The 69,690-nt window shown below is 48.6% G+C and overlaps 2 protein-coding genes and 2 long non-coding RNA genes across 7 annotated transcripts; 1 reads left to right on the forward strand and 3 right to left on the reverse strand.

The window, feature by feature from the left end:
• Window positions 1-14,407: 14,407 nt before the first annotated feature.
• On the reverse strand, window positions 14,408-48,118 carry LOC126514271 (uncharacterized). Of its 3 annotated transcripts, none has more exons than XR_007595545.1 (3): window positions 47,848-48,118; window positions 15,899-16,809; window positions 14,408-15,694 (listed from the first exon to the last, which is right to left on the reverse strand). It is a non-coding gene; the product is annotated as an uncharacterized lncRNA (long non-coding RNA). The 3 variants fall into 3 exon arrangements; XR_007595546.1 differs by lacking the exon at window positions 47,848-48,118 and adding an exon at window positions 19,077-19,299; XR_007595544.1 differs by lacking the exon at window positions 47,848-48,118 and having other exon boundaries at window positions 15,899-16,007; window positions 16,627-19,299.
• A 1,816-nt stretch (window positions 48,119-49,934) lies between these two features.
• Znf706 (zinc finger protein 706) lies at window positions 49,935-58,400 on the reverse strand. Of its 2 annotated transcripts, none has more exons than XM_050162693.1 (4): window positions 58,378-58,400; window positions 53,931-54,067; window positions 52,122-52,226; window positions 49,935-51,494 (listed from the first exon to the last, which is right to left on the reverse strand). In XM_050162693.1, the coding sequence occupies exons 2-3, from the start codon at window positions 54,063-54,065 to the stop codon at window positions 52,131-52,133; spliced, it is 231 nt and encodes a 76-aa protein (XP_050018650.1). In that variant the 5' UTR covers window positions 54,066-54,067; window positions 58,378-58,400; the 3' UTR covers window positions 49,935-51,494; window positions 52,122-52,130. The 2 variants fall into 2 exon arrangements, with proteins under 2 accessions (XP_050018650.1, XP_050018643.1); XM_050162686.1 differs by lacking the exon at window positions 58,378-58,400 and adding an exon at window positions 57,522-57,762.
• On the forward strand, window positions 55,129-58,356 carry LOC126513096 (proline-rich protein 36-like). Its single transcript, XM_050161251.1, has 3 exons — window positions 55,129-55,140; window positions 56,990-57,039; window positions 57,371-58,356. Exons 1-3 carry the CDS (start codon window positions 55,129-55,131, stop codon window positions 58,131-58,133), a joined length of 825 nt encoding a protein of 274 aa, XP_050017208.1. The 3' UTR covers window positions 58,134-58,356.
• A 6,835-nt stretch (window positions 58,401-65,235) lies between the features above and the next one.
• LOC126514198 (uncharacterized) lies at window positions 65,236-66,591 on the reverse strand. Its single transcript, XR_007595521.1, has 3 exons — window positions 66,507-66,591; window positions 65,716-65,866; window positions 65,236-65,574 (listed from the first exon to the last, which is right to left on the reverse strand). It is a non-coding gene; the product is annotated as an uncharacterized lncRNA (long non-coding RNA).
• Between the last annotated feature and the right edge of the window lie 3,099 nt (window positions 66,592-69,690).

Below are 69,690 nucleotides of genomic sequence, written 5' to 3' on the forward strand. Positions count from 1 at the left end.
GGATTCTGTCTGTCTGAAACAGGAGGGTCTTTCTGGGTGCCAGGGGCCAGCTCTAACAAGGTCACCCACCTGGGAGGGGACTGGTGAAGATCCTGTTCCAGTGCATGTCACAATGACACCTTGTCATGCACCTTGAAGCTGGAAGCTCAGCCTAATAAGAAGGCCACAGCCTTAAATAGGGCACTCGCCTGGCTTTGTTGTTGCCCGCTGCCCAAGCAGTCTGTGCCTTGGATCCGGCTGCCGCTGCATGGAGCAGCCACTGCATAGAAGCAAGTCTCTGATCTCTCTCTTTTCTTCGGAGCATGGGCAGAAAGAGCGAGGCTGGAGTCTCATTTGTCTGTCTGCGAAGGAGACTTTCAGAGCCAGGCAGCTTGGGGAAAATAATGTGACAAGAGGAGGTGACCAGCAATTAGATAATGCCAGCCTGCACAGAGCGAGCCCTGGAATGCAATGGGGCACCCTGGGGAGGGAGGGACGTGGATGCTGGGACTGGAGACACACAGACAAACACTACGGGTGTGGTCAGGCTGTATGGGATGGAAGGGACCCAGAGAATGGCCAGTGACCTGCACAGTGGGTGGAAAATGCTTCTTCCCCAAATGGATGAGATCCTAAGTAAATCCTGTGATCACAGGCGGCAGGGATAAGGGGTCCAGGAATGCCAGCACCCCTCCTTCTTGAGTGGGCACACGGAGGCACCAATGCCAGACAAGTGGGTAAAGGCCCAGGGCTTGACTGCTGGGTCTCCTATTCTCTTGCCTGTCACATGCCGAAGCTGGGATGTGAGCTGTCGCTGAAGGTCTCTTGGCTGCAGACACTCTCTGGAGGACCGCAGACCTTCTGGAAACAGCAAAGCTCTGCCCACACCTGGTCATTGCCTCCTGCTCCCTCCCTCCCAGGGTCTCTGTTACGGACAAACAAAAGACTTTAATTCCTGGTCTCTGGAGCTTCTCCCAGATTTGTCCTCATCCAGACAAAATAAAACAAAACAAAAACCACTGACCTTGAAGCACACAATTCTACTCTCAGCGCTCTGGAGGCCAAGGAAGGCTGCCCACAGTTCGCGGCCAGCCTGGGCTACACAGAGAGACTTTGTCTCTAAAGAAAAAAAAAAAACATGGGCCAGGTATGGTGGTACATCTCTTTAATCCTAGCACCTGGAAAGCAGAGACAAGTGATTTTTGTGATTTGGAGGCTGGTTTGGAATACACATCAAGTTCTAGGCCAACCAGGGGTATATCGTGAGACCCAGTCAAATAAATAAATACATAAAAGGGAGGAAACCTGTAGTGATATTTCATTTGCATTTTAATAAATAAAGCTTGCCTGAAGATCAGAGAGTAAAACAGCCACACTGGTCAGACTTACAGACAAGGCAGTGGTGACACACACCTTTAACCCCAGTAGCCACACTAGTTTGCCGTAGAGACTGGGCACACCTTTACTCCCAGCCCTAGAGAGGAAAATAAAACGGGAGGCTGCAGCTCTCAGGCACAGTATCATTCTGAGATTCCTGGAGGCAGGATCGCCGTTTTGAATTGAGGTAGAGGTAAGAGCCAGTGGCTGGCTGCTTTGCTTTTCTGATCTTCAGGTTGAACCCCAATATCTGTCTCTGGGTTTTTATTAATTGTGCTACAGAAATCCACTGGGAGTTGGGGAAAAGAGGAAAGCACGGTGTGTGTGAATCTGCGTGAAGTACGTGATACACGCCCATTGAAATGTCATCTATTAAAACTCACTATTTTGTATACTAATTTACATAAAAATTTCAAAGGTAAAAATTTCTCGAAAAATAGCAGCAATAAGAAACCACACACATACACACACACACACACACACACACACACGCTCAGCAGAGGCCTAGCTCTTCTCACCCACACAGCATCTTCTGGTGCCACCCACGGGGAGGTTTGGGGCTGACAAACTGAGCTCTCTCCCCCACTTCCAGTGTCTTTCTCTTCTACCAGGTTTTCATTTTGTGTTTGCTTGCTTGTTTGCTGAGAACGTGGACCTGCTCTCTGAGTGAAGAAAGGGGAAGTCTAGAGGTTTTCTGGAGCTGCATTTCAATCCAGGTTTCCCAGTTTCCCAGCAAACTTGTGGCATCTTGGTGGCCTGATCAGTGACTCCCACATCCTCCATACTCTCAGCTGCTCTCCAGTGTCAGCTTACATGCAGGGACTGCCAGGGAGTGCAGTTCTACAGGAGGAGAGACAAAGACTTTGTAAAGTCCTCTTGTCCCTCTGGACCAGCGAGAGACAGACCCTGACTGGCCTCCAAATCCCTACGCTTCTTTTGGAGTCAGGGAAGGTGAAAATCTTTTTGGTTTGGTTCTGTTATGCAGTTGGGAAAACCTCTAAACATCAGCCATTAATTTTAAGCTCACATTGGGGGGGCCACGGTGTGCTGCTGGATCTCCTGGATCTCCTGGGGCTCAGGGTCCCTGAGCTGTGGGGAACAGGGCAGATGTCCGTCCCAGGAACCCGACGTTCTCTCAGAAGCGATGTTCTCTCAGAAGGAGGTGCAAAGGTACCTCCAGCCTCCCAGGCCTTCTTCCGAGGCAGATCACACTCAGGACACACTCCCAGCAGACAGAGATTCCTGAGAACAGGGCAGTTTAGTCTTGGCTCCAGGTGGCAATCATCTGAGTACCTAGATGAACAGCTCACCCTACAGCTGGCCCACCCCAGGAGGACACCCTAGTGGCTGTGGATGGTACAGACGACAGCTGCCCAGTGGTCCTGCCCTTGAGTCCTCTCTTACAGGGTGGTGTGTGGAAGGACGTCCCCTCCTGCCCTCCGCCAGTCTTGTTACACCAGTTCGTGGACAGGCTCGGTTCCTCTTAGCCTGTGTGCAGAGAGGCAGGCGTGAGGAGTGGCTTGTGGTTTTCTTGTAAAGCAATTGGAGTTTCTCTAGAAATATTGGCTCCCTTTCTTCTTCTTCTTCCTTCTTTTGCTGCCCATCTTCATTTATTCGTATCTCCTCCAGAGGAAGTGAAACTCAGTTTGCTCTCCTCTGGGAAACACCGCCTGGGGGCTGGGTAGGCTGGGGACAGACAGAAACCCCAGATGCAAATGGACCTGTTGATCACCTACACCACCCACTCCTGGTTGGTGGCTTTTATCCCTTTGAGGACCAAGACTGGGCGGGTTGAGTTAAACCAAGGAGGACAGAATCCTGTGGGCTCCATGTATGTTCCAAAATGGGACTTCATTAATAGATGGAGACAGGGGCCATTTCTCTTCCTGAAGGCAGGTTTGAGAAGTGGGAATGGGTGGCTGCCCAGAGGGAAAGGTGACCAACAGGCAGCCAGAAGAAAAATAAAAAATAAATTAAAAAAAAAAGGTTCCTTCAGGGCTTGTGTCAATGAGTTCACCAAAGTTGTCCCATGTTATTGGGGAAGCCAGGGTTCTCCTCTTACGGTTCATGATTTCATTAATCAAAGAATATAAAAGTGGATTCCAAAGGAAGCTTGGACACAATTTTATTAGAATTTAAAAGACATTTTCTTAATTTTTTTTCAATTTTTGGTTTTTCTGGTTTTGGTTTTTGTTGTTGTTGTTTTTGATGTTATTGTTGTCTTTTGGGTTTTTTTTTTTTGTTTTTTGTTTTTTTTTTTTTTTGGTTTTTAGAGACAGAATTTTTATGTGTAGCCCTGGCTGTCCTGGAACTTGCTCTGTAAACCAGACTGGCCTCAAACTCACAGAGATCCCCCTGACTCTGCTCCAGAGTGCTGGAATTAAAGGCCCGAGCCACCACTGCCTGGCCCAAAAGAAAAATTTCAAATAACAGAAAACCTGTGAATCTAGGCAGCTTGCTTGGAGGAGGAAGATGGAGAAGCGGAACCCTAAGGCCGAGTTCTTAGAGTCAGGCTTGAAGGTCAGCCCTGGGGTGGACGGGTGTCAACATGGCAGAGGGGAGCTTTACAGAAGAAAACGAGTCCAATGTGTGGGTCAGGAATGCTTAGAACAGGGCAGAAAGACGTGAAGAACGGCCCTGCTTTTCTGAGTGACCCAGAGAACTGGGCAGAGTCGTGAGCTGCACGGCTGAGGCTCTGTAAGCGGCTGCACCGGGGGTGGGAATTCTGGGAAGGAAAAAAACTTGATCTCATTAAGGGATAATTTTTCCTCCTGTATCTTTAACATGAGAAAAGTAAACTCGTCCTCCCAAGGGGTGGTCTTTGGCCAGGTGATTGACTGGCCCAGCTGGATTAAGTCCACATCATACCAGGGCAGACACGCAGCGATCCTGTGCCATCTCATAGCAGACATGCAGTGAGCCCACACCATCCCATAGCAAACACACAGCAAGCCCACACCATCCCAAAGCAGACATGCAGCAAGCCCACACCATCCCATAGCAAACACGCAGCAAGCCCACACCATCCCACGGCAGACACGCAGCAAGCCCACACCATCCCAGGGCAGACACGCAGCAAGCCCGCACCATCCCATAGCAGACATGCAGTGAGCCCACACCATCCCACGGCAGACATGCAGCGATCCTGCACCATCCATGACAGACTGGCAGCGAACCCACACCATCCCATAGCAGACACGCAGCAAGCCCACACCATCCCAGGGCAGACACGCAGCAAGCCCGCACCATCCCAGGGCAGACACGCAGCAAGCCCGCACCATCCCACGGCAGAAGGTAGAAGAGCTCAGATTCAGAGCCTCGAGGCCTTTGACCATAATGGCTGAGCTCTGGGCCCTACTCGCCCGCAAAAGGCCCCAGGTCTTTAACATCACTGCCTTGAAGATTGTTTAGCACACCTTTTAGGGGAGCATGTTTAAAGCAAAGCAAGCTTCAGTGTATGGGTTACAGAGGGTTAAGGGTGTGGGTGTGTCCAACCTGTGGCTAAGGAGAGCTATGAATACAGCCAACACCTGTACTCACAGTAAACAGTAAGAGATTTCTGTGTTTTCTTTCCCCCTTAGGTATGAACTTTGTAGGTAACACCTTCAAGTCACAATGTCAAAAGGCTGGTTTGCCTGGTAAAGCCTTAAAAATAATTACAATAAACTAGAAAGAGAGATAAGAATAAGACTTCCCCACCCTTCCTGCCTCTTGCTGCTGTCACCACAAACACTTGAGCACCAGCGGTTCTCAGCCTCCCTAGCCTTTCAAACAGTTCCTCAAGTTGTGGTGACCCCCAAGCATAAAATCATTTTTATTGTTACTTCATAACTGTAATTTTGCTACTGTTATTAATCATAATGTAAAATCTGTGTTTTCTAATGGTCTTAGGTGACCCCTATGAAAGGGTCATTGGCCTCCCCCAAAGGGGTCACGGCCCACAGGTTGAGAACCACTGCTCTGGAGAGCAGAATTTGTGGTTTGACCTTGGAGGTGACTGGAGGCCGAGCAGAGATGAGGTAAGAGCAACAAGCTAGTATGTGAGCAATCGCCATGTATGTGGGGCTGGTGCCAGGCTGTGGTCCAGGAATGGGGGCAATCTGCCAAGGCTGAAGCCAGCGGCTGGAGTTTGCAAACCATCACTACCCTGCCTCCAGGAAGCATTTCCAAGCTCTGGGCTCCAGAGACGTGTTCACAATCCCTGAACCCCAGTGTGCCAGCCTGGAGGGTGATTGCTTGAATCCAACGCTTTTCAAAACCTCTCCAGAGACCCTCATCCTCTTTTCAAACACCAGTTTTCAGGGGCTAAAAGAGACCTTTGTACAAAGAGGTAGGGTACTGATGAAAGTTGGAAGTCCCAGCCTCAGTGTCTGGTGGGTCAAGAGGGGGGCGAGCCCCTCCCTCACCGTAATCCCTGTGGTTATGTAATAGCCACGATTTCAGGTACCAGGGCCTGAGAACCAGGCTACCAAGTTCAGAGTCAGGATTTGATCGTTCCTAATAGTGTAATCTCAGGTGTTTCTCAAAATCTCTGCACTTCTGCTTCCTTCCTGGAGAGCTAGAGATGAAAACAATAATTCCTATTTTGGAAGCTGAGAGTAAAAGAATTAGATAAATTAACTCAAGTAACATGTTTGTACTAATTCATGGTATACATAGGTAATGACTACACAGAAACATAAGAACACACAGAGACACTTGTTAGTCATAACACTTCACGACAGCACTCATGGGTAATGTCTCACAGCCAATCAGGAGAGACGCAGAATGGAAAGGGCGGGGCTGGGAGGGAAGAGGCTGAACCACAGTGGGGCGTGTTTAGAAACCGCGCCCCCCCCCTTGGTAAAGCGGGGGTCACATTGCAAAACAAACAAAACAACCATAGCAACAAACCGTGTAATCCTTTTCAGGCAACACGTGGTATATAGTCAAATTAAGACATCCCTACTTCAGTTAGGGAAATGGAGGCATGATGTCGCAAATAAATCCGAGGTTATGTGGCTAGAAAGTGGAAATGCTGAGATTTGAATCAAAGCCATCTACCCCCAGAGACATCTGTGTCTACACTTCATAGAAATTGATGAAAATGTAATTAGTTTTTATCCACCCCCCCCCACACACACTATGGGCTGTTACAGGATAAGACGACATTTGCCATGCAAAGGGCTAAATCTGTCTTAAGCCTAATTTTCAGTGAACTTTTTCCTCTATCCTCCTTTAATAGACTAGCAGCCGTTAAACTGGAGATTACATAAAACACGAAATCCCTTTGAGCTGACATCTACCTAGAAATAACAGACTTCGGGAGTTCATGTGTTATAGAGTCCAGCAGGCTTTAGGTGCACCATCCACACGTGGTACCATACCAGAAAAACAAAAAGGTACCAAAGTGCCAGCGGCGGCCGCTGATCACGTGGCATTCATTATCACAGTTGTACAAAAAAGGGGCGGAGATGGTGGGGACGCCCGCTCAGCGGAGGCGGTTGGAGCTCAAGGTCAAGCGGGGGGCGGGGGTGGCACGCGTAGGAAAACTCGTAGGAGAATGTCAGGGACTGGCTGAAGAGTTCTCCACTGGCTCGCGCTTGTGAGCACACACTTGAAGGCCCTGGTGACCTATGTCACCCCTCACCCTGTCATTAGTCCGCAGATAGAAGGTGCCAGGAGCACACATGCCTTTACCCACACAACTAAACACGGGTGACGTTCAAAGCGCACGACATCAGCCTTCAGTTTGAAAAGGGCTGGGATCCTTGTTAAACTGCAGGTGTCCTGGCTGTCCCCGCTTTTACCCAGCAGGGTAGGGGGCTCTACATTTCTTTCACATCCTCCAGATGGCCCTGGGCAGGTGTGGAGCGGAAGAGCAACCGAGAGGAACCTGCCTGGACCCCTCTGCTCCGGGTTTTTCTGAGCTTGGCTCCCCCCCTCCAGCCCCTTGCACGTCTTAGAACACGCTCCCTTTCGCGTGGACTCCCAGGGGTAGCAGCTGCTACGGGGCTTTCTAACCCACGCTAGCTGGGGGTAGCTGGACCTCTCCATCCCGGGGGCGCTGCACAGAAGCCACCTTGCTCTGTCGCTATCCCTTCCAATGCTCAGCCGAGGGCCGCAGCCTTGCGGGTGGGGCCATCTGGCCGCACAGCCGGCCGTGACTCAGCCTTGGCGGGCGGCGCACAGCCTCGGGCCGTGCGGGGACAAAGCTACGCCACCGCGCCCCACCTGCAGGCCGCCCAGCTCCCCCCCCCCCTTCTCCACCCTCCGCACCGGGAGGGAGGTGCTGACTGTTGCCAGGCAGGCTGGGCCCGCGGCGGCTGCGGTTGGCTCCCGGTCGCCCGCCGCCCCCGCACCGCCTCCGCTCGCTGAGTCACCCCGCCCCACCGGCCGCCGCCCCGCGGCTCCCCTACCTCTGCGCCTGCGCGTGCCGCTGCACCCCATGCTCCGCGCGCGCGAAGCGCCGGGCACGCGGAAAGGTCACCCCTTCCAACTTTGCTGCCATAGCCGACAGGGCTGCCCAGGAGTCTCCTCCACTGTCGTGCACTGTCACTAGCCTGTTACCATGGCATCCTCTCTGAAGCTGTTTGCACGCCCCCATCCCGGTTTGGGCTCTGCCGCAGTGACATCACTGCCCAGCTCTGCCACCACCTTGATCAGTGGATCGCAAAGGTTGAAGTCCACGAGACTGACTCTCCTGGGGGCGTCGCTATAAAAACCCGGATACCTTGCTGTACCCAGGCTCACCCACCCAGACCACTCAGATGTGTGACCTTGCCCTTGGGTAGGGTTCCCTAGGTAGTGCCCGTTGGGCCAGGATGGTAAATCACCAAATAAGCAACCCCCTGCGGCGTGTTGGGATGCAGGCTTTGGTGCAGGGGACTGAGAAGGGAGCCGGTACACCTGCTGTCTCTAACAAGATTCTGGTATAGATGCAAGGATGGGGAGCAGAGCCAGGAGAGGGGGCTGTCTTGTTTTAGCCTCCCAAAGGAAAGGATGTCTCGGGGACTGGCTCAGTGGGAGAGTGCTTGGCAGCATAAACAAAGTCCCTGCTCTTCCCCTTTGGTAGTTCTGTGACACCGGGCAAAGGCAATTATGCTCTGAGCCTTGTTTCTTCTTCTGTGAAGTGGGGTTGCTAACTATCATGGCCACCTCACAGGACCAGTGTGAGACCTTGGAAGGCAGAGCTTGCTATCCATCAGGAACACGGCCAGCCTGAGAAATGCATGATGAAGAAGCCAGTATGTCTGCATCAGCTCCTGCCTCGGGTTCCTGCCTTGTTTGAGTTCCTGTCCTGACCTCTTTCGACAATGAAGAGTGATCTGGAAGGTCAGTCAGGTAAACCCTTTCCTGCCTGTGGTGGTTTGAATGAAATGGCTCATAGGGAGTGGCCCTATGAGGAGGTGTGGCCTTGTTGGAGGAAGTGTGTCACTGGGCTTTGAGGTTCAGAAGATCAAGCCAGGCCTAGTGACCCGCTGTCTCTTCCTGCGGTGGATTCAGATGGAGAACTCTTGGCTACCTCTCTGGCACCTGTCTCCCTGAATGTCACCGTGCTCCTGCCATGATGATAATGATCTAAACCTCCAAACTGTAAGCCAGCGCCAATGAAATGCTTTCCTTTATAAGAGCTGTCGTGGTCATGGTGTCTCTTCACAGCAATAGACACCCTGACTAAGACACTCCCCGAGTTCCTTTTAGTCATGGTGTTTCATTGCAGCAGTAAAACCCTTGGCTAGGACACTAGGTTCCATGTCTACATCTCACCTTGAATGTGTTATGTGAGATGGTTGTGAATGCCCTGCTAGCTAGGGCCTGAATGTCCCTAAGGTCCCTCCTGGGTGTTCTCATGGGGCATTGGTTTGGTTTTGTAGGGGACATGAGTTGGTTATTTTCAGCAGATGGCCACCACTGCAGCATCCTGGCATGTCGCCTCTGGGCACTCTTTGGGGTAGACAGCCCCTGCCCCTTCCCCCTGCCCACAGTCTGTCTTGGCAGACGGTATGTGCTGACCACTTGAGTCAAGGGACAGAAGGACTGACTGTCATAGCCCGAAGGAACAGATGCGTGATGCTGGTCCGTGCCCGCAAACACCCTCTCAGCTGGTGGAGCTGAGAACGAGGGCAATGTGATCTCTAGGAGAACTCTTCCCTCCCAGCAAAGTGGCCACAGTGGGCTTTTCTAACACTTGGCCATCTGTCACTGCCAAGACACCATGCAGGGTAGATTGTCTGCGGAGATGTTTACATACGGGCCACTGAGCCATCCAAAGGAATCTGTTCCACCTCCCTTGAATTTCAGCTGGCCCTTTGACCGGATGCATCTTCAAAGGACGAAACAGAAAGATGCGGTTTCCGCTCAGACCTCAGCAGAGCCGGTGGGCGACCTCAGCCTCTGAGCTGCGTGAGTTCTGAGAGAGGCTCTGGCTGAGACCGTCTACCCTCCATCTCACCTGCAGTGACGCTGACACTCTGCCCAAAGCCCTGGCTCACACAGCACAAGGCAACAGTGGCTTTGAGTCTAAGCCATCACATTCTCGCATAGTTCCTCCCTGAACTATGGCCGTTCTTCCCTCCATCCCGGAACTCGGAACAACGCCTCTTTATATTGCTCGAGTCCCTTTCCACCAGTGAGCACTTAACATTTCACCCCCAAACAATTTAGAATTAGGACAAATGCCTGAAATCCTGGAGACGTCAACCGTGCATCCACCTACTCATGGGGAAGATAGAAGGACGCATCACCAAGAGCCCTGGCTTGGGAATGGTACTTCCTGGCTTTGGGTTGTGTCCCTTCCTGGCCGTTTAATCTTGGATATGTTCCTTAGCCTCAGTTCCTCACCTGTGGAAACGGGCTGATCACAGCACCTGCTTTCAGACAGAGTATGAAGGTTAAGGAAATAAGGGTTAGGGCTAAAGTAATGCCTGGGTGTTGCTTAGTGGGGCACCGAAGGGATCTGGCAAACTGTAGTGATTCACTTCACGAGTTCATGTGTGAGTGTGTGTGTCAGGACAGGGCATCTATTGGTCTTAAGGGGAACAGAAATTAACGAAAGCATAATAATCTCTGCCTGTTTCAGACAAGAAGAAAATGAAATCCACACCTACAGGGTCCTTGGGCGCTGGTGAATTTCAGCCCTCTCGGCTCCCATCTGATTCCTCTGTGCTAGCAGGGGAAGGTGTATGAAGCATGGGAAGAAGCAGGGGCTGTCTCCCTGGCTTCCAAGACACTATTGCTCCTTGAATTCAGGATCTGAGGGAAGTCAGGTTAAAAAGGGTTAAAAATGCATATGTGGCTTTGTTAGAATCAAGCACAAGAAAGAGCGTCTTGGTTAGCACTTTTTTTTTTTTTTTTTTTAGGAAAGAAAAAGCAGCAGAACAAGAGAAATCAAAAGCTAGCCTTCTTCCATCTGCTCCAGACGGGAGCTCGTTAGCATCTTCCCGGAGGCTGATTGTAGCCGCCAGCAGCACCGCCACCGCCTTAATGAAGGAGCTGCCACGCCCAGTGCCAACTTGAGCCTGCTCTGCAGCTTGGTTTGATGGGGTCGCTGCTGATTCCCTCTCGGACTCCAGCATCTCCCAGGCTAACCGGACAGAAGCGCCGTGTGGCAGAGAGAGTTTCCCTTTCTTAGCGCTTCTGCTCCAGGCCCTGAGAACAATGGAGACGCTGGCCCAGTGAGCCAAGAATAACACTTCAAACCCACATTTGCTGCTGGGTCTGGGCCTCCTGGGCCTGCTCTCTCCACCCTAATCAAAACCTCCGTGCTGTGGGGCTTTGAATAGCTGGGCTGTCAGATCTGAGGTGTAGGAAGAGCATAGCCCCCCTCCTTTCCATCTTGTTTTCTAAAGGCAAGTAGGTCAATGCAAACGTGTCCTCGCGCGGCTCCAGCCCTGTGCCTGGCTGAAGGGCTCTGTGCTTCCAGGTCAGACTATCCCAGGGCTATGGGAAGGACCCAGGAGAGGAGTCCCGAGGGAGGTTAGGAAATTCTGGTTTGTTTTCACTCTCCCTTTCCTGGAGGAGCCTGTGAGAGTAGAACCTGAGTGACTGAGGTAGGTGTGTGTATATGTCCATACGTGCACATGCGTGTGTCTGTGTGTGTACGTGTGTGCGTGCATGTGTGTGCTTGCATGTGTGTACGTGTGTGTGTGTGTGCTTGTGTCTATGTGTGTAGAGGCCATAGGTCAAACTTGGATGTAATTTGTTAGAGAATGTCTACCTTTTTGGAAACAAGGTCTCTCACTGGGACCTGGGGCTAGATTGGCCAACAAATCCCAGGAATCCTCCTGCCTCCACCTTCCCGGCACTGAAGCTATACACGCACACCAGCGTTCACTCCCAGCTTCCCACAGCGGCGTTGGGAATCAAACTCACGTCTCTGTGTTTGCGTAGCAAGCACTTTACACCCCGAGACTTTCAGTTTTCTAGGTTCGTCATTCACGGAAAGGTTAACCCTTAATTACTCTCCAAAGAGTCTCAGGTAAGGCTGTGAAATGAACGCTAGTGAACCTAAAATCGGCTAACTACACTTTTATGGCTGCGAGGGACCCAACACCAACAAGCTTAAGGAACCAGTAGGCACTGTCCCGACCCGTTGCCTAAGGGAGTTCCCAGATGGGCCAACCTAGACAGCAAGGGACAAGGGCTCACGTGGAGGCACCGGCTCTGTCTCTCAGCTGGAACACCATATAGGGCTCACAGGAAGACTCTGTCTCTATGGCCAAAGCAGAAGACGTCATCACAGTTCACTTGCATAAGGACGAGGCTGGATTTATCCAGGACCAAAGGTTGCCCTGGTAACAAGCATCAAAGAGTTTCTCGCTCAGACAGGCCTGTCCTGCACCGTGCCCTGCCTGCACAGTGGCCATGGAGCCAGCTTCCTGGGCTCTGGAGACTTGGAGCCTCTTACCCTGTGACTCCCTGATATAACACCACGAACCACCGTCCCTGTGAGCAGCCACGGTCCAGAGCACTTCTATTAAGTTCATTTTATACTCACGCCTAAGTGGTGTGTGTAGTTACCATGACTCGCCCTTCACAGACAGGGAAATGAGCTAACCAGGGGCTCATTTGCTTGAGATTACAGGGCATCTGAGTGGCAGAGCCGAGGAACCAGAGGCACTGAAGTGAAGTACAGGCATGAGAAACTAAGCCTCGTCCTTCTGTGACCTTGAACAATTTCCTCAGAGGCTCAGTTTTCCCATCTGTAAAATGGATCCTCAAGTTCTCAGCTGTTCCTAGACATCTTCATCCTCTTCTTGACCTGCTTTCTCCCAGGAGGCCACACTGCTCAGCTTTCAAAGCCACCTACGTGCTGACGACTCCAGCGTGTCTTCAGTCCAGCTCTCTCCTCTGAGCGCTGGGGTTTTAGTCCCTTGAAGTCCCCATTTGGACATTCGTCTGTGCCTCCAGTTAGCAAGTGGGGCCATTGCTGATCCTTCCCTGGCTCCCTGTCTTCCCAGTCTTGGTGCTGCCATCTGCTCAGGCCAAACGACTAGAATTTAAGCTGGATCGGGTTTATTTTTATTAATTTTTATGTCATAAATATATACTTTATTAAAAATAAATGTGATATACTGCACAATTATAATTATATATAATTAAATAGAACGATGTTTGGTTGGCACCTCCAGCTTGCCCCTGCACAATCCAAAAAGCCCCATTCTGCGCTCTCTCTCTCTCTCTCTCTCTCTCTCTCTCTCTCTCTTTCTCTCCCCAAACCCCACCCACTCAGAGAATCTAGGCACCAAAATGCCCAGTTCTGCATTCTTGGCCATTACAGCAGCCTCCTCCTCTGAAGCTGCCAACTGCCCCCATTCCCACCTTAGCCGTGCTCAGCTTCTGACCACCCTTGGCACAAACCCAGCTTGTGGCAGACACATCATCATCCTTGCCCACAACCTATAAAATCTCCCTGCTTTAGTTGGGGGTGACACTTCTCTGGCCTCCATATCTGGGGTCAGAGAACCTGCCCGGGAGTTGCTTTCAATAAACCTATTGTTTTGCTTTTTCAATTCAACTTGATCTGGCTTATTGTATTAGTGGAGAAATATATTATTGGGAGGCATAAAACCTATTAGATAATATAATTAACGTGATAAATATAATATTTATTACTGTTTCTATTCACCTTGTAATTAATCTATCACTATGGCTTGTCCAATCACCTCCACGATGTGTCCTCCGTGCAGACGTCTTCGTGGTTCCCACAGCCGAGGCTGCCATCAGCTTGCAGTCCGTAGCCTGAGTCACCAGGGGATCTTCTGGCCTCTGTTCTTGCTTCCTGGCTCATCCATCATTCTCACCTCTGCTGACAGTTCTTCCATGATGGGCAGAGGAGATGAAGCCATGGGTAAGACACTGGCCATGCAAGCATGGAGATCTGAGTTCAGAGCCCCGGCATCCACACACGGCTGCACACAGTCACGGAGGCTGTAATCCCGGGGCTCCCGTGAGGTGATGGGTGGCAGAGAAGAGAGAACTGATCCCCTGAAGCTCAAGGGCCATCAGCGGTGGATGGCTAGAGACCCTATCTCAAACAAGGTGGAGGTCAAGGACCAAAAGAGAGTAACCTCTTACCTGTATAGATATACTGTGTACCTGCATTCATACACACACACACACACACACACACACACACACACACAGACAGAGACAGAGAGACAAATAAACCTCTTCCGTGCCTTCCACCACGACTCCAGGGAAACTCCCGCTCCTTTCTATACAGTCCTACTTGGCCTTTGGCCCTTGCTCACTCCTCTGGGCTCTCCCCGCCACCCCGGCTACCTTTGCCCCACAACAGAATTATCTTTCTATGCTTCACTCCCAGCAGGATCTCCAGAGCCTAGAATAAGGCCGGGCACGTAGCAGAAAATCGCGGCCTCTCAGCATCTGTTCTTTAGTTGAGTGACTATGCCAGCCTCGTGTGCCTGCGTCCCCAGACACCAGGCTGTGGCTTCTGTCGGCAGGCCTCCTGTCCCAGCACTCGACCCCAGCTGTGCGCTGCCAGGTCTTGTTCACCTTCCAGGTGCTCAAGGAGCCTCTCCAACAGCGACCGACCATGGAAGCACCAGCTTTCACAGCACGGTTGACCCCCCGAGGCTGCCTTCTTCACATATGCAGGGGTTTTGCTCATCTCCTCCATGGAGGCGTGTCCAGAAAAGGAGTCTTATGTGTCTTGCCTTTGCTGTATTTCTTTCCTAAAACTGGGCCCAGCCTAGAATCGCTGCTCAGAAAGCACCCAGGAGCTGACTGACAGACTCTCACGGCTGTTGTGAGGAGTAAACACGTACTGGAGTGTGTATTCTCCTTGGAAGACTGGCAGTTCATGGTGAAGCTAGGCATGCACCGCCATGACAACAGCGTTCCTCCTTGGTGGACACCGAAGAGAAATGACGGCGCACACCTGAAAGACGCCTGCCGCAAGAACGCCCGCAGTGGCCTGGAGACGGTAGTCAGAGCCTGGAAACGGGCGAGGCCATCAAGAAGAGACCAGCCACACACAAGTGTCTCCATTTCATTTGTACATCGGAAAGCCACTGGCAAGGAAGCTTCTGTTGGTGTGCCTCCCGCACTCTGGAGGGCAGTGTGTTGATCAAAGGTCACTGCTCTCAGAAAGAAAGGACACGCTGCGCTGCGTGAGTCTGTTTATATGGAATTCAGAATGGAGCAAACAATCCCGGGTGTGCCCCCTGACCCCTTCCAGAGCCACTCACGGGCCTAGGGAGATGCACCCAAAGTGAGACACACTGGTGTGTGTGTGTGTGGGGGGGATGCACTGACAAATGGTGCTGGGGTCAGCACGGATGCCGTGGGTGGAAAGAATGTCTTAGCCCTGGTAATTTTGGAAAGCTATGTGCAAGGCTGCATTCGCCAACAAAGGCTTGCGGAACAGCTGGGAAAACAGAGCGTTTTCAAAGACCACTGAGGAGGAAGCTGCGGCCTCGCACGGGAGTCAGATCCCAAAATGGCACGCACGTGGAGAGTGTGACCCCAGCAGTGACCGTGGCTCTGGCAGGTGGCTTCCTGCCCAGGCAGGGAGGGGAGGTGGTGGTGGCTGGGAAGGAAAGTGGTGATAAATCTTTTCTTGAGCCATAAGCCCCGGTCCTCAGGGTTGCGCTGGTGGAGGGTGTTCCTCCACCCAGTGGCAGGAGACAGTCTTGGGGGCCCTTTTCACTGCATCTAAAACTGTGGCAAGAGCACACAGAACAGGAAGAGGCCTGTGAGGTATCTATTTAATAGCCCAAATATCAATCAAAACTCCAGAGGCAACACACAGAAGGACAAGGGCTTTCTCCCAGAGCAGCTCCGCAACCATTTCCTCTATCATTCATCCGTCTTGTTGCAGCAATGGCTTTAGCTGGTTGGAAAACACAAAGATTAAAATGAACTTCTCTGTGTGTACCCAGGACTTGGTGAAACATACCATCAGCAAATCTAGAAAAATGTGTAATGACAGGGCCATAGGAATGGGCTATGTGCGGGGATGGGAGTTGGGTTGCAGACGTGCACCTGAGGGACGGTTTGGGGGTGCTGTTCATTAAGTCACTCGTGTGGTACTTACAGTGTGTGCTCTTCTCAGGTGTCCCGCCTTCAGACTGATTGAGGAAAGACTGGACGAGAAGATGGAGAAGTGTTGTGTTGTTCTTCACATCTGGTTTCCAAAGGAGAACCTGCAGATGTGTAGATGGAGGCTGCTCGTTCACTTCCTGGGTGCCCAGACCCGAGATAATACACAGAAACTATATTAATTACAATACTGTTTGGCCAATAGCTTAATCATATTTATAGCTAGCTCTTACATCTTAAATTAACCCATTTCTATTATTCTGTGTATTATCATGAGGCTTGTGGTTTACCAGCAAGGTCCGGGGGCATCTGTATCCTTCAACGGCTACATGGCATCTCTTTGACTTTGCCTTCTTTATTCCTCTATCTCTGCTTGGAATTCCTGCCTTGCTCTATTCTGTGCTGCAATCGGCCCAACAGATTCTTTATTTACCAATGGTAATAAAACATATTCACAGCATTCAGAGGGGAATCCCACATCACAGGTGCAATTCAGGAGTAGATGAGGACCTCCGAGGAGTGAATCCTTGTGTAGTGACAGCATCTTTTTTTAAAATTTTTTTTTAGGGGGGGGTGAAAAATAATGGGTTCTCCAAGCATTTCCTCCACCCAAAGATAGCCAAGTAAAGGAGATGAGAGGGTCAAAAGTGTGAGAAAATGGAAACTCGGGTTTCCGTGTGTATTTGAAAGGCTAAGCATGCATTAAGTGACGTATGCACATACGAGAGGTGACATCATTGGAAGACCATTCCTGAGCGTCGGGAGTTAACATACAGGTGGGTTTCTGTGAGCATGGCAGGGAATCACGGTAGACTTCAGAGGATCTGTAGCTTCCTCTGGGCTGCTGAGAAACATCTCTTGGCATCGTCCCGGCAGCTCGCCTCACCAACAGCAGAGGCTGAAGGACTAGAAGATAAGAGATCTTAATAGATGGGGAAAGAACGCTGGTTAGAAAGCTGATGTGTCCATGGACTTGAAGGAAGTCGGTACTCAACATCCGCGGTAGTGGACTCCTAGGAGAATGCCGCTCTGGATTTCCAGCGGCTACAGACGAGTGCCCATTCATCTCCATTTGAGAGTCAACCTCTGCTCTCCAGGGAGAGAGCAGGGAAGGAAGGATGTGGGTAATTCAAATCTACAGATAGTGCAAACCCCGGATTTTACCAGAGATTTCAATTCCTCCTCCTCGACTTTGTTTTTTTTGTTTTTTGTTTTTTTTTGGAGAGGTGTCAAATAGCACAGCCCTACCTACCTGTGGAGTCTGGATCTCAAATGATAGGAACTTTCTAGGAGGCAGTGAACAAAAGGCCGGGACATAGGGGCCTTTCTGCTTTGAAAGGCCGCCCACCATGCCTGCTGGGTTTCACCTGGAGGAAGTTCAAGATCGGACATTTTCTGAAAACCAAGCTCTGTGTTCAGTATCGACAACTCCTCAGTGGAGACCCCAGTGGTGGCTTTGCATGGCTATAGGCAGAGTGGTGATGGGGGGGCACTGGTCTCCCCACCCACGATGTGCCTGAAGCTCCTCCAGTGTCCCCATCTAACGAGATGCAGGCCTGACCAATGCACACTTGCTGCCATTTTAAATGTCCCGCAACCAACCTTTCCCAGTGACCTCATTGGTGGCCTCGCACATGACCTTGCCCCAATCCGACCGTCTTCAACCTTGAGCCTGGCGTACCTGCACTGGTGTTTTCTGCCACTCTGTCATGGTCCCTGTCGTTCTATGAATCCCCAGCTCTCTGCTTCTTCCCCTGATAAAAATGTGTGCCTTCCAGCTCATGGCAACAGCTCCTTCCTGTGCTGACACTCCGTGGCCCTGTCTTTCTGACACTGTGCTGCACTTTCTATGTTATTCCTGCAGCTTACATCCCCTATGACTTAATGTTCTCGGAAATGTGGGTCACGACCCATCCGTGAGCATTGCGATCACTTTAGTGGGTCATGACCTGAATTCTTAAAACTGCAGCGGCGGAGCAGAGAACACGGCAGGATGCATTCCTCGCACACACATCCTACACGGCACCGAGACTGAACATACTTTTTGATTCACGGTCCAAAGGCTTGAAGAGTCCCTGTCACGGGCGATGATGATGTTTACCGCACTTAGGTAACAGAAAGCCTTGATCCACCGAGTTTACATGGCAAAGAATGTATTCACTTCTATGACGGGAAGCCTGCAGACGGGGCGGCTCTGTTAGCTTTGGTTTGTGGCCCCTTGGCAGCGTCGACGATCTAAACAAACCTTCACCCTCTTTTTCATTTTCTCCCCTCATTTGTAAACTGGCTGCCGGACACCCTGCATCACAGCAGCGATCAGAGACAGAAAACAAAGCTGAGATCCATTCTTAGGGTCTCTTTCTGCCAGCGCTACCCACCCCAGCTCTTTTTCCACAGCTCTGCAAAGTAGATGACAGAAATAAAATGGCTCTCTCCAGAAGTAGCAAGGCAAACCAAAGCCAGTAGATGAAGGTAAGGGCGCCTCTCACAAACACCTGTCTGGCTTTATTGGTCATGGAAAAGGGGAGGCTGGTGAAGTGGGGAAAGGCAACCCAAAGCCTGCGTGGGCCGCGCGCAGATGCCAGGTACGGCTCGAGTCCCTTTCTCTCCGCACCCTGCAACGCTTTCTGCGTAGCCACGCTAGCCTTGGGCCTTGAATCCCGAAGCTCAAGTTAAGCCAATCTCTTTCCCTCAAAGTGTAAATATTCATGGTGCGCAGAGATAAATACCCAGTTCCGGATACAGGAGGCAGCAGACAGAGATTGGGATATGCCCTTGGTCATCCCCTGGGGCTGGGATTTCTTCCTTTTCTGGCAGCTATTAAGTATGAAGTGCTCAAGGGGCACCGTTGGGCGCAGGAATGCTATTTCAGTAATAAAATGCATATTCTTCGCAATGCAGATGGCAGCTCTGAGCTCCACAGATGGGACTGGGGTTCTGGAGAGGAGAGGCAAGCAGGAGCGGTGGGTGGGGCGAGACATGACGTCATCCCAGAGAGGGCTTCTCTGGAACGGTGGCGAGATTACTGCTGAATCATCCCTGGGGCCAATTTTCAGCGTGTCAGTTGGGCAAAGGTCCCTGTAATTAAGCCCTTGTTCACCACTTGCCGCGGCACCATTCAGCTTATGTTGTCATTTGAGGCCGGACAAGAAAACACGAATACATAAAATTACCGTATCAGCTAGGGCCGCGGTGGAGAGCAGAAAGCCAAGGCTGTTGCTGGTCCTCTCTCTCTCAACAGCACAAATGTACAGGCTTGTGTGATTGCCTGCGCGCGCACGCACACGCGCACACACACACACACACATCCTCAGACCTTGATCAAAGAACACACGTTCTGGACTTTGAACTAAAGCAAATCTTCATTTCTGAGATAATTGAGATCTGTTTGCACTGGCTACAAACACAGGACTCTCTTGCCTGCCCAGCAGAGGAAAACACACACACACACACACACACACACACACTCAGAGGAAACCACCTGCCGGGCTGCACTCAGTCCTGGGAAAGCGGCAGACACGGAGGTGCCTGGCTTCCTTTCTGGGTAACTCATCATCTTCATCAGCCTGCAGGGGATCCGTGGTCTCAGCCACCCCCAACTGGGCTGGATCTTACCCTAGGTCAGTGGCAGGAAGGCCTTTGTCAACACTGGAGCAGTGTGCTCAGGCAGCATTCCCTGCACCTTGCACGCCACTGTAGGCCTGGAGCCATGGGGTCGTTGTGTCTCAGGCTGCCATCAAAATAAACCTCTTCTCTGAAAATGGACTACCTCAGGTGTGTCATCTAGTGACAGAAAGCTGACCAACCTATGTCCCCAGTGTCTCCAGTGAAGCTTTCTCCACCTATCCATCTAAATGGCCCACTCAGTGCCGCGCACACCGCATCCCGAGTCTGCGCTCTGTGCGTTATTACCCAGTTACCAAGCTTCGGGCAAGGGGGCTGGAGGTTAAAATACACAGACAGACACAGACAGAGAGACAGCAACACGGGTCATCCTTTAATTCCCCAAGAATGCCCCCTTTATTGTGTTCAGGAGCAAATTATATAGAGATAGCCACGCCCCAGCCAAACCCACCAGAAACCACTCTCCTGCCATCAGGAACTCCTGAAGGTCTCGTGCTCAGAGCAGCTATAGGTACTCAGATCAGGGGAAAACAAGTTGTTTACAAGAAATTCAGGATCTGGGGTCTCACTGCTCCCAACATCTCAGTCTCCAACCCTCTGTAACACCGCCCCCAGTCCCATTAGGCATTTTCTACATAGACAGATGGTCTCAGGGTCTAGGTTTCTTTGGTTTTCTTGTTCATTTTTCAGCTATGCCATTTGGAGACTCAGCCGTGTGAGGACAGGAACTCGGTCTTTCATTTGCCCCGTGCACCCTAAGCATGCATGCGCGCAGCTGACAACACGTGGACATGAGTACCTGACACGCAAACAACCTAGTGCCTCTTTGTCGGCTCGCCCACCACGAGAGTCGTCAGTCATCAGACCTTACTGAATCACCAGCCAGCGCCAGGCACTGAGGTGGGTGCTGGAGAACTGAATGAAGAGAAGCAGAATCTGCCCTGGAGAAGCTCCCCTGAGAGGTGAGGGATGAAGTGGAACTGACGTGTGAACCACAGAAGCGCGTGTGCTTCTGATGCCTCTTCCAGCAGAGCGAGGAGTGTAAACTGACATGGTGTCACACACCTTTAATACCAGGACTTAGGAGACAGAGGCGGACGGATCTCTGTGAGTTCAAGGCCACCCTGAGCTACACAAGAGCAAAGCAGAAACAGATCCAGGTGCTGGTGGCTCCCACCTTTAATCCTTTAATTAGTTTGGGAGTCAAATGCCTTTACCCCCAGAACTAGGGAGATGGAGACAGGAGTGATGTGGCTGGGTGGAGCAGGGCCTTTGACCCACTACGCCATCTTGCTGGCCACGCGTCTTATATATTCCTGAGTGGGGAGTTCAGATTTAGAGGACAGACACATTCTTGCCCTAAATATCAAGTTTCCTGATGGAGAGAGCTGTAACCGAAGTGTGTGTGAGGCTTGTAATCTCTGGACACCTGCTAACTTATGATCTCATTGGTTTCTTACTGATCTCCTGTTGCCTGCTGGGCATTCTAAAGGTCATAACGGTCAACTGACATTCATTCCTTTGGACCACAGTACAGAGCATCAGGTCACAGGTCAGATCTGGGTGGTACAGACAAGGAGCAGGGCCTCTGCCCAAACTGTGTATGTGTCTAGGAGAAGAGGACTCTTTCTTTCCCTTTGGAGGTTTCTTACCCACTCTGAGAAGTGAGGGGCAGTAGATAAACCTGCGGGAGCAAAAGCACCCAGCTATTCTCATGCTAAGAGCGAGACCTAGCAGTGAGGTTTAGAAGTGTGTTTGTCCTCTCCACAAGGGTAAGGGAGATGCTGGAGGCATTTTTAGTTGAAGCAGGACAGAGTTTGTATAGCTTCCCTTGACTCAGGCTGTGGTAGAAAAGTCTTCGTAAGAGTAAATTTTCTGGAAGACCAGCCTCTAGGTAGATAGAAGACTTCGGAGAAGGCGCCTCTGGCGGTCGATTCTGACAGCTTCTTTTTAGGTACTGTACTTTAGTATCATTTTTCTGGGCCTGGCCCCAGAGTGTAGTTCAGTTATGGAGTCCTTGTCTAGCATGTACAGGACTCTGGATCTAAGACAAAAACTCTTGCTAGATGTTCACCACTATATAACACTGAGTTATTAAGAGTATTTATGTGTATGTTGTATTTTCAAATGCACATGCAGTACCAAAGGAAACCAAAAGGTGGCATCAGAGTTAGTTATAGAATATTGGGAGCTGCCATATGCTTAGAATCATACCCAGGTCTTCTTTAAGAGTAGCAAGTGCTCTTAATTGCTGACCTGTTTCTTCAGCCCCAAACTGAGTAATTAAATAAGGTATTTATTTCTAGTACTACTATGGTTAGATGCTGGCTGCTAAAACAAAGACCTTTAAGTGAACAATTACTTAAACAAGACAGGAATTGGTTTCTCTCTTGTGTAGACATCCATCCAGGTCCTGCAGCTGTGCTGTAGAACACATCCGTTCCTCGTTCTGTCGCCTGCATCACTCTGATAGCTCTGGGTGGGGGTGGCACCATCCACAGAGTCCAAGGTGGCTCCTGGGTCACACTGTATGTGCTCACAGTTTGACACAGGAGCTGAGCTGACATCACGGGGACCCGGCCCTCTCTCTGGGGACCGCTCTCACCCTCTGGAGAGGTGTTCCTAGAGCAGCCTATCAGAGTGTGGGAAGCCTCTTATGTCACGTCTTCTCAGCTTTGAGCTCATTTGAAGAAGTGTCCCAGTGGTTTCAGCCTTCTGATGCCCTGAATGTAGACATGCTACTGCCTGGACCACAAAGGTCACCTTAGATAAGGAAGTGGAAGCCACATGCTGAGGATGTCAGAGCGTCAGAGAAGACAGTGTGTCCCAGCTCCAGCCAGTTCACGACCGGGCTCCACTTAGATGACACAAACCCGTTTAAGCCATTGTGATCTTGTATGGACGGTCTCTTACTCTGGTCTTCCCTGATAGAACTGTGGGTACTATAATGCTCATACCCTAAAATGTATAAAAGGGGAACGGAAGCATGATGTATATCTACATGAAACACAGAGGTGATGTTGGAAAACTCCAGAAATTCTAGTATGTTTGCGCTCCACCTGAGAGTCTCACACGACTCTTGGATCTGAGGTTGCACCTTCTCTATCCACTTTGGACATCTCTGGTCTCCTTGGCTCTTGTTCCATGAGTCTTGTAAAGCTAGTTACATTTGAGAAGTTATCTGTTACCTCTCCTCTGATTATACTTTGTCTTCTGAGGCTGGGATCCTAAAGAACATTCTCTGAATCACCTAGCCAAGCCAGGGCAAAATTCCTCCCAGGCCAAACCTAAACTAACTCTCCGGGTCTGTTTCCGGCTCTAGACTTCGCTCTTGCTGGAGAGAGAGTCTACTGGGATTGGCTAGGTGCCGTGTGATCTGAACCCACAGAAGTGGGCAGTCTGTGCTGCAGAGGCACAAATGTGCTGGGAGCCTGCGCCCATGCAGCTGCTAAGGTGCGCCCACTCACCAACTTCTCCCAGCAGGCAGGCACGTGACTAGGCCCTCACTGGTCACAAGACCCTAAGGGAGGAGAGGAGGCCGGGAGAAAAGCAGAGTTCCCCAGCTCTGAAAGCTTCCCCGAGGCCTAGCACCTTTGTTTGGAAGGCAGTGTCACGGGCCATGCCCACCACGCCTCGTTAGAGATGGTCAGAGTGGAACCAATACGAAATTCTGAGGCAGAGGGTTTAGACAGCACCCCACCCCCATTCAGCAGAGGAAAGTGAGACCCCACATGGTCCCTTCAGCACTGGGGCAAGTCCCCACTCCTGCTCCTCCGTGTGTCCTGTTGTATCACAGCTGCTAAACTCCCTGACTCCTGCCATCCCCTGAATTTAGAGAAGAGGTTGTTTAAATGCTGTAAGCTGCACGCTCATGCCCCGCCCACTCCACGCGGCTATTTAATTAACAGCACCCGCGTAGGGCAGAGGGGCCGCGGGGGAGGCAGAGGGGTCAGGGAAAGGAGGGGCTAGAAGGGGCAGAAGGCTCCTGAAACTAGAGGAGGCCCTTGAGAAACACTGGGAATGATCTCATTATGAAAGTAATGTATGGCCTGGCTGTTAACCCCGCGGGCAGGCGGGTGGTAAATGGGGCAGACCCTGGAGCCTGGCCGAGGAGGAGGCAGCTAGGAAGGGAGGCAGCATTTAGCCCCCACTGCGGATTCATCTGTTCTCCTACACATCTAAGTAGCCAGGCTATCATGTGATTCTCGGTAACTATGGCAACAAGCCCTGTTTCATGGAATGCGTGGTGAGAAATCACAAAGAAAGATCCCAGCGCTGGCTAGGTGCTGCGCCCAATAGCTGCTCCCCTCCACCTCGGTCTGTCCTCTGGGGCTTCAGGGGTGATGGGTGACAATGAGCTACCAAGCAGCTCTCTTCTGATCTGGAGACATTAGTTCTTTTTGTTCTCCTGATACTTGTCTCCCATTTTTGGAACAGTCCCTGAAGATGAGAGACAAAAATAACACTCTCCCAAGGAGACGACGCTAATGCGCACTCGGGGCTTTCAGCGATGGGGCTCTGTAGTGAGGCGCCCACCTTCAGCAGCTCCGCAGTGCCAGGGGTCAGCGTTCTGTTCTCTGCCCGGAGAGCTGCAGAGAGGCGGGCAGCAGCACAATGGGAGGTTGTGTTAGCACCGAGTGGGCTCTGGAACCCAGGGGCAGGCCCTGCAGCCCCTACTCACAGGCACAGCCAGAGGAAATGGTTGTAAACGAAGGGCATGGTTATGACACGGTGAAACACAAGCTAGGGGATTCACCACCCAGAAGCTAAGTGGCTGCTCCTGAATAATGTCTGTGCATGTGGCGGGCTGCGAGGCACCATTGCCACCAGTCTCGGGAGGCACGCTGTCTTTTCAGGGGGGTGCCATAGGGGACTGAATGGCAGCTAACCTTGGATGAGCCTGTCAAATTCCCCATCTTTGAAACAGGCAGAGTAATTATTATTGTGTTGCCTTCCTGGGCTCTGGCTGCAATCATGCTTGATAACATGATAAAGTACCAGGTACCAGTCACACAAGAAAATCCTTTTAAAATGTGGATCCTTGTAAGGACTTCCTCTTCCTCTCTTCCCTTCCTCTTCCCTCCCTCCTTTCCTCTTCCCTTTCTTTCCCTTCCTCTTGCTCCTCCCTCTTTCCTCCCTCTTCCTCCTCCTCACCTTCTCCTTTCCCCACTTCTTCCTCTCTTCTCCCTCTTCCCCCCTCCATCCTCCTCCCTTTCTCTTCCCTCGTCCTTCCCTCCCTTTCCCTCCTCCTCCTCTCTTCCTTCCCCTATTCTTTTCCTTTCCTCCTCATTCTTGTTCATCTCAGAGGCATTTATTCTTAAAGGATTCAGCAAGCTGGTTGAGTCAAAATACAAAGCCACATGTTACTGAAGTGTGACTCCAGCTAGCATGGAGACATTTACGTTTTAATCCCAACAATGCCCCTACTTGGATTATAATGCCCCCTCTTCCCCCCTCCCCTGAGCAGACTGACACACAGACCTTTTAACACTGATCCCAAAGCCCCAAGAATGCCCCCTTTATTGTGTTCAGGGGCAGATTATATAGAGAAAGCCACGCCTCAGCCAAACCCACCAGAAACCACTCTCCTGCCATCAGGAACTCCTGAAGGTCTCGTGCTCAGGGCAGCTATAGGCACTCAGATCAGGGGAAAACAAGTTGTTTACAAGAAATTCAGGATCTGGGGTCACACTGCTCCCAACACTATGACTGAGCGGCTGAGGGGAATTTTGAAGTTTACTGACTGGTAGAAGGTGATGTCTGTCTCTTCCATCTACTGCCTCTCAGCCCTGGCTCGTGTTCTGCCTGTCCCTGCTTCTCACAGACTCCTCAGTGTTCTCCTATGTGACATGGTTTCTTAGCCTACAAGGCCTATTGGACAGAGACAGTCTGTACCGGAGAGTTTTAGGACTACCATGTAGCACCTAAGAGCTTGGGTTCTGACACCCAGCAGGTTCAACCTCAAACCCTGGCCGCTTAACCTCACTAAATTTGGTTTCCTTTTCTATAAAGTGGGAGGAAAGAGGGGATTCGCCCCACAACGCACAGTAGTGCAATTAACAGTAACAGTCATCAATCCCTAGGTCGGAGTCTGGGATTACCAAGCGCTCAGTGAGGAGGAAAGAGCTGCCTTATACTACTGACATTTGGAATAGTGCTGCCCTTTACACATCCTTGCACACACACACACACACACACGCACACACACACATACAGATATGCACAGAGGCATGAACCAGGGGAACCTTCTCCCCTCCCCTGGGGATGTACAGGTTTGATAAGAACTTCATTCTCTGGGTGGCGGGTGGCAGTTAGAGGTTTTGGCTGGCTCTCATGGCGTCGAATTTGCCATTTAACAGATGTGCAGTTAATTTTTGGGTGGGACACACAGCCACAGCAGCAGCCCTGCAAAGGGAATTGCTCTTGTTGTTGCACGAAACATTCCAATCCAGAGCACACATAAACCCTGAGAACAGTTGCGTTTTAAGAACAAACAGACTAAATACCTTTGGCAAACTGAGAGCAGGGAAAACAAGCATCATTTTTAAAACTGATGTTCATTTAAGAAGTGAACATCAGGAAGGAATGGGGGTAACACGCTTCTGTAAGAACAAACCTCCTCTTGCAGGGCACCTGCTTTCAGGGAAATTACTGGGCTCTGCTCCCTGGCCTGGGAGGGTGCGGTGACCACACCCATTAGGCAAAGGGCTCCCTGGGCTTAGCAGCCAGAACCCCCAGGCTAGCCTGGCCAGTGTGCCACCCAGCCAGAACCCCCAGGCTAGCCCGGCCAGTGTGCCACCCAGCCAGAACCCCCAGGCTAGCCCAGCCAGTGTGCCTCCCGCATCTGCAGCCTGGTCTCCAGCTACCTAAACGTGAGGTGCATCTGGACGGCTCCCCTGCTCCACAGCAGGGCCACAGCCACGTCCAGCTCATTCTCCCCTCATGCTGTCTGCCACTATTGCGTCCAGGCAATTCCCACTGCCTCCATCAGAGCTGCACCGCAGTTGGCAGCTTCTCCTGCTAGCCCCACTTGGAAGGCTGACTGTGATCTTCCTTCTTCCTCCAAGTAGTTCATCTGACCAGTTTCTCTTTATTGTTTTCAGAGATGGAGAGGCCTGACTCTCAAAATAACCCAATCTTTAAGAATTCAAAATTTCCCCTTTACGTGCTTCTGTGTTCCCAGAAGCATCTACTTAATCACAACAGCCAACCAGCTTCTTCCACGGCCTTCCTCCTCATGTGTGTGGACTTCTCTTCCTGTGGCAGGCTGTCAGCTGTCTTCCCAGTTGCCCGGCTTCTCTTTGCAAAACAATAGTTTTAGCTGGGCAAAGAGCTATCTGGAGTGACTAGACTAACTTTGGGATGGGTGTGGTCATGTGACAAAGTTCCTGCCAGGACGATGCTCCAGTCACCATGGATTTGGCTTCCTGGTTATGCCCTCACCAAGCGTGAGTGATGTGCCCGATGTGCCCAGGTTTCTCCTCTCCTTCCGACAGACAAGGTAAGGACCAGAGCCATGAGGACAGAGCCAGTGAGCTTGGACCAGCTGCTTGCCTTCCCTGTAGAAAGAAGATAGGTCTGGTGCTGGGCTGCAGTGCTGAGATGGTCGGGGGGTGCTGGGCTGCTGTGCAGTGCTGAGATGGTCGGGGGGTGCTGGGCTGCCGTGCAGTGTTGAGATGGTCGGGGGGTGCTAGGCTGCTGTGCAGTGCTGAGATGGTTGAGGGTGGGGGGTGCTGGGCTGCCTGGCAGTAATAACATGGTTGGGTGGTGCAAGCCTGTAATCCCAGCTACAACAGAAACTGAGACAGGAGCACTGTGGACTAGAGATGAGCCTGGGCAACAAAGTAGCAAATAAGTGCGGAGTGCTCCAAAGCAGGCAAAGGGACAGTTTAGCAGGTAAGGGCATTTGCTGACAGTCCTGTCGACCTGAGCTTGATATGCAGATCCATGTGATAGAGGGTGACCCAGCTTCCAGAGTCGTCCTCCCCCCAGGTGGGCATACACATGCATAATGATGGAAGGATGGATGAAACACACATAGCTGGACAGACCGTCTCACACAGTGCTTCCTGTTTTGTTAGGTGTGGTGGTGACTGCCTATGATTCCAGCACTCGAAGAGAGGGACCTGCAGGTGCATCGCTTCGGGAATCCAAGGCCACCCTGGCTCACAAAGCTCTGTCATAGCAGGCGCCGTTCATATTACACAGTACCGGTGTACACAAAAATGAATCAACGGGTAATTCCTCCTCACCTGTATACATGCTAAATTACAGTAAAAATGAGGACTGGAGAGATGGCTCAGAGATCAAGAGCACTGGCCAGAGTTCTGTTCCCAGCACTCACATGATGGCACACAACCATCTCTCATGGGATCTGATGCCCTCTTCTGGCATAAAGGCATGCATGCAGCTAGATATGTGTGTGTATAAAATAAACAAAGGAGCTAGTAACAGGTGTTACACAACTATTCAGAGAGGGCCAGATAAGAGATCAGGGCAGGGGAGTTAGCTTGGAGGTGCAGCTCTTGCCTAGCATGTGTGAGATAAGAGATCACTTTGAGGCTAGAGGGTGAAAGGTCAAGCTTTGGGTTGGGGGGGTCCCCTGTTTAAAACACATTTGCTTCGACAGCCCTGCTGCAGCCTGATCAATACGCATGTCACCCCCATGGAGAACATATGGGAAGCATAATAAGTGGGTGAGAAACTCAACCCAGGAACAAAAGATCTTAACAGTCACAAACAACGGATGGAAATGAAACTTTAACTGAAAAGTTCTGCTTCCCAGCCCCAGAGTAGGCACGAGGAAACAACGGGAACGCTGCCTTGCTACAAATTACATTTTTAAAAAGGGATTAAGGATTTTACTTGACTGGAAGCCTAGCACGAGTCAAGGAAAAGCTGTGATGGCTTAAAATTCCTGGTTCAGTTCTGAGCTGGACAAATCCACCCGCCAGCTACTTAGGGGGTTCCTAGTTAGCGCTGCGTGGGAGAGGAGAATCGAAGCGGCCCACTCCCAGGCGGCCTCCATAGACATGGCTGAATTGCTGCCCATGTCACACACGGCAGACCTGGTGCTGTGGGAGCTCAATCCCAAGGCAGCCAGGCAAGCACAGACAGTGGGGAGAGACTGAGGATGGCTGAGAGCGGCTGCGGAGGAACAGGAGCTGGGCAGGGCGGTGTGGAGTCGGTCTGTAGAGAGCAGCACGGCTGGGCCAGGACTGCTGTTCGTGGGAGTAAACACAACATGAGTTTTAGAGTCAAAGAAATACAGAATTGGGGGGAGGGGCTCTCTGGCAGGAGGTAGCGGGGACTCACAGAGGCATCTCCTGAGAGGTTGGTGGTCTTGTTCAACATCCTTTTCTCTTTTTAAAAGTGAGAAGCTGAAGATAATGGTAACCTAGCTAGACTTTTGAGTGTGGTGGGGGGCAAAGCAGAACCAGAATCTAGGATGATGCTTCTTGCCCAGAGATGAAATAAGTCAAGATGATAGACTTCTCTGTCACTGTTGGAGTGAGGGTGGTGGCCTAGAGAGACTGGATACAAGGAAAGCAGGGGTGTCCAGGAGAAGACAGGTGCAGAAGGATAATATTTGGACAGCTGGGGAGACTGCAGATGGAGGGGAAGGAGGCTGAGACAGGAGGATCAATGTTAGTTCAAGACTAGCCTGGACGACAGAGGTGAGTTTGAAGAAAGCCTGGGTTGCACAGTGAGACCCTGTCTCAAAAAACAAACAAAAAAGCCCACAATTTTGGGTGACTTCATATATCTGGACGACCTGCTGGTACAAGGTCACACGGCCTCCTAACTAGCGTTAGCAGGACACTGGTGGGAGATTCTGCCGAGGGCAGCAACTTTGAGCCGTGGGAAGAGAAGGTCAGACGAGTTGGGGGCAGTGGATCAATTGATCATCAAGCGACCGGTCGGGCGTTGGAGTCACAGGCCTGGGACACGGTCTCGGCCGTGGCGGGTTGTGGATTAGTTGCCTGTGCTGTGCTCACACACACACACACACACACACACGCGTACCAAAAGCGCTGGACTTACAGCTCCTTGGTCCTGTGCATGGCGGAGGTTTCCTGCAACGCTGGCGATGGAGCCTCAACAGCCAGCCTGCTGCTTGCTGTCACACCCCACGGTGGCACGTAAGGAGGGAACGGGGCTGACACGCACACAGAAGCCCTCCTCTGTGTGGGCAGGAGTGGGAATCAGTCCCACTTAGCTGATAACCACATGAGCTACAGAGCGAGGATGGTGTGGGAGCGGTGAGTCAGCCTGAATCTCTGCATCAATCCCTCATGATAAGTGACACAGTTTCAAAGTTCCTGAGGTTTCTAAAACTTGTAATTTGTCTCCAGAAGAGCTCACTCAGAACTCTGCTGAAACCTGTTAGGACGATCCCACACTTCCTCTCACTCCAGGACATCTCTGAAGAAATGGCTGAGCATCTTCTTTTTTGAAGAAAAATATAGAATACAAAAGCCAGTTGTTATCCCATATTTTTTTCTTTTTAAATGGATAGCATTGCTTGAAAACACCCAGAATTTCCTTTCCATTAGAAATAAAATATTCAGGTTCCTGAAAGTCTGTCTGTCTCCATCCATCCATCCATCCATCCATCCATCCATCCATCCATCCATCCATGTGTTGTGTCTTTAATCTCTACTATTACTATTATTTTCTATGTATGGGTGTTTGGTCTACATGTTTATCTATTTAGCATGTACATTCCTGGTGCCCCTGGAAGATGGAAGAGGGCATCAGATCCCCCGGGAACTGTAGCGGTTATGAGCCACTATGCCCCTGCTGGGAGCTGAAGAACTGGGCTCTTTGGGAAGAACAGTGCCCTGAACTACTAGACACCTCTTCAGCTCCCTTGCTCTTTAATCTTAAGTGCCTGGTTTAGTTTTTTTTTTTTTTTTATAAATTTTAATTATATGCTAGGTATGAGTGTTCTGCATATATACCAACACGTCAGAAGAGGGCACCAGATCCCACTGTAGATGGTTGTGAGTCACCATGGGGTTGCTGGGAATTGAACTCAGGACCTCTAGAAGAGCTGCCAGTGCTCTTAACCACAGAGTCATCTCGTCAGCCCTAAATGTCTGATTTTAAAACTATTTTATTTCAATGCCAGGGAACAAACCCCAGGGAACAGCACTTGCTGAGCAATGTCACCACCGAGCTCCATGTCCAGTTCTCAGGTAACACATGTGAGAATAACTTTCCTCACTTACGACAGATTCAAATCGACACTCCAGAGCTTGAGGCACAAAGAGTTTAGTCAGCAGAATGATGGAGGAGATCCCTAGGCTGCCCTCCTGACCGCTGGGCAAGACAGGACACTGGTCAAGCCTGGCTGCAGTGAGACCTGGAATCAAAGCGGAACAGCCTTGGGCAGCAGGGGGAGAACAAGCAACCACTGTTACATTTTAATGATGACATCAACTCTTCAGCCTTAGACAAGTCTTGGACAATCATACAATCCGCCAAACATCAACAATGACAGTCCAGGCCCGTTTCATTCCATTCCCCACACTTAACCACCAAAGCATCGACCTTCTCATCAGCCAAATCCGGCTGTCCTTACTGATTTCACAGCTGTGTGGGTGTGGGGCTGAGAAACGCTGGGTAGGATGCGCCCTGTCACTCACAAGGCTGGCGTTGCTGGGACCTGTGCTCGGTGAGGCAGCTCCTGGCAGGGTAGGAAGGAGCTGGGTGTCTAATACCCCGCTTTCTGAACAGAAGCTGCGAGTGGGATTCCACGGGAAAAGGCTTTATGGGAAGAAACCTGCCACCGCGATGCGCACCCTGTTTCTTGGCACAGACCTCCCACCTAAACTAATTAAAGTTCCACACAGGTGGCTCAAGAATGCTGGTTTGAGATCCGCCATGTGGACAGAGATAGAACCGTTGACATTTTTTTCCTTCTCCTTTCTGGTAACAGAAAGCAGCGTTCTTTGTTTAAAACAGCAGAGCAAGGGAAGGGAATGTATGTGGGTTTACTCGAATGCTGCGGGGAATAAGAGGGAGGAGAGGCTGAATCTAGGAGTCAGAGAAACGCCCAGGCGACGACGGAAAATGCGAAAATGCTCCGGCGACAAGTGACAAGAAAGCAGACGGTGCGCAGACTGAAGAGGCTCACTTAGAAAACAGGTTTCTCTTTTAATTAGCCTTGCCGCAGCTCCCGCCCGCTCCCTTTCTGGCCTCTCTGACCGGCTCCTCGCCTACTATCCCACGGGCTGGACGAGCGCTATGCTAATGAGGCCACAGGGAGTGGGCGGGGCAGAAGCCGGTGCCAGGGCCACGAAGAGGGAGAGCAGCTCCCCCAGCTTGAGGGGTGCGTACAGAAAGCCAGACTTTCTGTGGGTGGAGCCACCTGAGCCTGAAGCTACACTTTAGATATGAGAAAGATTATTCCCTGCCTGGATCAGCCACTGTCTCGACTGAAATTTCCTGCAGGAATATTCTGGAAAAACTTCATTATCCCTCAGTGTCTGTTCTTTCCCCCTCTCAATAGTGTTTTTACTGGATACCTCATAATGCCGTTTTTTGGATTTCCTTGCTGCTGCTGCTGCTGCTGGGATGTGTGTGTGGGGGGAGGGGGGAGCAGGGGAACGGATAGGGGGAGAGAGAGCGAGCCAGCAGGCATGGGTCCTGGCTGCTTCCTCTGAGGAGGAACCTCCCCTTGCTCCTCTCTGCTGCGTGGGTCAATCTGTAGAGGCTACGGTGCATCTGGGGTCTGCCCGCGAGGGCCACTCCTTAGAGATGAAATAGTAAGACAGAACTGGGTTCCGACACCACCAGGGCCCTAGAGTAGGCCTGGGCTGCATCCTGGCACCCGAGGGCAGTCAATTTCCACATCGCTTCCCAGACGTAGAGCTTACTGCACACACTTGACTGCACAGTCCAGAACACAGAGCTTGCAGGGCTAGACGGATGCCTCGGTTAGGGGCACTGCTCTTCCAAGAACTCCAATCTGATCCCCAGCACCAGCATGGCCGCTCACATCTGGGACTCCAGTCCCAGGGGATCTGACGCCCTCTGCTGGCCTCCTTGGGCACCAGACATGTGATCCACAGACATACATGCAGGCAGGCAGGCAGGACACCCACACAAATAAAGAACAACCAAACAGATCCTTGAGTGCATCTTATCCTAAATGATTTATTTTTTGGAGAATAAATCTATCTTTGTCTACAACAGCACTAGAAGCAATGAGAAGGAATCAAGTTCCAAGCTCGGTCCTGTCAAAACAAAACAAACAAAAACCCCAAAACAAGAAAAACCTCAGAAAACCAATGCAATCATTCATCCCTGGTCTGAAATACGGCACCACCCTGAGAAGGGTTCCACTAGATGCCAGGGCCAACACCCGACTGGGCAGGAATCGTCTATGCTTCCTTCTTTTCATTTTTATTTTATGTGCATTAGTGTTTTGCTACAGGTGCCCCTGGAACTGGAGTTAGACAGGTGCGAGCTGCCACGTGGATGCCAGAAATGGAACCCAGGTCCTCTGGAAGAGCAATCAGTGCTCTGAACCGCTGAGTCATCTCTCTAGCCCCTGTTAGGTTCTTTCTTCAAGCTCACCATCTACTTCAGGCTGACCTGGAGCCCTGTGTTCTCAGCTGGCCTTGAGCTTCTGACACCCGGCTTCAGTCTCCTGAATGCTGCGATGACAGGAATAAGCCACCACGTCTGATGACACACTGCATGTTTAAATTATGCATCTTGTGATTTTTTTTTTCCAGGAACCGAAAGACTCAACCTTGGTGGCCTACATTCTGCAGTTGCCCTCCGGGCCTGTCTTTATCACTTTCCACAGACTTTAAAGAACATCAGCATCCAGTCGTATCCCCAGATCTTTTCAGTTCCATGACATGGTTTAGGGCCTGGAGACACAAACCCGTGGAACACGGCTTCCAGACAGTGCTCTCTTTCAAACGTATTTGTCCCACCCTTTGCAATTTTGAGAACAAGGTCTTTGATGGGGAAGAAACAGAAAGGGTCACTGGCAGGCAGGTGGATGCCATATAGGAGCCTTGGGGGGCGGGGGGGGGGTGCTACCCTGAAGATAACGGTTCTCCCCGTGGCCACGCGTCAGAATCACCTGGGGCACTTAAAACAGGAGCAGCCAACCATGCCTGGTCCTCAGCGCAGTGGCTGAGGTGGTCGGGGATTTGTAGTTTCAACTGTTCACCAGGAGACTGGAAATCCGCACGGCTTGCTGTTGGGAAAATGTGTGTGGGAGATGGGAGGCAGTGCTGGGCATTTGACCCGAGGCCTTCAGCATGTGTTCTACTAACTGAGCTTATCCCCAGCCCCTAGAAAAATGTTTCGTTTTTGAAAGCTTACCTCTACAGAAATCATGTCTGTGTCTGTCACATATGGTGACAGCAGCCAAGCTTTGACAAGGTGTAGCCAGTATCCTCATGGAATTTTGCTGACTTAGCTCAGTGGTGCTAAACTGTATCTTTAAATAGGATCAAATACATTTGCAAGGCAGAGTCCTGAAACCAGGCCCACAGAGTGGGGTACACTGCCCAGCACCTCTCAGGAACTAGGGCTGCTTTCCTCCCCCCTGGTGATGTGACTGCGTCACAGAGCTGATGTTTTAGGCCCCCTTTCTTGTACCAAAGTCCCTTTTGCTTTCTGGCCATGGAATCCCACCTACAACTTTTAAGTCTCCGGTCTGTACCTCACTGAAACAGTCTCTTCATCCTAGGAGTCCCCATGCCATCTCCGAGCGAGCTCTGGGACAGCCCGGGTCCTCCTGCTCGTGCCTGGACACCGCCCTTGCTCTTGGGGAAGTTTCTACACCTCATTCCCTCTGGCAATATTGATGCTTGACTGTAAGGAACACAATTCTTCGACTGTACCTCCCTTCCTCTCGGTGAGGTCTAGGTAACATACCTGCCTCTTTTCCTCAGATATGAAGTCAATTAAGAACTTAAACAAGGAGAGATGACTCAGCAGTTAAGAGTACTAGCAGCTCTTCCAAAGGACCCAGGTTCAATTCCCAGTTCCCACATGGCAGTTCACAGCTGTCTGTAACTCCGGTTCCAAGGGATCTGGCATCCTCACATAGACACACACGCAGACATAAACCCCAATATACATAAAAAAAAATCTTAAAAGAACTTTATCAAGTGTGCTTTGAGCAAACAGAACAATGTCTCTCTATATACTGTACTGTATCTTATCATGGCCAATAGCTGCTCCGAAGGCCTGTAGTCCCTTCATTCCAAACTGCTCCACAGTGGTACCAACTTCTGACTCGTCTCTCACACAGCCCCCACTGTTCCTCAGACGGGCCACAGGGGATGGCATCTGCACAGGCTCCACCTCTCTGTGACCGGACACACCAGAGCTTTGGAGAGCTGGCTCCAGGCCGCACACTTCCTACGTACACTTCTGTCTGTAACTATATGGAATTGCGTTCGTTCCCTAATTTCACACGTTTCCTTCCAGCTACTTCTCGACACCAGTGAGGGGATCCTTAAGCTGCTCCATGACCACAGGCTTCTTCAGGAACACCAAGGCTGTGGCTTCGCCTGGGCTGTTTTAAAGTCTTCTTGGTGAGGTTCTGCCCTAACCAGCACATTCCTTCCAGCCCCCCACAGTGAGCTCTGGCCCTAACAGCCCATCACCCCACCCTGCCATGTGTTCCCCAGCCAGCTGCTCGCAGAAGGCAACCAAGGGCTGGGGAAACCTTTACAAAATTAATGACAATTGATTTTTGGCCCCCGACAGTTTGTCTGCTGACTCCCAGGCTTTCTGCGCGTGGCTGGGAAGTCTGATGTGGCAGTAAACAGTGTTGCTGTTTCTCAGACAGTCCTTGCTCCCTGCTTCGGGGTCTTATTGTCCCCAAGGCCCAAAGGCTAACCTTGTCCTCCCGTGGCTGCTGCTGTCCTTGGCTGAGGTAGAAAGAGCCTCTTCCCCCGTCATGGGGTTGAGTAACTAAAGCCAGGCCATGCGTGTTTCCCTTTCTGCTTGCTGACAGGGGCTCTGGTCCCATTCGGCAGAGCTAGGCAAGAGCGACACAGGGCATGGGGCCTCTCTTGCCCTCGCAAGACTGGCCTTACCCAAGAAGAGCATTGCTGACCAGACACTAGCCTTTGTGTTCCCTTTTTGTTCTCCAGACAAGTGGATGACACTGTGGGTCCCCGTGGTCCTGTGACCTCTTTACCCAGAGACAGACGGTTTTCAGTTCTGCCAGCATGGAATTCTTGCAGAGGCCTGCACAGGCTGGTCTGCCTCCCTACCCTGTTCCTTTTTTAACTGACCCATTCAGGCAGCTTCTACCCCCACGCCTCATTTAAGAGTCCGACCACTACAGGGAGACCTCTCCTCGACTTTATCCATGCTCCTCAGACCTTCTGGGACCCTCACCCCTTCCTCTCCTGCTGCTTCTCCCTCTGCCTCGGCTCTAAAGGCTGGTGTTGATCCTAGGCCTCATTCTTTTTTTTTTTTTTAAGATTTATTTTATTTATTATATGTACAGCATTCCTTCCATGTGTGCCTGCAGGCCAGAAGGGGGCGCCGCATCTCATTATAGATGGCTGTGAGCCACCATGTGGTTGCTGGGAATTGAACTCAGGACCTCTGGAAGAGCAGTCAGTGCTCTTAACCACTGAGCCATTTCTCCAGCCCGGCCTCATTCTTTATACAACCCTTTTCTACACCTTGCAATCCCATAGCTGGTTCTACACGCTGACAACTCTTTCCTGGGGTCAGCTGTCTCTCTAGGTGCTGTACTTCCAGCACAAGGCATTGCCCCTTGGCTGCCTGATGTCCAAATGGGATGCTTTTTGTCGTTTTTTGAGACAGGGTTTCTCTGTTTAACAGTCCTGCTGGCTGTCCTGAGACTCACTTGATAGACCAGGGTGGCCTCGAACTCACAGAGATCCCCTGCCTCTAGTGTTGTGCACCACTGCCCAGCTCAATGGGACTCTTGATGTCATAGTTTTCCCTGTGTCTTCTGTCGTCTGCTGTGACTGCACCCACTGATCTGAGCAAACCTGATGGCATTTTGTTACAGAAGCCATCAGCAGGTCCAGGGGCTCGTGGCCATTAGATAGCTCCAAACCCACCACATGCCCTTTCCCTTCCAGTCGCTGCAGGCTGAGCATTCCTCATCACATGAAGTCCCTCCCCTGGCCAACGACCCCAGCCCTACAGTGCTCCCATCCTGGCGCCAGAGTGCTCCTTCTGGCCTCAGAGCTTCTCCAGTGGCCATGCTGGAGGCATGCAAAGCCCAGGTTATCTGGTGCCAAGCAAGGGATGTGCTGTGTAGCCTGGGCCCCAGCTGGCTCCGACAGCACCCTCTGGCCTGCGCAGCTCCTTTGATTCCATGGAGAGGCAGGTCAGGGGCGAGCACCTGGTTTGATCCCGTGGAGGGGCGGGTCAGGGGCGAGCACCTGGGCAATCAGTTCTACAGTGATCAGACAAGGACTTAGGTGAACGGTTCCACCATGCTGCCTCTGCAGTTTCTCCTTGGTTCCTCTCAGAACTGTGCTGCCTGCCGCCTTGAGGCCTTTCTGCCCAGTCTTCCTTCAAGGGTGTGGAGATTGCACCCCAGCACGAAGGCTGTCCCAATCTCCTCCTGTCCTCTGGCCCTTCATCCTTCTCAGGGTTTCCCCTAATACATCAGTTTTGCTATCAGCTTCCCAGGGGCAACATTAGACGCTTGCCTTTTTTCCTGGGCTTAGAAGCCAGGGCCTCAAAAATGCTGGGCATGTCCTGCACTGCCGGGCTACAGCCCTAGGGACTTGGAACACTGGCCCTGTAAGTCATGGCCTGTAAACATATGAGACGAAACAGGCCCCAGCCATGCTGAAGCATGCATGGCAACCCGTTTATACTGGGCTTCATGGTCTGAACTGATGAGGACAACTGACCAGGTCTTCTTCACACACACAAATACAGCCATCTGCTCAGTCCTCCACTGGAGGCAGCGCCTTCTGACTTCCTCCTGTTCAACTGCAGTAAGAATTTTCTGTGTTCATTCCTATTCTGTGCCAGTACCATGGAGAACTGCCGTCTGTGTGTGCATCGCGGAGTCCCACGGAAGCCACTGAACACTGCTGTTGATCCGCTGGTCCTACATGTGCTTCACTTGGGCTTCAGACAGTGCAGGTAGTCTTCACTGTACTGGAGCTCAGAAGGACCATGGGACTCCGCCACGGTTCAGACCCCAGGTTCTCAATGGTCAGAAAACTAGGTTTCTCAGTTCCAAAAAAGAAATAATGGGGCTGGAGAAATGGCTCAAAGGTTAAGAGCACTGGCTGCTCTTCCAGAGGTCCTGAGTTCAATTCCCAGCAACCACATGGTGGCTCACAACCATCTGTACTGAGATCTGGCGCCCTCCTCTGGCGTGCGGGCATACATGGAGGCAGAATGTTGTATATGTAAGAAATCTTTAAAAAAAAAAAAAAAATAATGGTTTCCCTCCTCCAACGTCTAGAACCCAAAACAATGCTCCACCTCCCCCAGCCCCGTGAGAGTGCAGCAGAATAAAACCGTGGCGTTGATGCATTTCCCTTTCCTTTCGAAGAAAGGCTCTTCATCTGCCAACACCTCTGCTGAGGACCTGGGGAACACGCTACAGAAAAAACACGCAGTGTCCCTGTGCTGCCGACAAACAGCCATGAGAAAGGATGGGAGGGAACGTGTAGAGCAGTGAGCAAGGAGACAGGATGCCCTCCCCCAGGCCTAGTGCCCTGGCAGCTCTACACCTGGCCATTGAAACCCCACAGCACATTCCTGTGCTCGGTATTAACTGGAACAAATATCTGTTAGGAGCAGTGAGACCCCAGATCCTGAATTTCTTGTAATCCCCTCATCTGAGTGCCTACAGCTGCTCTGAGCACGAGACCTTCAGGAGTTCCTGATGGCAGGAGAGTGGTTTCTGGTGGGTTTGGCTGGGGCGTGGCTATCTCTATATAATCTGCCCCTGAACACAATAAAGGGGGCATTCTTGGGGAATTAAAGGATGACCCGTGTCGCTGTCTCTCTGTCTGTGTCTGTGTATTTTAACCTCCAGCCCCCTTGCCCGAAGCTCGTGAACTGGATGCCAGCGCAAATATCCGTGTGTGCTCCAAACTCTGCAGCGCTGGGCCGTGCAGCTGCTGTTACTGCACACAACAGCAAGTGTTCAGACTCGGTATTTAACAACTCCCAGGTCAGCGTTCATCACGAGTCCTCGGCCTCTCGAGTTGTGAAGGGCAGTGACAGAGGCAGCTGGCATCACCCGAAACAGGCAAGGCAGGGCCACACAAGTTAGTAGAGAGCACTAAAAACCAGCTCTGCACACAGAACTCCCTGGAACTCCTTCTAACCTCAGAAAGTCAAATACTAACCACGGGGCTTCTTTATATCACACGTAAAGACAAGCCCCTATGTTTAGACCCAGGGCCAGCGTCACTGTGTTGATTCTACTCTGGAGTCTGATGGGGTTCACAATAATCTCAACAGGTACACTGATGCTCTTTGGCCCTCAGTTAGACTTTCAATAATCAAACAATACTAACAAACCCACTTTATGTAACATGTGAACCAATCTCCCTTATGTAAAGGGAGCTGGAGAGCTGATGGTGGCGTCAGGCAGCAGGGCCTCCCTCACACAGGGAGCTTCTGCAGTACCAGTGGGCTGTGGCATTTCCTTCAAGTGGCAAGCTCTATTATTGGAGCCTTTCGTAACACAGCTCAATTAAACTCTGGCTTTATCCTAAGCTGGTGAGCTCTGCAGTTGGGGCTTTTTGGGGTGCTTTAACCGCAGGCGCCCAGTAGAGTTCAGCAGCAGCTGCTGGGAGCAGAACCATGGTCATGAGGAGCTTGCCCTTACCAAGGTGCACTGGCGGGGGAGGAAATAACAGCACTTGGCAACTGGAAATCAACGCTGAAGCTATCGACCCATCTATTACAAACCACCCAAACTCAAAATGCATCCCAACGCAGCAGCCCCAGAAGGATGAGGCGGTAGGAACAGCAGCTACCATCTGCAGGCAGACAGGGCTACAGAGTGAGATGGGGTCTCAAACCAAACCATCCAGAAACTAAACAAAGGAAAAACAATGCCAAGGCCACGGAGAGGGCATTTTTACTATCTGCCATGAAGCATATATTACTTTCATAATTAAAGACTATCGCCAACCAGTCAAGAACCAGATACTACAGAAAAAAAGAAAAAAACAGAGCATGTAAGAGCTAAACAGGCATCTCCCACAGATACAAATTTAAAATACAAAACTATAACATTTCCAAAATTCATACCTAGCCCACCAGACACCCTGGTCCAGCACTGCATTTTCACAGCCGACATTCCCGGAGAGGCACCTCAGACTAACAGACTCATCCTAAAATTTACATGTGTCGTTTCACAGTTAAATGCTCTGTCAACAAGGAGGCACTGTCCTTGTTTCTGGGATGTGACAGGTGCTGCAGGCTTCCCCCTCAAGGTCAGACTCTAAATGGCAGTGAGGGGTTTGAAGCCGAGAGCTAAGAAAGCCTTGGCTACTTCCCATGCTCAGTATATTTTCTCGGTCATTTGACAACCGTGTGTGAGACAGGCACAGCTGGAATCAGGCATCAGATTTAAGGGATTTTTGTTTTTGTTCTTTTGTTTTTCGAGACAGAGTTTCTCTGTAGCTTTGGAGCCCATCCTGAAACTAGCTCTTGTAGACTAGGCTGGCCTCGAACTCACTTAAATCTTTTTAAGTTATACTTTTAATTAGTTTGTGTGCACAAACCACAGCAAGTGGACAGAAGCCAGAGGATAACTCAGGGGGCTCTGCTCTTATGTCGCGTGGGTCCTGGGACTCGAACTCAGGTCACCTGGCTTGGCAGAACGGGCCTTTACCACTGAACCACCTTGCCAGCCCACACATCATATTTTGGACTTGTTGGCTGTGACTGAGCCCTTTCTTTCTCAGGAAAGTACCCTGAATTGCTAAAGAGGATTACTCTTAACAGGATAACCTTATATCCACCAGCTAACAACGGATTTCCACCTGGAGGCCACACAGCAGCTCACTGCCCTCCACCCTTTCAACCGGCTTCACAATTTGCAGTTTCCTGGTTTGTTTTCACTGCAGTCCTGGTCATCCTAGAACTTGCTCTGTAGACCAGACTGGCCTGCCTCTGCTAGGACCAAAGGCCTGAGCCACTCTGCCCAGCAAATTTCCTGTTCTTAAAAAATTCCTCCTCCTCCTGGGGGTTGGAGAGATGGCTCAGTGGTTAAGAGCATTGCCTGCTCTTCCAAAGGTCCTGAGTTCAATTCCCAGCAACCACATGGTGGCTCACAACCATCTGTAATAAGGTCTGGTGCCCTCTTCTGGCCTGCAGACATACACACAGACAGAATATTGTATACATAATAAATAAATATTTAAAAAAAAATCATCCACCTGGCCTTGTGAGGTAGGAAAGACATGGCTTCAGAGCCTGCAGTCACTGCCAACCCAAGCTAGCTCTGACCTAGCCCCTTACCACTTCCCCATGCAAAACCAGCCCTGTGAAAGCCCTATTTGTACTTTTTATCCAGGAATTTTACTTCTAGAAACTTTTCCAAAAAAGTAACTAGTACTACGCTTCTTGACCCAAAATAAAATGGATTTGAGGCTTTAAACAACGGGCTAAAAAGGCTGTCACAGGCCAGCTGGATTCCCCTTTCCAATCTACCAGTGAGTGGCTCAGGAGATCCTGTGTTCTCGCTAGCCATTAAAATCTAGTGTATCTTATATATGTGACAATAATTTCATGTTATGAAATTTATTAAAGTAGTTAACTTATAATAAAATTTAAGTATATAAAGCATATATAAAAATTAAGGCTAAGCACTGAAGAACATAGGCTGAACTACTGTACTTAAATACTAGCAAGCCATTTAAATACAGCAAACCATTTCTAAGTCAATATTAATAAATCAACATTTCTAAAGTAAGTCAATATTTTCAATGAGAATTAAGCTCACCGGGCTTTAAAAAGCGAGCAGGACATAACACTTCTGCACGGTGATAGGAATCTATATTCTACATATTATCTATATTCCCCAGAGGAGGGAGCCAAGCTGTGTCCAGCTACTTGCTTCTCAAGACAGAAGATTACCATCTGCCCTGTCTTGCTACCACCTTCCATGGTTTTCCTTGAAACCCATTCCCTGACCTCAGAGAACGGCTGGGAGTCCTGCTGGTGCCAAGCGTGGAAACTAACCTGCTCCTGCCAGGAGTTCATGCCCCGACCACAGGGTCTCTGCCCAAGCTCGGTTCCCTCTCATCTGAGAACCCGGGACTCGGCTCAACCCTCCCTTTCTGATGGCTCTTCAGTACTCCAGCGTCTTTTCTACCCATCGGCTAAAAGCAAGGGCTTTTGTTTGTTCTTTGGACTACACTCCCTTGAAGACATCATCTGTTTCTGAGATTGCATCTTTATGCATGTTCATGCAAATCTCACTTCAGCCCCGATTTTAAGCTCTAGCATCGTATTCCAAACACAGGCTAAATCCTCAGAGTACCACCATGTCCCTTTACCAATGTGCTTTCTCAAGGGCACACTGTGCCTTGGAATTTGATATTATTTGAGCATGTTTTATACACAGCATCAACCCTTATATTTAATTTGCTCCTATGAGTGTATAAAGACCTATGTGATTATGAGTTTGCTAAAAACTCTTTTAAAAAAAAAAAGATTTATTTATTTATTATGTATACAACATTCTGCTTCCATGTATGCCCACATACCAGAAAAGGGCACCAGACCTCATTACAGATGGTTGTGAGCCATCATGTGGTTGCTGGGAATTGAACTCACGACCTCTGGAAGAACAGTCAGTGCTCTTAACCACTGAGCCATCTCTCCAGCCCTAAAAACTCTTTAGATTGAAAACAAGGTCCACTTCTGGGACTGAGTGAGTCAGTAAGCATGTTACGTGCTCAGCGGTACTAAGATGATGCACTGGGACACTATCTATGAGTGTTTATCTGCACGTATGTATATGTACCACACATGTGCCTGGTGTCTCTGGAACTGAACTTCAACAGTAGTGACCGACCATGGGGGTGCCAGCAATCAAACCCTGGTCTTCTGCTGGAGTAACAAATGTTTTTAACCACTGAGTCATCTCTCCAGCCCTTAGCCAAGAATTTTGTTTGCTGATGGGATTTTTCAATTTAACTGACCTGGATAACAGTCTTCACCTACAATATTCCCATATTATTACAATGCCATTTGCCGATGATGTTTTTTTTTTTTCCTAAACTAGGATTGATATCCAATAGCCTATTAAAATGTGGATCTAACCTAGTCAGAACTGTACTTTACGGTGTACACTACCGCTGCCCCTACAGCACCTGTAGCCATCAGTGAATAGGCTCCTGGTTGTTCAAGATGCTAAGAGCAAGCCAGGTGGTGTGGGGCGCGCCTTTCATCCCAGCACCTGGGAGGGCAGAGGGAGGCCAATCTGGTCTACAAAGGGAGTTCCAGGACAGCCAGGGCTATATAGATTTAAAACCCAGTCTCTAAAAAACAAGACACTAAGAATAAATGACCATGAGTACCCGGGGAAAATAATCTAACAGTCAGAAGATAAGAAGAACATGCTATCTTCAGGGCAGGGGACAGCCATTGTAAACATGACTTCACAGCAGCCGGGGGCCCCTGCACTGCACCCAGGAAGACTGAGCCAGTCAATCATTGAAGAGGGAGCTCACGGAACCCTGTCCCTCCTGGTTAAACTACTGGATTCTGGGGAAAGACAGTCGTTATCGTCAGTTATACACCAAAGGGTGGACGCAGACGGTCCTGGTTAAAATCAGTGGGTAAAACAACAGGCACGACACAGGGAAGGGGCACGCAGGGAGAGAGGACTGTTGTTGGAGACTTCGTTCCTGGAGGCTCAGACCCGAAATAATCACTCAGAAGCTCTATTATTTGTAATCTGTTTGGGCAAAGCCTAAGCGTATGGCTAGCTAGCTCTTACATCCTAAACAAGGCCATCTCCGTTATGAGCATCACCGCGAGGTCGTGGGGGCTCCGGAGGAGGCATCTGTCTTCTGCAGCGGGGGAAGGCATTACAGATACATGTGTGACTGTCAAAGAACAAGCAAACACGGAACCAAGTGCAGCTTAAGTCCAAGTGTGATCAAGACACCAAGATTCTTAATCTAACTGAATATTCTTCCCATTTAAAATTATAAGCAGAGAAGGATGAGGACAAAAAAGAATCAAGTAGTTCATAGTCCAAAAGTCGGCATAAGAATAGTTCTCCCATGAATAATAAAGCTCGGTCAAAGTGAGACTCCACCCGCGATGGCTTCTGGCACTGTGGTCTGTCTGGTACCAGCAAACTACCAAGTGAGGAGCCTGTTCACCTGACTTTCAAATCAGAACAAAGCCTCACTGTTCTGTCTCAGCCAGCACTAGGATCAGCTACAATTCCAGCAAAGTTCAAGGTCAGCCATTCTGACTGACCAGAACCAGGTGCATGCCCACCCATGGCTCTCAGGACAAAATGGAACAACTTTGCAACATCTCCCTCGCAAGCAGCATAGTTCGCATAGTTCACCATCCTAGACTCTTGCTCTATTGTGCAGAATTCTGCAAGCAGTACTCAACAAAGAGATCCAAAATTAGACAGCAACTTCACAGGCTAGCTGGCCATGCACAAGAATGGTTGTGAGACATGTTTCCACTAACCTAAGCTTGCATTTCTCTTAAAACAGAGAAGTCATGCCTGATCAGTGAGCCTGCTGAAACCCAACACACTGATTCCCACATCAAATGATGCCAAGACAGATTGCTGCCACATTCTGGGCTCATGAAATACAATTTCCTTAAATCCTAAGTGGATTTACATTTATTGCATTTAAACAGTATTTGTGGGTTTTACTGTAGTGTTTCAGCCTACAATCTTCTGATCTAAAATTTCCCTCCATACTTCCTTCAAACTGACCTTTTAAGAGGACGGGAGTGAACTTCTGGAACATTTCAAAGGTAAGAGCAGTGAGAGGAACTTGCTGCAGTTTAGGGATGCCATCCAAGGCACCAGAAATAAGGCCACTTCTGTTCCCAAAGTCCCTCAAGAACCGTACACTCAATGACAGAGATCAGTTTACTTCTGGTGGCTACGTAGGAGAGAAGTGATCACAGCAGACTGGACAGACTAGTCTCATGGGAAGGATCGAGGAAGAGAACACCCTCACTAAGTGGCAGGAAGATAGTGCGGAAGAAGAAAGCAACAACTAGAGCTCAAAGAACTCAAGAGTGAGGGTTGACTGCCACAGAAGGGGCGGCAAGTTCACGCTGGGCTGGACCAAGAAAGGCCTGTCAGTCAAGACCCTTGAGGCTTCCCAATAGAGGAACAGGCTGGGACTGTGCTCCAAGAAAAATCTCTCCTTACTTAAACAAAACATGGTGGGAGGAGATACAGAAAAATAAAACTACCACATAAAACTCTATAAAACATACAGCCCTAATCTGTAACCAACGCAGGCCATGTGGAAGCATGTTCTTGTCAGGTCTTTCCTTTAAAAGCCAGTATTTATCGCGGGGCAGTGGTGGCGCACACCTTTAATCCCAGCACTCGGGAGGCAGAGATAGGTGGACCTCTGTGAGTTTGGAGGTCAGACCCAGGGCAGAGCGCAGGTGGTCGGGCTTCCTCAAGTTTACCCACAGAGCCATTTCACTGGCCCACCTCTCACCTTCACAATGAAGGGCTTTAGGAAACACACGGCAAGCAAGAGGGCTGGAGCCAGCACCACCGTCCATTCTTGTCGCTGCGGCAGTCTGCAGCTCTGGCGGCTTCTCAGCACAGCTTCTAGTCTGCTGTGCCCCTGTCCTCTAACTTCCACCGGGGCTCGGTGGGGAAGAAGGCCAAGCAGGAACGGGCAGGGCATGTACCACTCCGCATGACAGCGGCAGGAAGCTGGAGTCACTGGGCCAGAGCTGCTACATGTGTTCACACGTTTCCTTATTTGTTCAGATCTGACGCAGATGTCAGTTTCTCCATCTTAAAGGGTGACTACACACTCACTCTTCAAGGCAAAGTTTAGAGCCTATTTACTGTGAAAAATCACACACACACAATAAAGACCTAGGTACAGGAAAGGCTACTTTGTTACTGTTACTCTTATTTTTTTCCTCCTTTGGAGCAGGAAGTTATCAACAAATAAAAACCAACTTTTACTGATTCTGAATAAAATACACATAAATACCAAATTTACACTCCAGCCATCTGGCAGGTAAGACCTGTAAGCCTAACACTTAGGCTGAGGGAAAAGATGCGTTGGATGTCAGCAGGACTCTACAAGATGTCATCTGGAACGGCGGAGGGAGCCCGGGAAGCTCGGCGTCAGCAGGTTATGGGGGATTACAACCTTACTTATCTCGTGTTCCCTGGCAGCTTTAAGCCCTTTCCAGCCCGCTGTGGACAGCTTGTCAAGCACACTTAGAAATGGAGATAAATTGTACCTGACTAGCAAACAAAATGTTTCAACTTTCACAGGGCACCAAAGGACTACATCACATTTAAACAATTTGATCTGAAAATAGCAAACACTCAAAGTATTCAAAGGCCATGCATCTCAACACCACTGTCCAGGAAGCCTGCCTGTGCATTACCTACTACCTCCAGGACAGCCAGGGCTACACTGAGAAACCCTGTCTCAGAAAACAAACAAAAACAAAACAAAACCCACTCCGTGTGTCCCATCTTGTTTCCCAGCAAGAGCTGTTTTAGGAGATGCAGTTCTAAATGTGTTAATAAATTAGAGAAAAACCTGAGAATTTGTCAAAGAGAAACACTTACAACAAATCTAAGTGGCTCACCAACCACACAACTACATTTACACCAAGTCTGTAGCATGAAGCAAACTCATTTGCTATACTAAACAGCGAAGTTCCACACTATAAATGACTACAGACTCCTATGACACATGACTACAAGTATGTTTTAACATAAAGTATGTGCACGTGTGCACAAATGTGAAAGAGACTACTGACTGGTTTTTATACTGCTTTTAAAAACTCTCCCAAATCTGTATGTATCAAAGTGTTTTTCAAATGTATTACTTTTTAATCAAGTAGATGACAAACACCATGAACAGATTCAATAAATCTGGGACCTCTGGTACAGCTCTCTGGACAATAGCTGCATCATTGCACCAAGCAGAGCATCTCTCTGTATAGCCCTGGCTGGCCTTGAACTCAGAGATCTTCCTGTTTCTGCCCCCCAAGTGCTGGGATTAAAGGCATGTGCCACCACTGCCTGGAAAATTATTAATCTGCACAGATAAGGGTATACGGTGGTATGTACCTGGTATTTGACAGTAACACAATCTTCCTAGCACAATCACATTGTCACAAAACAGGACAGTCTGCCCACAACACACCACCGGGTCCCCCTCTGAGGCCGCTCCACTCTCGCCCGTGGGCTCAAAGGCCCCATTCTGACTAACCCACACACACTTCAGAGAGGCAGCGTGCTCTGGCTTACCCTCTTTGCTCCCACTTCTCTTTCCATAGCCCTAGGCAGCTCCCCGTCCCTCTAGGCATGACTGACCTCTTCACCCCCCCACAGAAAAGCTACTCAGAACACACTAGGCACTTAATATCTACCTTAAAATTATGAAAATAAAAATATGAACCTTCCCTAGACTACTAATGTGAAGAACAAAAAAAGCTTTGTACATTTCTTTATACAATGTTGCTTTCATGTCAAGCTTTACAGCTAACATCAGCAATTGAAATCTGGAGCTGGAGAAGCAGCTCAGGGTTTGCCGAGCATGTGTAGACCCTGGGTTCAGTCTCCCCTAAGAGAGGGTGGTGGGGTGGAGGCATCAGCAGGCATATGAGGAAAACTCAGCCCGAGAACCTGTCCCACAAACGTGTGGACAAGATTCTTCCTCCCAAAAGTGTTCTAACATTTCCTAAATAAAGGGAAAACCCTTTCCCCCAGAACAACACCCAGCATACAGATCTCATTTCTAATTCTCCCAAAGGAACCAGTGGGAAAATGTTCTTTCTGGGAATGTACAAAATAAGCTTGGGGCTTCTTAAAGTCTTACAAATAAAATTCTCAAAACCAAAACAAGATGGGACATCTGACAGAAAGTCAATCTAACCCAAAAGTCAATCAGAAAGCTGCTGACAGTCAAAGCTAAAATAATTTTAACAAGACAGATCAGTACTGGCCTGAAAACCCATATGGATACGTGTCAAGTGACTGAACAGACGGGAAGAAAAGAAATCTCCATAGATCTCCAGGTAACATGCAGACCACTCAGCGGCCAGACCTTAGAAGAGGCAGAGATAAAGCAAGGTACTTACAGTCCCTAAAATGAAAGCCGTTAGAAACCACCATGCTTAACAACGGATGGTGATGCATACTTGTAATCCAAGCACCTGAAAAGTGGAGGGGGGGAAGGTCAGAGAGCAGGCTGGGCTATACGAGACAATGTCTCAAAAAAAAAGAAACAAGAAATAATTACGTAATGATGCTGCAAATATAAAATGACCTTAAGGAATACGACTTTATCAACAGTGAGGATCACACTCAACAGCATGTGACTCAAGTCCACCTCTGTAGGAAACATTTCAAGTTTGGACTTATACTAAATACAAAGACAGAAAAGGTAAGGAACTACTGCAAAGATAGCCTCAGCTAATCAAGAGCACTTAAGGTGCTCTCTTTAAAAATACCTAACACTGGGGGCTGGAGAGATGGCTAAGTGGTTAAGAGCACTGGCTGTTCTTCCAAAGGACCTGGGTTCAATTCCCAGCAGCCACATGGCCGCTCACAACTGACTGTAGCTCCAGTCCTAGAGGATCTGGCAGCCTCACGCAGACACACATGTGGGCAACACACCAATACACATAAAAAAAAAGTTCTTAAAAAAAAAAAAACTTAACACTGTAACTAATGACAATGAATTTTGTTCATATTTTTTCAGCCAAGCAAAGATTTTATTATACCTATACACTGAAAAGTCACACCTTCTTTTTAAGTTTCACAGTAAAAAGAAGCTAGCCTAACTACTTTACTATGAACAGTGACATCAAACGTAACCCCTGCCTGCTGATTCACCATGGCCGTACCCACTAAACAAAAAGACAAACTAGAAAACTGGCACAAACAAATTCATTCAGATTCCGCTGTTTAAAATACATTTTAGAGTGCAGACAGTGATCAATGTATTATAGAAAAAACAATGTCCCAGCACACGGAAGGCAGAGGCAGGTAGATCTGAGTTTGAGGCCAGCTTGGGTCTCAAAAAACAAAACAAGTTGGGTAGTGTGGTGTATACCTTTAATCCCAGCACTCAAGAGGCAGAGGCCAGCCTGGTCTACAGAGTGAGTTCCAGGATAGCCAGGGGTGTTACACAGAGAAACCCTGTAAAAGTTCCATTAACCATGAATTAAAACAGGCAGTGTACTACACATGCAAAGGCTGGGGCTGTGAACTGCAGTAGCTGTGTGACCTTACGGTACGTCTCAAGTTGGAGTTATGCTGTCATACCTATGACATATTTGTAATATAAACCCCAAAGTCACTGTGTGGTGGTGGCGTACACCTTTAATCTCAGCACTTGGAAGGCAGAGGCAGGCAGATCTCTGAGTTCAGAGGGCTACACAGAGAAACTGTCTCAAAACAAAACAAAAAAGCAAAAACAAAACCAAAAACCAAGTCCTATCCAGTCTTGGGTGTCAGCAAGAGCTGACCCATCCGGCAACTAACTGACCTACGCACCTTTTGTTGTTTTAGCATTGTAATGTTAATTCTTTTCTTCTAGTATCTTGTATATTGCACACAAGATTTCATTGACATTTTGTTCACTCTTAGGAAGAATTTTACAGAATCAAAGAATCAAATAGTCAAACATAGGGAAAACAATGAAAAAAAAAATCTAAGGACTTACTTGCCATCCTCTGAACTACCAAGCTATACTTGACAAAATTCTACAATCAGAAAGGGAAGAGGGGAAAGAGGATGTAAAAACCTCTCAAAATGGACAAGAAATTAGACTAGTTTCGTTTTCTTTAACATCTTCTTTAATAAGACATTACAGCACACGTGAGGCCCAAGTGTCAGCTAAACATGAGGACGGGCATGGGAACAAGCTGAATGTGAACCCCGTTCCCTTTGACAACTGACAAAAATACAGAGTACAACAGACGATCCCCTCTCGCTATTTGATATCACCTTTGAGGACACTGTAACAGTCTTTAAACAAATCCGTCTGATAGAAACTCTCCAAATTAAATTACAGAGGTTTGAGTTGTCGCTTTTCTCCTTTCAGCAAACCTGACTGACATACAGAAGAGGGCCATGCTGAGAGTGAAGATCCATCAACTATTCCCTGTCACTGAGATACAGAAGGAAAACGGCGTCTTTCGCTGCTTACACAACAGTTAAATACAAGATCGAAAGGTTTTATTCTGAATTACAGACACGGAAACAAACAAACAGAATTAAACTGAAGCTTGCGAACAGGCTTTCTGAAAACCAATGCCCACCTGCGTAAGGTACACCCGAAAGCTCTAAAACTGTCACTAACTTGGGAGGCCCACAAGAAACAGGTAAAACTCTAATTTTGGTCAGCAACACTTTAGGAAACAATGGACACCAAGTCTGAGAGGCAGGAATTAAATAGAGTAACAGGACCGTACTTAGTGAGGCTGGGGACAGGGACTGAGGCTCCTCCTTGAGACACCTTCCTCCAAACTCAGAGCACTCTGAGCCAGGTGGTTGAGTCCACAACGCTGCCACCAAATGCCAAGGCCACGGCAGCCAGAGGGGAACCATCTGTCATGCACAGGTCAAATGCCCAAAGTAGCTGTCAGCGCTTATTAATGTTCTTTTGATTACATCCATTTTTAAACTTAAACTGAGTTATTACAGATTTGCATGTACACCAGGCAACAAAAGAAAATCAGAACTAGTCCTACTTAACTGGCAGAATCTGCCTTATCCAACTGAACCAATGTGAACACTGGCACATTTTAGAAGTCAAAACTTCTCTTTGATTTTAGGAGCCAGCACTAAATTCGTAAAACTATTTTACTTAAGAGAAAAGAATGTTCTGGGAATTAACCTGGCAGAAACCATTTCTATCTTTCTGTTAAATGTAAAAATCCATTCATAAAATTAGCTAAATAACTTTTAAAATCTCTCTCAAAAATTATGGTTCATTTTCAAATTAAAGAATTGGAACAATTTGCAAAATACTCACTATATATAAGACATAGATCATGATGGTTCACCCTTGTTCCATCGTACTTTGTCCAAACAGACCATTTCGTTCCGGCATACGCTTTGGGATACAGTCATGCAGAAGGGCTCACTGGCAATCCTGCCAATTGTATGGGTTGTGTCTGTTACACCTACAATGCACTCCCAGCTGGCTCGTTTTCAACCTTAGACAGAGGACATGATCGGCAGTGGGGAATGACGTGTGACTGCAGATACACGGAAGCAACAGATCAGCTTCTCTAACCTGTGTCGGCTGCCAAGAAATCACGTGCACACTGAATGAATGAGTCTGCTCTAGTTTAACAAACCTGCCACTGAGCTGAGAAGGGAGAGGACTGCTCTGTAACACTAGCTGATCAATTCATTTTTATAAGGCAAATAATAAGTTAGAACAGAATTCCTAGAACCATTTATCTTGTGATGTTGTAAAATCAAAGCACTACTTTATTAAATGAGTTATTTTACACAATATGAACATCAATATAATTACAACTGTAAAAAAAATTATAACGAGAATGGACTGATTTTTCAGGTTTCCAAATCAGAGTCAACTGTACACTTACACAGAATTGTCTTTGCATGAAGCCCAAAGGGAACAGCATAAAAATGAGTGTTTCTGTAGCCCCTTTATTTTTGCTGATCAACAGTTTGTTTAAAAAAGCAGCTGCAGGTTTGTTACCTAAGGTCTGAGACAGTAGAAGAGTCAAAGGTGTCATGAGTTCACCTGGAAGACAGAAAAGCTTCAGTCAAGGTCATGGCTGACAAGCATTTCAGGTGTCTAAAATGAAAGACCATCAAGATGTCAGAGTGGTGGACTTGTCAACTGGATATTATAGATAGAAGTAATTCTCAAACACATGGGTAATGTGCCACTACTTAGGAGGGCAAGAAGACCAACCGCACATGAAGTTTAAACTGGTAACTTCAAGGGCATTTCTACTGAGGTTCCCCCCCCCTCTATATTTTAATACAGAGAAGCTCTGCCTAGCACTGTAAGTAAGTAAAGGAAATGTAAAAACGTACTCAGTAAACTGCTCTGGACTTCTGGGAGACCCTCGTGCCTTTGAAATGACCATTTTCTCACAGCTGACAAGCCTTTCATTCCTGGCTCTTATCCCCTCTATTTTTGGCTACAGTTGCACGAAAAAGGAGGGGTCCAGAAAAAAAGGGCTTTTACCAATCATCAACTGTTTTACTGGAATACTTTACGATTTATAACAAACAGTTAAACATTCAAAGCAAAGGCACACAGTCTCTGCTAGAGGCAGACCCATTCCACAGCTGAGGAGGTATAGTTTTGCTCCTATATCCCAAACCAAGACTGACAAACCAAGAAAGACCAGTTAGTTACCTGTAAGCTTTATGCCTGAACATCAGCCAGCTCTGGAGGAAGTGGAGTCTTAGGGTGTTTGCTCTCAAAGTGCTGCTTGAAGGTCTTGGGGTCTGGCATTTGTGTCTAATTTGGAAAGTATGCAAAAGAAAAGAACCAGACTTTATGTAGGAAAGAAATACAAGTAACCTGTTAAAGCTTTGACTACCCGTGCTACACAATTACTGCAAAATGCTTTTAAATTCCAACCTCTAACTGGCATGTGAAAAAGGACCTTACATAAAATGAACTCCCAGCCCCGCATAGGAAGTATTTCATGTTGCTAACAGCAAACAGAAGACACTTACACATTAAGCATATAATCTTAATTCTCACAGAAGCTTTACCTTCTACTGTCATGCTCACTTGAGAAACTCACATGGAGCACACTTTGCCTGAGAGCTGTTTCATTTCAACTTGGGTTCTCCTAGTCTCACGTAACAGAGAATCAGTAATGACTTCCTTTGACAAGTACCTTCATTATTTATTATTCAAAACACTCTACTACATAAATAAAAAGTAAGTTTTTAAGATTTTAAAGTATATTTTTAGGGGCTGGGAAGACAGTTCAGCATTTACAGAGCCTGCTACATAGGAGGATCTGGAGTTTGTGCCCATATAAAAGCCACGCATGCACACACGTGTTATAACCCCAGAGCTACTAGAACAGAAATGGGGGGAGGGAGGTCCCAGAGCTAGACAGGGAGTTTAGCCAGTCTAGTCAAATGGTGAGCTGTGGGTTCAAAACAGTAAAGAGGGGAGCGATAGTGGATACGCCCAATGTCTCCAGAATATCTGCACACACCTGACAAAATCTACTTTTCAAGGTCAAGTTATGTCTTCCTTACTAACCTAATGAAAATTTCACTTTGCCTCTGTTAAAAAAATCAGAAGCCATTCAATTTTATCATCGTTACCAAGGCCCAACATGATCATGACTGTCAGAGACCTCCCTCAATGAGAACTTTCATGTAGTTAGGAACTTCTATTTGTAAAGACTTCAACAGATGATTAGCTTCAGCCTGACAATCATGTCTTCTCAAGATCCCTTCCCACCCACACCATCAATCTCACTCAAGTACAGGGCTTAAACAAACGGAGCCTCTACACCAGACCAACCCGACTATGTTATTTTTCCCTCCGACATCTCATTAACCTCAGGGGTAGTGAACCGACACCGACAGAGGCAGACGTTAGAGCTAGACTGCCTAGATGTGAGCCCTATTTCCTCTCACTCTGGATCACCTGCACAAATTACACAGCGCACGTGCAGATCAAATATGGGAGAGTACAGGTAAAACACGGCAAGCCTCCAGCAATTCTTTAGACACGTTACTTCTACGTGGAGTCTAAAGACTCTACGTGGAGTCTAAAGACTCCACGTGGTAGCGTATGTACCCAGACTGCGGATTTAGTGGAGATGGAGGACAAGACAACTGCACAGCAGCTTTTCACTCGCCAGCACCACACAAAGCTCAGCCTGACCCACAGGATGCAGCGGGGACTTTTTTTTACAGCACCTGAAGCTGTAAGCTACATAGGCTATACCAAGGTTACACTACGCTCTACGGATGCACCTTTATTCTACACAAGGGGTAGAGAATTCTGTCTTACCCACTTTCCTGGCTAGCACTTAAAAACATGCAGTGGCCTGGCAGTGGCAGCACACGCCTTTAATCTCAGCAGAGGCAGAGACAGGCAGATCTCTGAGTTTGAGGTCAGCCTGGTCTACAGAGAGAAGCCCTGTCTGGGCGGGGTGGGGGTGGAGGAGCGTGATCTGAGATCCCTTACCCTACAGACTGTGCAGGTGTATATTAAGGCAGCTTTGGCAGCAGCCTTTTGGTCATGTCCTTGTTTCTTCTTTTGTCCAGCCTGCTTTTTGGCATTTTTCTGCTGAGACTGAATCTTCTGCTGTCCACGAGCCATATCTAAAAACAGAAGATTAGGCATGAGAGTGACTTCTTTATTCTAATACAGAGCACTGTAAGCATTTACTAAGTTTTTAATGGTTTTCTTTTAGTAACTTAGTCTCAGAGTTGACTACTTACATTTTTTTGTTTTGTGAACAATTTATTTTTATTTCTTGTACAGTCATGTTTTCCCTGCATGTATGTCTGTGTGAAGGTGTCAGATTCCCTGGAACTGGAGTTACAAGCAGTAATAAGTTGCCGTGTGGGTGCTAGAATTGAACCTAGCTCCTCTGAAAGAGCAGTCAGAGCTCTTAACTGCTGAGCCACCTCTCCAGTACTGACCACTTAAATTTTATAAAGGTGTTTAGCAAGCAACATGAATGGATTTTCAAAGTCACATCCAATGTTCCTAGATTGTTAATAAGTTTAAAGCCATTGTGGAAATCTGGTTGGTAGTTGTATACACCATGACCATTCCTCTCTTGACACATGTTCAATAGAATCAAATGTATGCACACCAAGGTATATACAAAGATGTTCACACTGCCTGTGCTAAAACTAGAGAGAATTCAAAAATCAACCAGTTGTAAAAATAGATACACAGAGGAACGCCCAGTACCATCCAAAAAATAGATAACACACATAGGAATGCCCAGTATCATCCAAAAAATCATTTCTAGCCAGGTGTGGCCGCAATCCCACACCTTTAATCCCAGCACTAGGGGCAGGGGCAGGCGCATCGCTTGTGAATCTGAGGTTAGCCTGGTGTACAGGGCTACAAAATGAGATCTATTTCTACAAGTTTGTATCTCAGTGTCAGAAAAAGAAGGCAGCTGGAAAGAAACCACAGTGTACAAAGTCACAGTTAGAGGCCATTTTGCTGTTTATTGAGTCATGACCAGGGAGATAAGACAGAAGCATTAAAAGGTGCTGAAAATGTTCGTACCTTAAACCAGGTAATGACTGTATGGTACGTATATTTATTTTTAAAAAATTCAACAAACAGAGCTGGGAATGGAAGTGCAAAGGCCCCATCTCAGCCACTGGGAGACAGAGGAAGGCCTCACGCTCTGGCCAACATGGCCTACAAAGCAAGACCATATCCTCTCCTAAACAGCTCCCAAGTTTATAGAGCTGAATGCATACTAAGTTTTTATTTTCATTTTATGTAATGCCCCAAAGTTTAGTCTTCCTTCATTATTAATCTCCCTCCTAGCATCTACTACTGTGACTTACAATTGTACAACTTTTTAAAGTAAGTGCTACTAGCTAATCCTCCAAGAGATCACAGGGATACAGCAAACGATCCTTCTAGTACTAGGTTTCATTAAACTATTATACTATGCCAAATTTTCCAGAAGAGTTCTTTCCCACATGGAAACACAAATAATTGCACTTATTTGTGTGCAAGTAGAATCACGGGCTGGACAGTATTTGTGGCAGTCAGTGGGCAGTTTCCGGAATCCATTCTCCACTGTGTGTTCTGGGGATCCAACTCACACCCTCCCTCGGGCTCGACAGAAAGCACCTTCATCTGCTTGGCCACTTTGCTAGGCCCAGCCGCACAAATTATAAAGACAAATTAGTTCCCTGGTATAAGGGTGCCTTTTACAAAGCTCAAAGTGTCTTTCTACTCTTTGCTAACGATGGCCTGGAATTAAAGAAAACAGGTTAAAGCAACTGTCACTTGAAAGAGTCCTGTTAAAACCAGACTTCTAGTTAGACAGCACAAATTAAACCTGTTCACACAGGATCTACGAGACTAGTGCTTTTGAAGCATATTAAAATTAGATCCTATGTCATTTTGAATAGCACTGCAATTACATTTTAAACTTTGAAATCACTAAAAGACATGAACATACAAGGGCTGAAACCCTCATTAGCTACCAGATGTAAAGTCAAAGTGTCTCACAGAAACAGCAGAGCTCTCCTCCCCACCCCAATGGAAACTGAACCAATACATACTTAACTGGACACATTCCCACTAGAATTACACAATGAACTGAAAGCCTGTCCAGTCTATCACCAACTCTAAGAATGTTTAATATGCTAGCCTAATATTAAGAACTCCCATACAAGGCAAATATCAGCTGTTTGTCAAAAAGATTACACTTCATTTTTGTGTTCTGAAACAATCTCTTAGTCCAATGGCATATTTGGGGGAGGGGGATGTCTCTTTTGAGACAGGGTCTCACTATGTAGTGCTGGCTGTCCTGGAACTCAGAGATCCACCTGCCTCTGCCTCCTCTCTGCCTCCTGAGTGCTGGGATTAAAGGCATGCGCCATTACACCCAATGGCATATTTAAAAGTCCATTTTAATGATGGGTGTTCAATCTATGTGTGCAAATACTTCGAAAGCATTCTTAGTGTCCCTGTCTTAGCATCAGACCCTCGCTAAAACATTCTAGCTGTCTCACACTTCTTACTCTTCCACACAATATGGTTACGGATGCAAAGACATTGCTTTGGTGGACAGTCCTTGAGGATTTTATGTTTGGTCTTCTAAGTTACAAAACAGCACATCATTAATTCCAGAACTTTCCGTGCAATCTAGAAGTTAAAAACAAGCTATTTTAATAACCTTTTCAAGTACACTACTCTAAAAGACAATGTCCTAAGAAGAGCAGAAGCTATTTTTGACTTTTGAATTTGGGACTACTCCTAAACCACGACAGAACACTTAAAATTTAACCCATTTTTCCATCACCACCTAACAACAGTAACCAAAAGGCATGGGCTTCAGGAAAAGGTGGCGACCATTTGTTCTTTAAGACAAGAACGTGAGGGAGAGGGAGAGCTGCTCTAACAGGCTAGCTGCGTGGGGCAGGCCCCTAACTTCTGACAGCACCCTGGCAAGGATTTCCTTTCTGAAAGCAGAAGTGCAAACGAACCAACCACCTGCTTTCGGACAGCTCAACTTACGATTTGCTCTTCCGCAGCCCATCGAGTTCCCGACAAAAATCTTATGTGTGAACCGCTCCCTGACTAGGTACGACAAATCGAAAGGCAATAAATCGTTTGCAGACAGTTACCCGTTGATTTTTTTTTTTTAATGAAACTTAGTTTTCCCTGGAGGCTGCAAATGAGTTAAAAAACCAGGAAGAAGAATTCTGGGAAACCCAGGGCGCTCGAGACGGAGGCAACAAGTAAATCCCGGCCCTTAGGCGCCTCTCAAAGTCAAACAACTCACTCTGGGGCTGGGGGGCCAGGAAATGGGCTCGCGCCCCGCAAGCAGCCAGAGGAAGAGGCCCAGGCCGGCTCACGGCCCGACCCCGGCTTTGAACACCCATTCGTGGACCGACTCCACCCCGCGGCTGCAGCCTGGCCCGCCCGAGGCCTCGGCGGCCCTGCGGCCCCGCGCCTGCTCCGCAGCAGAGCCCGCCGCCCGCCCCGGCCTCCCGCCGCCCGCCCCGGCCTCCCGCCGCCGCGTGCCTCCCACCCCGGCTCCCGTGTCCCTGCGGCGCCGCTCACCCGGGCCGGGCCGGTCTGGCGTCCGAGAGACCGCGCAGCGCGAGAGGAGCCGGGCAGGACGAACAGGGAAGGAAGGGACGCGCCCCGCAGCGCTTGGGGCCTCCGCCAGCCGCCGAGGAGGGACCGAGCAGAACCGGGAGCACGACAGCCCGCGTCTCGCACACCCGCCGCAGCGCGCGCCCGCCGCGCCTGAGCCCGAGGCAGGCCCGTCGCTCGTGCCCGCGCACGCCGCCGCCGCCGCGCTCCCAGCCGCCTCAGCGCCGCCGGCCCGCCTGCCCGCCCGCGCGGTTCCGCCCCTCGCCTTCCTGCCGCGGCTCCGCCCCGTCCCTTTCGCATGCCCTCGCCCTTCCGGTCGGGCCGGCCAATGGCAGCGCTCCCCTGTTACATAAGCGCGGAGGGGGCGGGGCCTTGGACGGGAACTGCGGGGCCGTCGCCCCTGCGCCCGCTTCCCGCGCGCGCTCCTGCTTCCGGCGGCCGCCGCCGTGCGTGACCTCGGGCCTGCGGGCGGCCGAGCGGCTCGCGAGGAACTCGCTTGTTCGCCTGCTCTCACCGGGCCTCGCGCCGCCGCCCCTGCCGCCTTCGTGCCTCCCTGGCCGGCCGAGCGCCCGCTGAGGCTCTGGCGGGGCCGACGGTCAGGCTAGCGGCCATTGTTCTCTCACCGGGTCGGTGCTCAGGGCATTTTGACCTACCAGGGCCTTTCACTTAGCTGGGAGACTCGCGCCTGACCATCTGCTTCAGTACCCCCGGGCCCGCTTGGCCTGTAATAGGTTGGCCACCGGATTGCTAATATTTGGGATAAAAAAAAGGTCACTCCCTGCCGTCACTCGATAGACAAAGTAGTATAATCTTCAAATACCTGATTAAGAGCGATTGCAATGCTCACAATGCGGACGTCTACTGATGCTTAGAAATGGCGTCGTAAATACCTGCTGCGTTCATTACCCTCCCTCCAACATGCTGCTGTCCAATTAGATCTAATAAGGTAAACTGCGTTTGTGACCTAAAAAAAAAAAAAAACACACACTGTGTGAACCGGACCGTCCCAGGTAGAACTCTGATCCTCCCGCCTTCACAGAGCTGCTTGACTGTGTCACCACGCCCAGCCGGAGTCTCTAATGTGCCTGACCGTATGAGACTAGACTAAGTTACCTGGGCTATGATAGCTTTGTCGTAGGATCGTTTAGCCAGAAGTTAGCTTGCTCCATACTGTATGGAATGCAATCTTAGTGTAATGCAGCCGGCAGTGATTGGAGTGTGCTTTGACCCCTTAGGCTTTACACTCTCAGGCCTTTGTTAAAATTTAGTTAGGTCCTGAAGTTTTGTTACTGTCGCTGGTGGTCGTCTGTGAGCTCGTTTTTATTACTGTATGCCATTGACCAGCAATGTGCTGAATAAAGCATATTGAAAAAAACGGATATTGGACAGAATGTGTCTAAAAAGAATGGGGTTTGAAACTGACATCATGAAGCTATAATCACGTTTATAATTATATTGATCTGTCTTGGGGAATGAGAAAGTTGAAGACTCTGGAGACAGGAAATACAAAGCACCATTTGTCTAGCCATGAATGACAATGGAGAGTAGAAAGGGGCCACGAAGTCTGGGGACCTCTGTTGTGGAATAGAATTGGTGTGTTGCTCTTTTCCCCATGACCTAGAGGAAGTATTTATAAAAGCCAGTGTTCTTTGGGTTTTGATTCATATCTCATTTGAGAATTTGACCAAAGCTCTAGGTAGAGTATCAAGGCAACGCTTTGTTAGTTTGGGTGTTATCTTGGGAATCGCTAGGTGTTCGGTGGTAGCACTGCCTGATGCCATCAAATCCCATTTCCAGTTGTGGCAGCCAAAAGTGTTTGAAGAAGCTGGGTGTAGTGGCCTAGCGCCTTTAATCCCAGCACTGGGGAAACAGGCAGAGGCAGGCCAGTCTCTTTGAGATCCAAGACAACCAGGGCTGTTTCACAGAGAAACACTTGTCTGGAGGGCAGGAGGTGTGTGTGTGTGTGCAAAGATGTTTGAAGATGTTTACAGATGTTCATTCTGTGAAATCAGAGTGTACAGCAGTAAACTTGAAAATGTTCCTTTTGCTGCCTGCTCTTTATCTGACGGTTTCTGTGTGAGGCTTTTTTGAGACTGCCGCCCAGACCCTCTTGTCTTCTCTGAGCTCTTTATCCTTGAAGGAGTCGGGTTCAACCCCTCATCTAAGCACTGTTGCCTAGAGACTGTGGTATGATGGTGACTGGGTGCCATGATACCACGGAGAACGGCTGGAAACAGAGGATAAGACTGAGCGTGTGTGTAGCAACAGTTGGTGAAAGGCCGTGTCTTTGCTCTGCCGCCAGCTGGTGTCTTGCTTCGGTTACAGGAATGTGGCAGCAAACTGGATGTGAGCTCCTTAGGATCCTGTGCACATTCCTAGCTTTAATTTAGAAAACTCTATAGTACTTCTGGTAACATTTTTCTTTTTCTGCTTATAGGCAATTTCTCTAAGATACTATACAATAAGAACTTGCTGAGTTTCTATCAAAATCCACAATGAAATGAAAAATGCTTCTCAGGCAGTGGAAGAGGTTTATTGATCTGTTTGTATGCACATTGGGATTACTGGGGTGAAGGAGTTGCTGAGTAACCAGCATTGTAATCCTCAATAGACCAAGGATTTGAAGGAACTTCTCAATTTATCTGTGTGGTTAAGTTGAGAGCTAAATTAATGAAGGGCAACAGGATTTACTAAAAGACAGAAGAGACGCAGTCCAGGCTGGGCATGAAAACTCACACCTGGAATCCCAGTACCTAGGAGAATGAGGCAGGAGGATAGCCACAAATTTGAGAGGCTGTGTAGTGAGTTCAAGGACAGCCTGAGCTCCAAGTCAGATCCTGTCTGAAAAAAACAAAAAAGCAAAACAATACTACCGCCACCACCACCAACCCAAAACAAATACAGAGGGTCCTGTCTCCAAGGGCTTTCCCTAAGGTGACAGGAGTGGAAAATGACAGCAGTTTGTTTGCAGTGGATCCATTTGAAAAGTGCTAGCCCCCTGCAAAGACCTTCCAGTCGGTCCAGAGCTTGCTCTATTGTATGGTCTAGACATTGGAGACTCAACAGCAGCTAGGAAAGGAAGCAGCTTGAGAAAGAAAACTCCAGAGACCATGGGAGAGACACCGGCTGTAAAAAGACGTCCAAGTGCAGGCCTGATGCTGCTTTAGAATAAAGGAACACTGGAGAGCAGCAAGGCCAGTTCAGTGTTGCTCTTTCTGCCCGGCAAGTGCTGACTCGGGAGAAGGGATGAGAGAGAAACTGAAAAAATTTTAGGAAGAAGCATAGTAAAGCAAAGAAACTGTGGTGTTATGTGTGTTTAATCTCAGTACTCAGGAGGCAGAGGCAGGCAGATCCACCCAGTGAGGCCCAAGCTACATAGTGAGACCCTGTCTCAGACAGACAAGGATTCCAGAAAAGGAGGACCAAGTAACCAGACCAGAGAGGGAATCATAAAAATCTAGTTATGAAAACTACCACACTGGCTTGTGAGCTGAAAGTCTCCATGAGTGAGTGTGGACACAGCAGATGTGGGGGAAACACACCAAGGCACAACTGTGACATGTTAGGACGCTGGGCACACAAAGCTGAGCCTCTATTTCTGAGGAGGAAAAATGAATTAGTTTCATATAAGAATTAAAAACTGATGTTTGAACAATATCGAACATTAGAAAATAATGGAGAAAGACATAAAATGTATTGAAAACTTTCATTTCTTTGTGTTGTTCTTGCTAAACTTATTGGAAGATGGGCTCCACTAAAGTAAGGGAGCAAACTAAAAGGGGGGGGGGGTACTGCAGGTTCCAGGACATAGGGGTCTAACCCAAGAGAGACGAAGGAAATACGGAAGAGGACGGTGAAGGAAGCCAAGATGGCAGCCAGCAGTCAGATAGGGGAGTTGGGGAGGCTGAAATTGCAAGGATTGATTATTTCTTAAGAATGAGCTTGTGGAGAGATTATATAACTTGGATTTAATTGGTAATAAGGACATTGGGGAGGAAAAAAGCCAAGAATAAGCAAAACAAGTCTCAGCTACTAGGAAGATTAGCAGTTACACAAGGCAAGTTGATTATCCCTATCCTGTGGCTCAGCAGCAAGGAGCATTTGCATAATGGGGGTGGTGTGCGTGTGGGTGTGTACACGTGTGGAGCTCAGAGGACAGCTGGAGCCGGTTCTCCAACCCTGTCTGTGCTCCAGGGATCAAGCCTGGCTTCTGCGCTCTTGGGCCTCTCCCCACGGGGCTGTCCTACCCCCTACCCCTCTCCCAGACCACAATCCTCACCACAGACACAAGTCCCTTGGGAAGACAGGAATGTGAAATCACGAGTGCAGCCCTAGTGGGGAGAAGACCTGGAAAGGCTACAATGTTGTCCCATTATGGGAGGTACGTAAGAGAGGGAAATCCCAAGAAATATAAATGTTATTTAAACTAGTAAAGAAGTGTTTTTTAGATGGGTTCATGAGCCTAACTACTTCTAAGGAGTTGCTGCTGAGAAGAGGGTATTCAGTGGTCAGAAATAGCTGTTTTTCTACTACCATTGCAAGACAAGTTAAATTTCTCTGTGTGACCGTAACTGTCCCAGAACTCACTCTGTAGGACCAGGCTGGCCTCAAACTCACAGAGATCTGCCTGCCTCTGCTCTCAGCACTCTGGAGGTAGAGGCAGGAAGACCAGGAGATCAAGGCTATTGTTGGCTATGTAGTGAGTGTGAGACCAGCCTGGTATACATAAGACCTTGTCTAAAAAACAAACAAGAAAACAACCCCAAGCAAAATTAAAAATAAAATTAATTTATCAGCAAAATGACTTTTATTTCTAAGAGTTCACCCATGTTTGATTCTAGGCAGTATGCATGTCTTCACAGCTCTCTAGGCTTCAGGAAGGTGTCTATGTCTATGGTAAGGTTCCTGGCGTCTCCCAGGAAGGTGTCTATGTCTATGGTAAGGTTCCTGGCGTCTCCCAGGAAGGTGTCGGTGTCTAGATATTATGGTAGAGTTCCTGGCATCTCCTAGGAAGGTGTCTATGTCTAGATACTATGGTAAAGCTCCTGGCGTCTCCCTGCAATCACAGTTCCTTCTTGTCATTCTAGGCAAGGGCGTGCTTCATCTTCCCCCGTCCCATTTTTCAGTCCCATTTTTCTAGTTCTCTGCATGCCGTTCTTATCAGTGGTTGTCAGGAGGCTGAGTGAACCAGAGAATGGAATGTTCAGATGTCTTGCGGCCATCCTTGCCTTCTTTTGTTGCTGGCAGGCAGTGGGGTGGGAAACCAAACAAGCTCTCTAGGCAGGGTTTCCCATAGAGGGCTGTTGGGCGGAGGCCTCTCTCTGGGTTTGAATCCTCACAACTGTCTCAGTCTGATGGATAGTCTTCATTTGTCTGAGGTCTGTTGACTGTGGGTGGCAGCAGGATGAAGCCACAGAGAAATCTGTCTTAAGAATGCCTCTGTGGGTTTCCAACTTCCAGTGGTTTGGGAAGACATAAAACAACAAAGCAAAGCAAACCACTTGGTTTGAGTGGTAACTTTGGAGGAGAGAAGACAGTAAAATGTTAGTAACACCCCAAAATGTAACTGCTGTGTGGATGAATGTGGCTTCTATTGCTTTTAATTACATGTTCAATGTGCTATACATACATTCTCTGGTTTGATTTTAGTAATAGTTCAGCCATGAAGGCCCAGAAGAGTGTCTGGTGACCGACTCCCCAGATAGAAAAGGGAAGAGTTGGGCTGAGGGAGTCCAAGGCTCATTGTCCTTGAATGTCTATGATTTGATTCATCAGGACTTTTGGTGGTGGTGGAGTTTAATAAATTTTCCCTATAAAAGACAGCAAAAATCACCCCAGATTTCATCTGTATGGAAACTTAAAAAGGAAGACCACTTGTTACTTATATATAAAATAGAAATGATTTTTATATTCCATGGTTGATCACATGGTTGAGGGATGAACAGAAAAGAACGAGAATTAAGGGAAACTATTTGTTGAATTTTCTGTTGCTAGAGTAATCATATTTATTCTTTTCCGTATTTTAGGTTAAGACAGTTTAGAAGGCTTTCAGCACTGGAGAGAGACTGCCCCTTGGCAGGGCTTATTAATTCCTAAGGATAATACAGTTTGCTAGGAATGCACCTTTTATATGCAAACCAGTCAATTCCAGGTCTGCATCCCGTCCACAACCACTTCCTTTGTCTAACACTTTCATGTTATGTCAGTTTCCTTTCTGCCTGGTCATTCCAGGGCAACCCTGAGACAGTATAGTCTACCCAACAGCCCAAAGCCTGCTGAAGTGATTCGAGTTAGCCAACTCTGGCTTGCCTTCTAGAAGGTTCCAATGAAGGCTCTGGCCTCAATCTTCCTTTCTCCCTGTTCTGGTGGAAGTTCCACCTCAATCCCCCTCCTCCATCTCCTTCCCCAAACCCCGCCTCATCGCAGGAAGCCCACCAAACATGGCTCCTCCCCCAGAGATGCTCAAGACCACTCACTCCCACAGAGTCTATAAATTGCCCCCCAGAAAACAGACACATGGTTTTTTGGTCTCTCTTCCCTTTCTCCTCTTTGTGGGCCCAGAAAATCATCCCCGAGAGTTTTGCCCATTAGACCTGGGCATTTTCTAGTTCAGTTTGATCTGGCCTGATTTGGATTGGTGTGTCAGTGGAGAGGCTAATCAGGGTGCAGAAACTTTTCGTTCCTCTCTTTTATCTCCAACCAAACCCTGGGCCTCCTCACTTAGCCCTGAGGTGCTTTGTGGCCTCCTCTCGAACCATGCAGGTAATAAATTCTCTTCCCATGATTCTGACCTCTCTATGTCCTCATTCAGTCACTGATGAATCTGCCTGCTTCCATTTTAGGCTTAAAAGCCAAAGCTTTGAAGACAAAGTTGGTAAGGAAAGAAAAACTAGGCTCATTTCTGTTTATAATTAAACCTCTGTTTCTAAAAGATCAGGCTATGTCCCACCTGTAACCTTAACAACAGATGGGTCTGTGCTGCTTGTTCTAGGGAACAGCAACCTTTCTTTGTTTCAAAAAGTAGAACCAAGCCGGGCGGTGGTGGCGCACGCCTTTAATCCCAGCACTCGGGAGGCAGAGGCAGGCGGATCTCTGTGAGTTCGAGACCAGCCTGGTCTACAAGAGCTAGTTCCAGGACAGGCTCCAAAACCACAGAGAAACCCTGTCTCGAAAAACCAAAAAAAAAAAAGTAGAACCATTTCGCAACCCTACCTTTGCTTTAAAAGTTTATTTTGACCACCTATGACGACTTGTTATGCCCACTTGAAACCATGTCTTTGTTTCAGGAGGTCTTTGTTACTGACATGTTAGGTTCATGTTCCGCTCCTGTAACCCCGCCTATTTTGCCTGCCTAACCCCTGTTTAGAATCCCCCTCCCCCTGAGCTATAAAATCCTTTTCTTCTTCACAGGCAATGCTGACAGCTCAAACCCTGCCTTAGGGGGAGGCAGCCCGCATACACAAATTAAAAAGCTTGCTTTAATTAATTTGACCATGAGGATTTGGGTCCATGATCTTTCTCCTCCCATCATCTCCGCACATGAACCCGAGAGCATGCAATGAGACCGTGGCCTGCACTCAGCTGTTCTGTGTCGACAGGAACGCTGTACTTTCTGTGATCCTCACAGACAGAGCAAACTGGTTCATCTGCACAGAGGGTGTCAATAGAAACATTGGGAGAGATGAAACAATATTTATTTTTTTCTAGTTTTGAGTCAAAAGTTTTGGGGGAGCATACATTCTTAACCCCGGTCTTGTTTCGGTAGAAGGCACATTTATTATGCCATCAGGGGTCCTGAATCCTCCCTTTCGGCAGATGTCGGCAAATGACCTTCCATAGAGTTATAATTGCACTTGAGACGAGCGTGTCTGCCCCGGCTGCCTCAGCAGGTCCTTTGACACGCTACTGAAAGCTGTTCCAGGATGTAATCACGACACAGAGGCACTAAAACTTCAGGCCACAGTAGGTCAGCGTTCGAGGAGGGTGTGTTCCTGAATGACACCAATACGCCGGGTTGCTGCCCAGTAAGGAAAGAGATGAGTCAGCTTGCTAGACAAGTCTAACCGAGACTAAGTCAGCCCTGGGATGGTGAGAGCACTCCCCTGCCTTGTTCCCATAGAAAGAATAGGAAGAGAACTGCCAAGGAACTCATCAGTACATGCAGAGTAGGTCAGGGACGGGACATTCCTGCTGAGTAGCTGGAACTCATCACTTGAGTTTGCTTTGGGAGCAGGTGGCTGCCGTAGGGCTGGGTAACTTGGTGCTCTGCGCCCTGGAAATCCCTGGAGTGCCCCAGGAGTGTGATCCACCTGAAGAAGAATCGTATGGGTGGGCATTTTCAGATTTCCATTATGATTCTTTTATACATAGATGCCCTCATATTGTCCCCCCTCCTGCCTCCTTTCTCCATTCCCCACAGATAATCTCTTTCTGGCTTTGATCATGTGCACAAAATCTAGATTATCCATGAGGGGAAGCACGCAGAATTCGCACTTCAGAGTCTGGCATATTTTACTTAACACGGTGTTCTCTATCTAGTTCAGTCATTTCTCTGCAAATGATGGAATTTCATACTTTAAAGAATGAATGACTAAGTAAATCCCACTGTGTGTGTGTGTGTGTGTGTGTGTGAGAGAGAGAGAGAGAGAGAGAGGAAGAAGAAGANAGAGAGAGAGAGGAAGAAGAAGAAGAAGAAGAAGAAGAAGAAGAAGAAGAAGAAGAAGAAGAAGAAGAAGAAGAAGAAGAAGAAGAAGAAGAAGAAAGGGAGATAGATGGGGAGAGAGAGAATGCTCACATTAACTCATCCATTTATAATGGAAAGCACCCCAGTTTTAAAGGTAAATGACCTGGACAAAGACAACGTGGCCTCTAGGCCAGCACCCCTCCACCCCCCCATCCCATGTCTTCCTGAGGTGAACAGTGCGGTAATGAACATGGGTGTGCATGTACCTCGGGTGTGCTGGCTGGGCAAGCATTTTCAGTGACCCAAAAATATTTTCTTGTTTGTTTTCTTCATCCTAGACAAAAATCAAATCAGACATTTACTTCCTCAAATCACAGCACCAGCCCAAGCATAGGTGATGGGATGGAGGGGAGAGGAACCGGCTTAATGGAAGAATTCCCCGCAGAAAATCCTAGAAGGAATCCAAGCTGCAATAATCATGAGCTCGGTCTTGTGTGTAAACATGCCGATTTCTGTGAATAAATCACATATGTCTGGTCTGCTCACTTATTAGCCTCTTGAAAATTGCATTATAGGGAGTTTTTTTCTTTACGTCATTTTCTCAATTGCTACTCTGAACTCTTCCTAACAGCGGGGAAGGCATTTGCTCACTGTAGGAGAAAGAGTGCTATGTATCTGAGCAGTAATAAATACTTTGGCCAGGAGCACGGCTTCTGGTCCCTGCAGGAGTGGGGAGTGCTGAACTCACTTGAGACCAGCAGGGGTGATGCCTGCCTCTAGTCCATCAGTTGCCCATGAGAGGCCCTTGTGTGGCCACTTTTCCACAGAGATAAAAATGGTCTCCACACAATGCAAACGGGCATGGCAAACCATCCCCCACCTCATTTTCTACTTGAGTGAGTGTTCCCAGGTGAGGTCGCTCCACACAAAACTAGAAGTCTGCCAGTTTCTCCCACCATTGACCATCTGAATTAGAAAGGTGCCCATCTTCTGGGCCTCCTTTTCTCTGCCACCCTGTGGATTTTACTTAATACTGCAGTCAGTGTGGTCTTGAAAGGGAAAGGTCAGCTGATGGTCACAGTGTTGAGGACTGTCTCATTTGAGTTTTACCAGAGGGTTGATTACACTGTTTTAAGACAGCCTTTGAAACCTGCAACAGACTAGTCATAAACACCAAGGACATCTAGGTCTAAGGCTTTCTCAAAGCTTTATTTTTAAATTACATTTTACTTTTGTGTATTTCCATGTGCGTTTCTGTGGGCATACTTAACCCCATTTCTAGCTTGGTCAAGACTTCTATTTTCTTTAAACGTAGTATGTGACACCAGACAGGCCTGTTGGTGCAGGCTTCTAAACCCAGCACTCGGGAGGCAGAGGTAGGTGGACCTCTGTGAGTTCCAGAACAGCCAGGGCTATTACACAGAGAAACTCTGTCTCAAAAAAGAAAAAAAAAATCCTGTCTTCTACCTAGATTTACCTTCAACGTTTAACTTCACTTGCTGTGGCAATTATCATGTGTACACCTCTGTAGATCTTTATTATGTGTGGATATGTGAGTGATACATATCCACATGTGTGTGCCTGGGTGTGTACATGTGTGTATGTGTGTGTAGACCACAGGTTGATGTCGGGTATTTTCCTTACTCTCTCTCCACCTTAGTTGATGAGTCACAGTGTCTCTCTCTAAACCTGGAGACACTGATGTGGTTAGACTGACTGGCCAATGAGCTCCATTGATGCACAAGTCTCCACCGTGGCATCCCCCGGCTCTAGGATTACAGGCTAGTCGCTGCACACGGCTTTTACATAGGTGCTAGGGATCTGAACTCAGGTCCTTGGGCTTGTGCAGCAAGTAATTTATTGTCCTTTCTCAGCAACCCCCATCTATATTTTTTGATTACTTTTCAATTACACTAAAAACACATAAATCTTGAGTACGATTTGATGAAATCTGATCCCTCCTCATCCCCTGATTAAATGTTATATTGTATATTATATTAATATGTTGGGCTGGCAAGATGGCTCAGCAGTTAAGCATTTCCCAAGCAATCCTAAGCACCTAATTTGATCCCTGGACGGTGGAGAGAACCAAGCCCTGAAAGCTGCCTTCTGACCTCCATGTGAGCCTTGGTAGAGTCTTGCATGTGTGCACCAGTAGTACAAGAATACACAACAATCCCTACGAGTCTCTTAGACTGTCATATGGTGACCTTCCAAAAGCTGCCCCTTCCCTGTCACAGTTAAAGCCCCACCCACTGCACCAGAGGCGGCCACCACTCTCACTTTCTCCACCACGAATGTCTCTGTCTGTCTTTGGATCTGAACTCTTTGGATGTTCTCCATAATGAAACAGACATTTTTATTGCGCGATGTCTTCTGTAAGCATTGTTCTCTTCCAGCCTCTACTGTGATCTCCTCCTTTTTAAGGGGAGTAAATGTTCCACATTCATTTTCTTTTTTTTTAATGATTCAAATATTGATCTTTACATAAAGGAAATTAGTTTTGACTGATATACAGGCATTTTTTTTTTTATGAGACAGGGTCTCATGTAGTCTAGGCTAGCCTTGAACTCACTACCCACATTCATTTTCTCTTAACTTTCAAATCTACAAGTTAAGAAGGACAAATATGGACTGGAGAGATGGCTCAGTGGTTCAGAGCATGCACTGCCCTTCCAGAAGAACTGAGTTCAATTCCCTGCACTCACATCAGGCAGCTTGCCGCACCTCTAACAGTAGCTCCAAGGGTTCTGATGCTGTTGGCCGACCATGGGCACCTGTGCTTACCTACATATACACATAATTTAAAAGTAACAAAAGCATATCATTTTTAAAAAGAATGACAAACACAGATGTAAAACTTTAAATGCAAAAATAAAATCACATCTGTGCACATCGGATCACCTCCACTCTGCCCATGCAGCTTGGAAGCGTGTTATCTGCCATGAGTCTGGGTGCGAATCCACGTGACTCACCTCTGGCATGCTCTGAAACATCCCTGTTGTTTTTCCCACTCTTGGATTTTTGTCAGCGTGGTGAGTTTGAGATTCACCCAGGCTTGTATCTGCCACTTTCCCCTTGTATTTTCCTTTCTTTTTCTTTTGGTTTTTCGAGACAGAGTATCCCTGTAGCTTTGGAGCCTGTCCTGGAACTCACTCTGTATACCTGGCTGGCCTCGAACTCAAAGAGATCTGCTTGCCTCTGCCTCCCGAGTGCTGGGATTGAATGAATGCATCACCACAGCCCAGCTCCCCTTGTATTTCCTAATAGGATCCCATTCTGTGGAGATACACAGTTCATGTCCCTGTGCTCCCACTATGGGAGCCAGTGCTCTTAACTGCTGAGCCATCTCTCCAGCCCTTGTTTTCTTATCACTGTGCAGACAGCTGGCCTCAAAGTCGGACCCCTTCTGCCTCAGCCTCCCAAGTGAATGTGTTTTTATTTATTTTT

This window comes from Alexandromys fortis, unplaced genomic scaffold (genome assembly GCF_014885135.2).
Source record: "Alexandromys fortis isolate MF-2015 unplaced genomic scaffold, M_Fortis_MF-2015_v1.1 scaffold_17, whole genome shotgun sequence".
NCBI lineage: Eukaryota > Metazoa > Chordata > Mammalia > Rodentia > Cricetidae > Alexandromys > Alexandromys fortis.

Bases quoted from the DNA above. Each gene is read 5' to 3' on its own strand.
- Znf706 (XM_050162693.1), bottom strand. From the start codon at position 54,065: ATGGCTCGTGGACAGCAGAAGATTCAGTCTCAGCAGAAAAATGCCAAA. The intron at 52,227-53,930 runs GTAAGGGATCTC...TTTCCAAATTAG, and splicing joins ACACCTGCACAGTCTGTAGG to ACACAAATGCCAGACCCCAA.
- LOC126513096 (XM_050161251.1), top strand. The intron at 57,040-57,370 runs GTACGACAAATC...CCGCGGCTGCAG, and splicing joins GTGAACCGCTCCCTGACTAG to CCTGGCCCGCCCGAGGCCTC.